Genomic DNA, 71,789 nt, shown 5'->3' on the forward strand with positions numbered 1-71,789 from the left:
AACACTTCTTTGTAGAAGAATGGTAAAATATAATGGATTTTAATTTAAAGGGACCTTTTTTAATAACAGAATCAATTTTATGTAATACCCTTCATATACTGCACACAACCTCAGCTACAGTACCTCAGATAAACTGATGCCAGGGAGCACTACACCAAAGCAGTGCCTCTTGAGATGCTTCTCTCTTTAAGAATTAATAAAGACTTCTGCATTTTTGCTTTTCTTTTTCTTTCTCACTGTTCTTATTGCACCTCAGTTTGGTTTCCAAGACCAAGAAAAGATATATAGTGCGATAGTGTAAAGGTTAACAATAAAGATAGACAAAGACAGTGACAAAGAACACTAAAATAATAACAAATATAAAAATTAAGTAAAAACACATTGAGATGTGCAGAGTACAGATTTAAATATACGAACATTAATTTCTCAACACAGTACTTTTTCTATCTATCTATCATCTGTACAAAAGATGTATTACAATGTCTGAATTAAGGCTCCCAGATTACAAACATATACAGAACAGGCATAATTTGCTGATTTTTGTATTTGATGTTTGTTACTGTGCTGTCAGGCTTCAGGAGAAGGAGCTGTAGTATGTAGTCTGCAGTAAGAGTGACCTCCTGTGCCATTCTGTAGTGCATTTTGGTTGAATGAGTCTGTCACTGAATGTACTCCTCAGGCCACCAGTGTAGAGGAAATTTTTTAAGATGGCTGTCACTTTTGACAGCATCCTGTTGTCAGACGCTGTAGTCAGTGAGTCCAGTTCCATCCCCACAATGTTACTGGCTTTGCAAACCAGTTTATTGTTTGCAAGGTTTATTTGTCCTGAAACAAACTCAGACTTATAAGGGAAACAGCTACAGTCACAGCACACACCCTGCCCAAACCACTCTCCTCTCCTCTCTGCTTTGCTTCACTTCATTTCACTGCAAAAGCAACCGCGTGAACAGAAGCTGGTGGCGGGGACGGTGCCACAAAAATAATGCACATAGGAACTCAAGGCCACAGCAAGAGATTTTATTTGTTACATGAGCACTTAGCATTCATTATTTAATCGGATACAAGACTCCTGATTACATCAAAAGTTAAAATCAAATAACCCTGCCTGTTTCAGTTGCTGTCCACAGCCTCTAATGCCTTACATCAAAGTGGGAGATGTTATGGGAAATGTATACCAGCCAAGGAGAACCTTTAATAGGATGCAGCATACAGCTGACATGCAGCCAGCATGGTTGCTCCTTTGCTCATCTAGCCATAATGGAGAGAAGCAGTTCTGGAAATGGAAAGGGCTTCAGTCCCCAGATTCAGCCTTTAAGCTGCTTTAGAGGATTGCTGGGTATTTTTTCTCTCCCTCACTCTAAAGCAGACAGCTGATATTGGCTCTGAACCAGAACAGGAGAGGGCAGAAGCCCTGAGCTTTCACTGCGCAGCTGCAGACACAGGGCAGAGAAGGGCCAAGCTGCTTTGTCTTGGCTTTATAATCCACTCTTGGGAGACATGTGACAGCAGAAAGTGCTGCCAGGAAGGTCCTGCTGCTCCCTGTTGAGGACATCCCACTACAAAGTAGGCATCTGTCCCTAGCTGGCCACAAGGGAGTCTGTTTAGGTCAAGCTAATTGTTCACCATGTTAGACCATGCAATTCTCTTCTCTCAGCAGTTATAACTCAATACCTGTTGTGACATCACTGCTTGCATCATAGGTGCATGAAATTTTCAGTCTCATAGCCAGCAGGACAACTTTTCTGCTTTGCTGAATGAATGAATCATTCATGAGTTTCGCTTAGGTTCAAGGTAGTGGTCAGTGAATCAACATCCTGAGAATCTGGTGAATTTGCTTAGAGGGAGGTATTGTCAGTATTGAACCTGTTACGATTCATCCATTATCTGAATCTGCTCATCCTGGGCAAGGATGGAGCAGTTTAAGTACACACCGATTTGAAAAGTATCCAGGCAGCCTTAAATTAAATTAAAGTGTACCTTTTATTTAATTTAGATTTGACACTAAATGTCAATGTGCACACAGGTTTTAATGTAGTCACTGAAATTCATAATATAACATAAATACAATGAACCGAGTGACCTCATTTAACCCTTATCTGAAAATGGTCTGCAGAGAAACTGCACTAGTACCTTTATGTAATTCAGATGGGATGATAGTTCAATAATTCAGAAGGCCTAATCCATTAGCCTAATTCAAGGGTGCATACCAAATGTAAGCATTTGTACATGTACATGTGAGTACATGTGAGTAATAAAATCAGTTTTTGAACTGTAGGTTTACACAACAGATCAAAGGTTACCACACAGTTGTGAATAAGAAACTAACTGGACACGCTCGTTTGGTTCATCCATCCTTATATGCACAATACAACATGGCATCATATATGTGTAATCTTTAATAACAGTAGGCTACACGAGCTTTGTCATCCATCCAGTTCATAAGAGATTATTTGCTCTATTTAGACAATAGTACCCACCAGTGGAGAAGTGTTAAAGGTGCAGTTCCTCATGTGCAATACTCTAACTAATCTTTAGGTAGCGCTGTTTATCAAAAATATAGGGCTACATTCTACGGATATTCACGAAAGGTAACGAACAAACACGAGGCGAATCCCGGAAGCTCTGTCATTACTGGTCACTGTCAGGCAACCCGTTGTTAAAGCGCTGTGTCGCTGCTGCTTCTGATACAGCTGTCTTGTGAATAAAGTTCAGCACAAACGGGGGGTCAAAATGCATTACGAAGACCTTGCCATCAAAATATATTAAAGGTATAAAGGTATGTAATTTAGCTGCCACTCGGAAAGCCCTGTTTTCGCACTTGTCGCTCGGAGATAGTGCTAGCGTGCTAGCGGTGTTAGCTTATTTTGGGGTCTAGTTAGCAAGCCAGATTTACCAGCTAGTCCGGTTGTATGTGAAATGTCAGGCTAGCATGTTGTTGTTGTTGATGATGATGAGGCTACTGATTACTGATACTGTGCCCGATGTGTGTGTGTTGGAAGTGTTCAGTGTTAGTCACGACCTTTACTGGTCTCATTACAGCAGGAAGTATCCTAGATCGATAATAATATAAGTTCTTGATGGCCAGTGATAGCTTTACTAGTATGATCAGATACACTGATGGCTGATAATAAAAGGGGATATTTGATTTGTAGGTAATGTTAAATCGCCATAATACTTAAGGTATCACTGGTCCCGGTTAAAATATGTGAACTGTATCACAGTGTAGTAAGCTGGCGCTTATATCAGCATCAGTCAGAGTGGTTAGTTTTATCTATGTAATAGCCCGAAGGTGGCAGTCAGTGATGATTATTAATATATTACTGCATGTCTATACTTAATATTGCCACTTAATATGGTTACTATAGATAATACAGTACACGTTGCTATGCTTTACCCGAATGATGGGTGTGCTTCCTCTGAGTTAAAAAGGAACACTTGCAAAATCCAAGGCTGCACTCACTCATTCAGCCAGAGAGGAAGCGGGCATTATACAGACTCTGGTAATGTGGAGTAACTACACTTCATACACCCAGATACTAGTTTGGTTGGTAATACTGGATCTATCATTTTGTAACAGTATTTAAAATATGGTTATTTTGTAGGCTGTAGTTTGTGATGCATTCAGACCTAATTGAGACCACAAATATTTGCTTTACCCTTATTGATAAAAGAAGTTATATCAGTCAGTATACATAGCTATAGGTAAAGCCCAGACCTACTTTAGCTTTAGACTACCAAAATATCCAGTATCTGATTGCATATATGTTAAATGGTCATGTCTGTCTTTTTCAGGTGTCCCCCACATTGCCAGTCTACATGTCTACTCACATGCTGGTCCAGGAGGCACACACCACAGCATGCTGTTGTGAAGTTGAAACATATTAGGTATGTCAGTGTGTCTTTTCTTTTCACAGTGTTTAGCAAGAGTGCGTTGCAAGGATAAAACATAAAAACAGTCAACCTTGTGTTATCTGTTTTCTTACATGTAACAGCGGAAAGAGCTCCGTTCCATGTTTTGCCATCAGCTAATGAAAAGGCTTTTACATAGACTCTGAGTCACCGTCAGTCTGTTAACAAAGAGCAGCTGAGTTATTACTGGTTGAAAAATTGTAATTTGTTGTCTGTGTCTTTTATTAAAAGACAAACCTGGAATGCGAAATGCTAATGTATATTATTATTTACACAAAAATGTGTGATGATATAATTTGAAGAATAAGGCTGTGGGGTTTTTGGTGTTTTGTTGTTTAGTGATTGTGACAATGAAACATACTATTAATGCCTAATTACTCTTTAGATATTTGTAATATAATATTCAGTTACTGTTATTATATACCCTGCAATTCGATCTGAGCAGGTGATTAGGATAATGCAGAGGTGACTGCTGGTTGTTTAGGTCAAGGAGAGTGAAAGGGAGAGAGAGTGAATGGTGGCTCCTGTGCCCTCTGGCTGGGAATGACAGACAGGTGGACAAACAGCTGGTGTGGTTTTAATACACCTCCTCCCCTTCATTGACCACAAAAAAAATCAATACTGCTTCACTGACAGGGGGATTGCTATTTTTTCGTTTGTCTAACAGAAAAGCAGACATTAAACGTAGGTGATGTGTGGGGAAACAAGGCTGTTAATTGAATGCTTTTACTAAAAGCCAAATATATAGGCTGGCAGCCTGTATCTATCATGCATTCTTCTGTGGTGTTATGTGTGCACAGTCATAGATGATAGTTGCTGGTATTTATTAGCAAATACTTCAAATGTTTTTTTTTATGTTTCTGCTTAAGACATTCTCTGTCTTGTTATTATTCACAATATAAAAACATTTTTGTTACCATTGTTTGTTTACAGTATATCTTTGGCTAAGGCATCACTTTAAATGATGACATCTGGGAGAACTTAAAGTAGTGTCACCAGCTTCAACACAACTACAGCTAAATAGATTTATGTGCTGCTCTAAGATAAAATGTAATGTAACCAGAGTCACATCCTGAAGCCAGCTGATGCATAGATCTACTGCACAACTAAGACACAACAGATACATTCCAATGTTATCAAATTTCACAATCCACACTGACTGAGATGTATTTAACACACAATTACAGAACGTTGGACCAGTTACTGTAAAAATCACTTAAAGGATTTAACTAGACATCCACAGAAAATGATGATCTGTATTTTCTGACTTCAGAAAAAAACGCTTTGCTGTTTAGGGGATTTCATAATTGAAGGCAAAAAGCAGTGTTTTGTAAGCGATTTAAATAACATGCACTGTCATGGAAAGTTTTTGAATGCAAGCAGAAACAAATGTCAGTGGGGTATTAAGAAGCAGCCTGTTTGGCCAGTCAGCTGAAGACTGACAGCTTAGTTCTGCACACACACATCTCACTGGAGGTGTTTCATTCGATTTAATTACCTAATGAGAGGTCATTTGCAAAAAAGCACTACATCAGAGGCTACCAGTAACTTACATCATCAAAAGTAATAAGCCCCACTGTAGGTCTGCTCTGTTGTAGTAATGATTAAAAAGCATATGGTTGGTAAGTCAGCCAACATGATTTTTCAGTGTGACGTTGTCATTTTAGCTATATGTCATTGACTTTAACATATGGTGTGATGTGGTATTTGTGGTCGGTGTCAAAAACTGTGTCATGACATTCAGTGACAGTTGGGGTCACACACGTGCAGAGCAAGTTCATAATATCGCTCCTGTCCGAGTTGATGACAGATATCAAAAGAGGAGAATGACTGTTATGTCAGTTCAGCACCTCGGACCTATACAGGTAAATACACAAATATATACTTCATTAGTACCATCAGTAACAGTAACTATTGCTTTTAATGAAATGCTTTGAAAAAATTAATTCAGTGATTTATTTAGATAAATAAAAAAGTTAATAGAAAAGTATATGGTCATCTATTTGTATCGGCTTAATAAGCAGTTGTCACAGTAAACACACTGCTGTGAATGAACTGTAACTACATTATATTGTTTCACTGTATTAAAGTTACATGTTACTTATGTGAATCTTAGAATGGAAGAATAAATGTTTTGTGTGCAATAACAAACTATAGGCGAGAATAAAATCTCCTTCACACTTTCAGCATGAACAGATGGGTGGTTTAGATCCCCAGGTGATCTTAGAGTAAATCACAGTTTGACTTTACTTTGTTTATGCCAAAGAATTTAAAGCTTTATTTTGGTTTACTTTGCTTCTGTGAATTTCAATGAAGCTCGCTAACCGCAGGTATCTGGGTCTACAGATTATTATTAGCCTGTATTTCTTGGGCACATGCACCTCAGCCGCAGGATCAGTTTCCTAAAGGGACCAGGATAGCCATTGATTTATCTTGAAGCCACGGACATAGTTTCTCTAGCTGGACCCGAATGTTCTCTTGTGACCTTGACATAAATACTGAAGCCAAAAGCTCCGGTGACTCATCTCTTTTGTTAAATAACAACTTGAGGAGTTTAGTCTAAAGTTAAAAATCACTTATCAAACTACCTTGACCAGTGGAAAAATCATGAAAAATCATCCTCATAATTACTTTGGTTGTTCTTGGTGGCACCTGGATGGTTGTTGTCAAAATCATCTCCAGTCTTTAGCCGTTAGTTCTTCTGAAAGGTCTTTTAACACTTTCAGCCTTATTTGTGAATATACTATTATAACACAAGCACTGCAACATTTTCTTCCTGGTGCCTCTTCGTCTAAGAGATTCTAAAAAATGGTGTGTAATTACCTTATGTCTTTTTAAATGTGGAAAACGGTGGCCCTAAATCCAGTCTTGTGTCAAACATTTCTCCTCTCCACAGGGCAGAATGCAGTCTTCAAACCACCGGCTAAGAGATATGGAGCAGCACCATCCGCTGCTGTCTGCAGGCGCAGATGTCGAAACAGGGAGCCTGGCAGCTGGAGTGATGGTTGGGGGTCCCCATGTGGGCCACACAGCAGGGAACCGTACACTGTGGTTCATTCAGGACAGCTGTGGTATGGTGTGTGCAACCATGACCTGGTTCCTGGTGCTGTATGCTGAGTTCGTGGTGAACTTTGTCATGCTTCTCCCTGCTAAGAACTTCTGGTACTCGTTGCTGAATGGGGCCACCTTCAACTCCCTGGCTGTCCTTGCATTGGCCTCCCATCTGCGCACCATGTTGACTGACCCGGTAAGGATATTAAACGCAGTAAGAACAAGCAAGGTTAAGGACACAGATACAAAAGAGATCTAAGGAATCCCCCCTTATGAGCAGGTCCTAGTGCATAAGGTGGACCTGCTAATGGCGAAGGTGAAGGAGGGTAATAAGAGGTAGACAGGACAGAGGATAAAAGAGAGGGGGGAGGAAGCCAAACATGCAGCATACATCATACATTACAGGACAAATATGGCAGGTTGTTGTTGGTATAATGGTGAAAAAAAAAAGTATTTATACTTTAATTCTCTAAGTATTCACAAAATACACACAGCTTGGCTTCTCTAAGCTCTTATTGGTAGCATTGGCCTTTCTGTTTTTTCCTAGGGTGCAGTTCCTAAAGGCAACGCAACAAAGGAGTATATGGAGAGCTTGCAGCTGAAGCCTGGGGAGGTCATCTACAAGTGCCCTAAGTGCTGCAGCATCAAGCCTGAGAGGGCACACCACTGCAGGTCAGTCCTGCACCACATCTGAACAGCAAGCTCTTTTTTTAATAACATTTGTATACTTGTTTTTCTTGAAAACTGATGGCTCTTACATTTTTCAGTTGGGTTGTTGTGCATTAATCTCCCTTTCTTGCCTGCAGTATTTGTAAACGATGCATCCGGAAAATGGATCATCACTGTCCGTGGGTCAATAACTGTGTGGGAGAGAAGAATCAGAGATTCTTTGTTCTTTTCACTGTAAGTACACAGGAGTAGTTAAGTTAACAAGAGGGCGGGGTAGGGATCCAAATGCACATATTACACATCTTCCCAGTAACTTCTATTTCATGATGGAATTACCCACTAAGGTGCACAGTGCAAGAATGATGTAGAGCACAGCAGGAACAGGCTGACATTAATGTGCTTCCATGGCCATTTGTGACAGCATCAGCATTTTTTTATGGCTTCATATGCTGACACGAACTTTTGTTGAGTACCAGAACATAACGCTCTCTTATATGGGGTGAGGCACAAGGTCACCTGTGTTGTTAAATGTTTAAATAACTCTTATTTCAGTTTGTCATAGATAATTAGTCATCTCTAAAGATACAGTGTTTAACAGTTTGCAACTCGGTTGCTTTCTTTTACATTTTTTTTTTATATTATCTCTCCATCTTTTTGTGTTTCTCTCTCTGCAGATGTACATAGCCTTGATTTCTGCGCATGCGTTGGGCCTCAGTGGCATGCATTTCTTCACCTGTATTAAAGTCCAGTGGAACGGTGAGACTTCTCGGTCTTACAGCTGTGACCATAACATGGTCAAAACACAAATGCAGGATCTTGCTGTTCGGTATACAAAGCGTAACATTGCTTAGAGGGATGAAGAGAAGCAGACAGAGTGGAAAAACAAGAGATTTTCATACCCTTTTTATGGTCATCAGAGTTGAGCTGCACAATCCTCATAAAGTTGTCATCGATCTCTTCTTCATTCCCTCGTGGGTCTCTGTGTAGGAGTAAACCAGAAAATGAAGATTATATTACATTCAACTCCAGCTTCTGCTGCCCTCTGCTGGATGATAATGTGACCTTGCAATTAAATACATTCTACCAGGTCAAGCCCGGATAAAAACAGGGGAATTCACTCACTGAATTATTAATTCCCAGAATTTTATTTGAAGGTCTTTATTTATTTGTAGCAGTTTTAACCCAGTGGCCTATTCTTTGTCAGAGAAAATAAGATATACACCTTTGGTGTCTTCATTGCTTATTGTTAAATTAGTTGGTGTTTTGTTGACTTGTAAGCCAGTTGTTTAGCGCATACTAAATATCCTTTTTATGTCTTGTGAGCAGAGTGCAGTGAGTTCTCCCCAGGGGTGTCTGTGCTGCTGCTGATCTTCCTCTGTCTGGAAGCCATCCTCTTTCTCACTTTCACAGCTGTAATGTTTGGAACACAGATTCACTCCATCTGCAATGATGAGACGGTCAGTATTGATAGGTCTCCTCCACAAGCTTTGTTTCTCTCAGCAAATTGTGTATGTGCGTGGCAGGGAGGGTCACTGATTGACCATGGCAACCTTAGGCTCCAACAAACTTTACAAACCTGAGCGAATGTATCTATAGTGTTCATTTAAGTACCATGAAAAATTTAGGAATATTTCAATTGAATGTTTTGCAGGAGATTGAACGTCTTAAAAATGAGAAGCCCACATGGGAGCGTCGCATGAGATGGGACGGAATGAAAGCTGTTTTTGGGGGTCCACCATCGCTGCTTTGGTGCAATCCATTTACAGGACTGCGACTGCGGAGGCTCCTGCTCTTGACCCAAGGTCGACGTGGCGGTTCTGAGTTTTCTGTCTGAGAACCTAGGCAGGCCATAAAGCTCAGTAACACTTGACTGAAGTAAGATATTGTGGTTGCACTCTTTCACCGGTGCTTACAGAAACCTGTTCTCCCTGAGGCTGCACCCCCTTAAGTGGGTAGCAGTGAGCCGGTGTAATGGGACCCCAGTGCATCAAAACCAACACTGAACATTTGTACTCTCGCTCTCACATGCTGATAACGATCCAGCACTTGTGGTGTTGTTCCGAAACAACTGGAATATTTTTTGACATGAGCAGCTTTTTGGTTTGTTTGTGTGTCTTTGAGGTAAAGCATGCAGTATGTAACTCAAGTGAGTCTTTATTCCTGACCATCCGAGGGGCTGTTTGACTCAACTCACACGCGTCAGTTCACAGCCTGTGCTGTTTGTTTGCTGGAAACGGGATTCAAGAATTGTTTTTTTTTTTAAAGGAGATCAGCAACATATCCTTTATCCTTGCTGGAACCAGACAAGTGGATCTAAATGGAAAATGCTTAGAAGTGTTATATTGGACCCAGACAAAGGAATCACAATCATGGACATGCACTACTTATAGACACTTGAGAAAAAGCCTGGGTGTGGAGCATAGTGGATTTAGAGATTGAACTGCTCTGGCTCAATTTGCATGTATAACAGCTCAATCAGTCAGCATCTCAGCCTGGATATGAGGCTCCCATCATCGTCAGATTGATGAACAGACTTGTGAAGATGAGCCTTATTCTAATTCAAGAGGACAAAATTGCTTTCCCTGTCTGTTCATCTCATGTCATGTCTTTCCTTACTTGGGCTATTGATTCTTTAGGTTCAACTGGGCCAGTATAATGAATTTCATAAGTAATTGCTATAGATTCATCATCATAACCACTCCTTGTCAGCTGTCTATACTGTATTGACTCACTAAAGATGACTACTGTTATTCTGAGTCTTCATTTAGGGGAAAAAAGTGTTAATTGTATGTTCATGAATTTGCCATTCCACCACTCCTACATCTCTACGTCCATGTGTCATCAGTAAACCACTGATATGCCTCCCTGTGTGTTCATAACGTGATTCAGTTAAAGACTGAATGTTACTATGAATTGTTCTACGTGTTTTGTCTATGTGGGAAAGTGGGTGCTACTTCTTTGGGTAAAGTGAATCTACATACAAGACTAGTTGAATAAGACTTCATAGCATTTAAAACCCTTAAAAAAGTCCCAGATGTGGTCCCTATGTGGTGCAACAGAAGGACTTGAAACATTAGTACAACCTCTTTTGGCTCACTACTTCAGATCTACCCAAAGCTCCATTGTGAAGTCAGCCTTTAAAATGGAAAGGGAAATACTTTGCTAGGTCACAAGGCTCACTGTACAAGCTTTAATACCAGACAGAGTTTTGGAGCACAACAGAAGCCGTTTCCTACTTTTCCACAAACATTTTAGGCCTGAAATATCAAGTGGCAAAATAGTAGCAGACATTTTCCCAGTTCTATCTTCATACCTACCCATGCCTTTGAAATTTGATCTGTAAAGTAATTTTATCAGCTTGAATGGTGTGTGACAGCTTCCGATTTTAGTCTGCATATTTAATGGTCCTGTTAGAAATGGATGAAAGTGGCTTTTAAAATCTGTTGTTCAGGATTTTAAGCAAAGTACTGACCCACAGATCATCATATCTAAGCTCTGTTCTCTCACATGTTGGACAATATACGGTTTGTTGTCAACTGGGGTTGTCAGGAAAAGGAGTTTTTATCTTTACCGTTTACACTAAAAATGATGATATTTGATGCGCTGTGGCTATAGTGTTACAAGACATATGCTGTCATTAGAATGTTAAACGTATCCATGTTAGGACTAAGGATCACAGCACTGAAAGCTTAACGTTATCAGGGGATTTTTTTTCATGCTGGTCTTTTTTGTTGTTTTTATTCTCTGGTTAAATGTCAGGTGAACAAATATCACTTTTCTCTTCAAACATGGTCATACATTGTATTCAACACAATTCATTGAGCCTAACATTCTCAATGATACAGAGACAAGTGATTGAATAATGAGAAAATGATTGAATAATATCCGTCAGAACTCAGTGGGGAAAATCATGTTGAAAATCATCATCATGAAAAAATGTTTTGTTGCAGACGCTCAAATATGTTGCTAATTAAGCAAAAGCATATTTAGAGCCAAGGAGCTGCTAAAAGTCCACATCAATGCCATTAGAATAGATTATCTGAAGCAGGACTTGAATTAATGTGACTAAACTTTTTGACATATTTGTATTAAGTCAAAGAAACATCCAGGTTAATTACACACTGACAAATACTGTGCTGTCTGGGTATACATATTGAATGTTAACCGGTATGAAAATAGTTGCAAGTTTGTGTGAGGTATACAGGTATTTGACAATGCAGTCCTGTTTGTCATAGACAAACTCAGATGCTGTAGTCACATTGTCTGTAAAGTGAGATTCTGTTGCATGGTGTGCTGTTTTACATTCACACTGTAACAGAATCTCAGTGATGTGAATGATGATTTTAAATGTTTGTGCTGGTGTTTTTGCTGCCTCCTGCTGAATGAACTCAAAAGGTACAATCACTGTGGGAGAGATGATTGTTAGACAGTGAGAAAAAGTGTATAAATGAATACAACACTATTCTGGCAAAGCTTTTTCTAAGTAATGAGGATTTACACAGAATGAAAGAGCATTACATGATGTATAGTAATGATTCTGAACAGGGTGGATGTTTTTATCACAGACTCACTATTAACATCACAATGAACAGTTGATATTTTTTTTCCTGAGAATGTTTCTTTAAGAACAAAAGTCCTTCAGCTTTATAAACAAAGTATAAAGGTTACTATTATTAACAGTATATTAATGGAATGTTTTATTCAAGATTTCTTTGTTTTTTTAAATTAACAGGTCATAATATTATAATGTCTTCAAATGTTAATGTCATTCTTTTACATAATAAAGTTGATTAAATTAAAGCTATAGTGGTGTTTTTAATTAAAGCTGTAGTGATGATGTGGTTGTTGTGTTGTGGTGTAGTGACCCAAAAAAGTATACAATAGTGTATTTTTATTTTATTTTTTTTTAATATTTCTTATATTTCATTGAACAAATTAACTTACATACATATTCACATTTTACATTTCTGCTTCATAGAAATATTTATAAACAGAGCATTGTATGGCAGCACCTTTCACTGACCGACCTACTTCAACAATCAAAAGATAAGCCTTGATTCCTGTTGTGTCATTTCTTCTACTTCCTCTGCACTGAGGTCATTGTTTCTCAACCTGCAGGAGAAGGAAACAGTTATCAGTGTCTTCATACTGCAACCAGTCATGCACTGCCTCAAATTCAGAACATAAAAACTGAAGAGGAATGTGTGCATCACCTACCATACTGACTTCACATGAGTGTTGTGTTGAAGAGCTTGGATCAGAGATTCCACCCCGGCTCTGGTTATGCAGTTCTCTGTCAACCTTTTTACAGGGAATAAGAGGGTGGGGCCTGTTTAGCACTAGGCACTGTTCAGCAACATACTCGCATCCAGTTAATGCAGATGTTAAATACAATGATAGGCATAAGCACAACGTGTGTGCGTTGTTTACCAAAGCTCCTCCAGTGATGTGCTGTTTCTGATGACTCTTGCCAGGGCACAAGCTCCCACACTCCCCACACCATTACCTACAAGGCTGCCATTACAGAATATAGGGTTATAATCCTGTTCAAGTCCAGAACAGCAAAATACATGTGCTGATGTTGTAACATCAGCATAACACAGAGGGGGGCCATATTATAATACATTACACTGTCAAAGCCCAACTATTGTGCCATTATTCAAAGCAAGTATTACCTGAGCCACAACAGAGTTTTGCTGTTCTCTAGGGCACTCGCAAGGGCCTCTGCTCCTGCATCACCTATTTTATTGCCCCAAAGCCTGAAATACAGAGTACCATTAACAAATAGAAACACCAACCAAACACAATGCATGAAAAATTGCAAGAAAACATTTACCCTAAATACATAAGTGAGTGATTATTTTTCAGTCCCTCTGCCAGCTGCTTTGCTCCCTCTGCCGTTATATTATTGTTGCCCAGCCTGAAAAGAGATAAAGAACCGGATCTGTTATACTTTAGCTGCTGTCTAGTATCAGTGCCACATCTGACTACAGTGGTTAATATGTGCTGACCTTAAAGAAAGAAAATCCTGCTTGGTCCTCAGAAGATGGGAAAAGTGCTGTGTGCAAGCATCAGTTAGGTTGTTGTTGAAGAGCCTGGAGGGAAACAAAATGATTATGCAAAATAACATATACATGATAAATGGTCAATGCTAACTATACTGTATTGAGTACCTTGACAATACTTACGCAATTTTCTGAAAGTTGTCACATTGGATCCCTTTGGCAAGAAGTTTGCGGATACCCTCGTCTGTTATGTTATTATTTCTGAGGCTGATAAAGGAAAAACACAGACACTGTAACATAACAGCGTTAAATGCTGTTGGAGTTTGTTGCAGGTAATGAATTGAATTAACAGAAGAGGATTTAAACCCTTCAAATACTCACTACAAAGATTTACAAATGTCCATGCAGGGAAGAAGCTGCTCCACCCCAACATCACCCACAGAGTTGTTGTCCAGCTGGAGGCCCACTGGGTTTCTTAAATGCTGGAGCACATAGGCAAGTGCAGTGCACTCCACAGGACCAATGTTGCAGTATGTCAGTTTCAAATGGTCCACTTCCAGCTTACTCATAGCATCTTTAGCAATCCTGCTCTCCTGCATTTCATAGATGCATTTGATAAGCCAGACAAAACCAGGCATTGCATGCATGCTCTTCTTCTCCCCCTGTACAGGTTGAGGAATCGACTTGAAGTGTTTCTGCATGCCTTTGGAAAGACACCTCTCCACCTGCCTGGCCTTCTTTTCCAATATAGCACTGGAGCAGCAGTGGAGCCACAGACTCTGATGGCGCTGGGACAGCAGTCCAGACACAAAAGTGGCCGTGATTTGCAGATTTGGTGTTTGTTCTGCTGTTGCGTCCTCCTCAAAAGCGTGCTTTTGTTGGTCCGCGGAAGGCAAGCAGGCCCCAAAGCATCCTGTCTCCTTCAATTGTTGTAGCTTAAAGAGTGTAAGGATCGCTGAGCGGTCAGTGTTAGTTGACAGAACAATATAGAGTGCAGCAAAGAAGCACTGCATTGTGACATGAAGGAATTCATAGTGTATACTTTGAGAAGAGGACATATCTTTGCTTTGCATCAGAAAGCCTGTGCAGATATCCTTTTCAGTAATGCAACATATTTCCAAGTCGGCACCTGAGAAAACGTAACAGCTGGTTGCTATCCCTTCAAAGGCAAGCTGCCCCATACGCAAGACTGTTTTTAGGTGCTCCTGTAGCCAGCCCAACCCCACAGAGCTCTTCATGGGGCTCTGGTGCTGGAGAAAATGCTGTAAGATCATCAGGTACACATCTGTGATAGTTTGCGGGCTGCCTTCTCCACAGCCTAGCAGCTCCTTATGACACTGTGAGACAATCGAGCAGAGAACTGGACTATGACACAGTCCAAGCAAAGCTGTGTTTGTCTGTAAGGATTGTAAAACTTTAGCAGCTACTGTGGAGTCACTGTGATGCTTTCTCACAAAAATGTCAATCCCAGCTGGGGAAAAACCTTTGAGGAAGACCTCTTTGCGAAGATGCTTTTTTAACAAAGGCGCCACTGCCTCTGGACGACTAGTGACCACTTTGCGAACCCCCTTCATTAGGAAACCCTGGATTAAGTTGAAGAGCAGTACATGGACAGGTGCAGGCTGGGTGGGGCAGCATAATCTGTGCTCATCTGAAAAGCTCTGCTTGAGCTCATCAAGGCCATCAAAAGTGAAGAGGATGAGATGTGGGTGATCCACGATGAACTGGAAGATCTCTTCCTGTTCCCTGTCTGGCCAGCAGCAATGCTGAAACACCAACTCTTGGACAGACATATCTCTGCTTTCAGAGTTCAGCCTGCGACAGCTGAATGGGAATAGGAGGAGAAAGTCCTGGAGGGCAGCCCCTCGAGCCCAGAGCAAGTGTAGCCTCTGGAGTAGAGTGCTTTTTCCACTTCCTGCTTCCCCTGACACCAGAACTGTATCGGCCTCCTCATTAACTGTACCTGCTGAACCAACTACGTCCTCCAGGCCTAAAGGTGCACTGATGTCAACACAGTCATGAGCTAGTTCCAGTTGGCCTTCAGTGTAAATGTCATCCAGCGACATGTGGCTGGTCCCCCCATAAGTACTTAGAAAATATGACTGGGCAGACACAGAGCTGATCAGCTTCTTCTGGTACTTGAAGAACTCTGTTTAAAAAAGGTCCAGATAAACAAACAGGAAAAAATGATCACAGATCATGTCCTGTATACAGTGTATTTCCTAAAATGTAGAACAAAAACTGGGGGTCTTAAAGCAGTAATACAGTATAACTGTAATAGTTTTATGGTATGATTTTGAAACCTGCAGACCTTTGGGAGGAGTTGATGTGTTCTGACTCAGTGGGGATGTGGATTCCTGTGATTCCTGTGTACGCTGAATGTATTGCAGGATAACTGCTGCTGCTGACTCACCTTTGGATCTGACAAGATCAAGAAGACGTCTGGCCTGATTGACAAATGAACAATGAACAATATGGACATGAGAGTGGGATTAATTAATAAAGTTAATGAGCAATTTTTATGTCATAGTAGTTTGGGTTAAATTAAAGACAAGAACAACTTGTCCTCCTGTATGAAATACCTATGCTAAAAACAAGCACCAGCTTTATTCCAAGACCGGTGAACAATGAAGAACAATGAACAAGGACAAAGTAGTTGCCGAGCCACATTTTAATAATGTGTATAAAACCTGTTGGTGCTTACCTGCTGAGTGGGTGTGTGAACAGGTAGTCGCACGTCATCACAGTCGGCTGAGGTAAAATGATTTGATTCAACCAGAGTCTCCAGGAGCCCTTCAATGCAGCCTTGTAGCTGGCAGACAAGGTCGGGCCTTTGACTCAGGAGAGTCCGTGTGGATGTGCTCTGAGCTTCCTCCTTATTTTCTAGATTTGGGCAGCAACCTGAAAAGGAGAGGCTAGCTCCCTGCGCTGCAGGTAACACCTGTTTGAGAGCAGAGAGGAAGAGTCCACAGCTTTCCTCACCCTTTGTATAAACTAAGTCAAGCAACTGTCTAGCATTCCTATGCAGTGCCCGTCCAGGTACTTGAATGTTCTGGTAGTCCTCCCATATGAGCTCCCCCTGAGCAAGTAGTATGTCCAGAACCTGTTCCAGATGTTCAGCCGACCCACTGCTGCACAGCGCGTGCAGGATCACTGTCCGTTGTTTCAGCACAAGGTCCTGGGCAAACATGCTGTTTGCATGTCAGGGCCCGTGCTCAGGCACATCCAGCATCTATTTCCTGTGCCTGTACTTCAGTCCTGGAGTCTGTCAGGAGAAATATGATACAATGAGGCTTCATTTTCATTTTGTTACTGAATCAGACACCTGATGATTCGTACGAACACATTCCTGTCTTTACAAACAAACCAATGTCTTGTAATTCACCTTTCCACTAACGCATGTCCAAATACACAAAACAGACACACAAAATTATCACTCACAACAGAGAGTCCTTTCCATTGCATGTGTCCCTCTGGGCAGAGACACTGTATGATCCTCTTCCTCATTCCACAACTGAAAGTGAAACTTCTGTTACCCTGATGAAGTCCCTAATGTGTAAATGGAAACTAAATGGTTTCAGCAAAGTAAACTAAACAGCGACACTCAAACACTAACACTGACTGACACACAGAACAGTGTGCCACTGTGCGTAATGTTTCTGAAAGAAAAGAAAAGCAGGGTTTCACAGAAGGCAGCTTGGCATGTGCAGTTGGTGACATACAGTCTGCCACAGGCCACAGCCCACTGTTCACTGAGGTGCGATGACATTTCCACATCCTCTTGTCAGAGGTCTGCAGCCGTTACTGCATGCTGAAGTGAATAAAGAGGAATTATAGTGGGGTTTGTTTTGTTTTTAAAGCAGAAGTTGCGGCACTGAATAGAAATCGTGGATTTAGCACCAGAAAGCTAATATTGCAGGAAATAGGAGGCTCTATGCAAGCTGTAGTTTGGTGTTGCAGCCACTTGATGGAACTGTTGTATTTATAATCTAACATGGTTTGCTTAAGAGCCCGGGACTTTCTTTATTTCCTTCCCCTTCCCCTTTTTGTCACAGTCGTTGTTTTTATAACTCAGGGGCTGACTTTTTACCGTTATTTAAATCCCTGTGCACACTGCAGCGTATAAGAAATCCCCAAATGATGTGTAATCACTGAATAGAAACGAAGGGTACAATCATCTGTGGGTAATATGATAATATGCTTTTATGTTAGAATAGTAGAAAGAGTGCACAAAAACTCCAAACCAGCTCATGTCATTGATATTTGAGCTCCCTTCTGAGTATCATGATTACTTCATACTGTTCTTACTCAGCCCAGTAGGAAAATCCTCAAACATGTAAGCAGAAGTAGTCAAAGATAAACAGGAATAAATGTTTCAAAAGGGAGTTTCTTCTCCTCCACTTCTTCTTCTACTACTTCTTCTTCTACTTCTTATTCCTCGTCACCTTCATCTTCGCCTTTTTCTTCTTGTCAAAGGAACGGGCCTCTCCACCAAGGGGAGTGTAACGCAGAGTGCTCTTTGCCAGGCATCTTGCATGAAACTCTAAGGTGGAGTTCTGTCATCTAAATCACAGCAGGAGGTTTGGAGAAAGTTTGGACGGATAAGAAAGACAGTAAGGAATCGTCAATAAGAAGTATTGCCACAATCCCAAAAGATATCGCTGTGTATTTCTGCTCTGTGTTGTCATAGAGATTTTTTGGGGGGTTTTTGTAAAAGTACACTCCATGCACAGAGACTGGATTTTTCTTATTTATCAATAATGCTATGGCAGTGTGTTTGCTTTTAATAACAGACCCACAGACGGCCTGACTTTATCTTGGCCTGAAGAATCATCAGCTTGCAGTTTATTAGGCATGAGAGCTGATTCTTGGTCCAGTCAGTTGAGCTGTGTGTTCTCCTCTAAAAACTCCTACCCAGCACTAAATAACATAATCTTCTGAGTCACAATTAAACTGCATGTCAGTGAATCACAGCTTATTTCATTGCTGGTGCCTTCCCACTCTTGTAGCAGAGATAGAATAGTTTGGCTGCGGCCGTTGCGTGGCTGCGCATTCTTTCTGTGCAAATATCAAAAGCACATGTGGTGAGCTCAGTGTTAGGCCAGGTGCACCGATGCACTGTAATTCTACAGATTGGTTTGCCAGACACAGAACTCCCAGAAGCAATTCAGCACATCACATCACATTGTGACTGTGATCTGGTATACAGTGGAGATATGCAAGTACACAAGTTCTGATACTGGAAAAGACTGCACAGCACTGCACACATAGATATACATTTAAGATTGTGTTCAAATGTTTTGGTTATAATAAAGACTACAACTAAAAACCTGTTTTTAGCACCTCTCTGTACTTTGTAATATGATGTTTAAAAGTTTCAAATGTACATGTTTGTAACATTTAAAGTATTTAGAGTTATTCTGAATCATTTAGTGAAGAATTTTCTCCTGCACATACATCCCCTGAGATATTGTTATTGTATTATTGCAATAAATCATCTACTGGAAAGCCACTCCAAGCCAGAAAGCGAGGCATTCAACAGAAGTGGATGGCATCGCCCTCAGAGCTGACTGGTTAAAGGGAGCACATTTGTGTGACCATGTGTGTATGGGTGTGTGTGTCAATCAGGATTTAATTGACAGGAAGATTAAAGCTCACATCTGAGAGCCCCCCGATTTTGCAGGAGCAGCCAAGTTGAAGGAGTCTGGTCTCCAGGTTTAGGGTGATGCGCTCAAGGTTAGCGCGGGCACCCTGCTGAGTGTGCGCTGTCTGAGATGGGTCCTACTTGTTGGACATTCATTATCAAACTCTGTTTGCTCCTTTCATCTGCAGCTCTCTGCAGCACTCAACGTAAACTACAGAGGCACCTTGCAGCTTGACATCTCTCTATTCAGTCTGTACCTTAAACAGCATGCTGCCACATCAAAGAGCTGCGGCTGCCTTTGATGTTGCAAAAAGAAAGAGCTCCAATGATCTGCTAAAAACCACTGCAACTTTCTGGAGCCTTGTTTTATTCATTTGCTATCTCTAGAAGTCTGGAGTCAGTCTCTGGAAGTGCAGAGAGGAGGATTTAGAAGAAGTTTCACTGTCTTTTTTGTGAAATAAAGTAAAAAGATAGACTGCTGCCTTCATGTTTCTTTTTTCATGAGCTCTATTTTCACGTATAGTTTCAGGTCTAATGTGTGAACTTTAAAGGACAAGGCAAACTTGGATGATTTATTTTAAATTAATAAACTTTATCGTTTTACAACAGCTGCAGTTTAGGTACAGTTGTATGATCTCTGTGGACTGTATGTAAAGATGGATGAACCCACTGTGACATCACCCACAGATGTGACGTTCAATGTGGTGGCCCCTGTGGGTGGTGGCCCCTGTAGGTGGTCCCAGCTGTCACCACTCTGTGGCATGAAAGGACCTGAGACGGGCAGGTGACAACCAGGCCAGCTCAACCCTGCTCAATCAATATCTGCGTCTTTGTCTTAAGAATTTAACTCCTTCATAATCGTTTACATCACATCATTGCAGCCAACATATAAACATATAGATTATAGCAGTGTGGTCCTAACTCCCCCTGGATACTGTGTGAGTGCTATACTTATAATAAAGTAAAGGTTACTGGGCCACTCATTGCTTTAATGCTTCTGTTTGAATTTACAGTGGAATAAAGGTGCCCTGTGGGGTTGGATGGACTCAGCAGACTTATAGCAGTGCTGAAGTATGGAGTCATTCAGCACTCTCATGACCTTTGCTTTGTGCTGATGACAAATGTGTTTCTGCTACAAATTGGCAGTGACAAATGCAGTTAGTTAACAGTGCCTATTGTCCTCGAGTCAGACAGATACAAATGCATAGTGAAGACACAGCAAAAACTAAGAAAGTCTCCTGGACACAAATGGCTCCTCTTTGTGTGTTTGGCTGCCTGCTATTAATCTGAGCGTTTGTAAAACTTCTCACTGTGAAGGCAAACAAAAAGTTGGCAGTGTTTTCAATCATTAATCATTATTTTGTTTCAGTATCAAAATGTTTTTCACTTATTTGGAGAGCAAGCACTGTGTGTGCAGCAATGTATTGGACCAATGGATAATAACATCAACCTTGGCCCCGCCCACCACAGAATCTGAGCTGAACCAAGTCGCCTCTTCTCTTTCGTGCACCAGCTGTGATTTAATCCTGCTAATTATAATTTCATCAGATATAACAAAAGAAATGTCGACATTGGAAAGTGACATTTGATGCAAATGTTATTGTGTCAGGCAGGCTGAACTTTAACACTTTGTCAGCTTGTTTCCTAATTGAATGAACTTGACAATAATTGAAGTGTTTTATTTTTGCCCTTCTTTGCGCACATAAAAGAGTGCCATGGCAATTAGCTTTAATTCTCTTTTTCCTCTTTCTTTTCATGCTGTTGAGTAGGCAGGAACCGGCATATTCTGATCATTTGCATTATCCAAAGCGAATCTGCTTTGAAGTTCTGAGATTCTGTAAGAAAAAGGATCCACTTATCCCACATGAAAAAATGTTCAAAGCTCATAAATTCACTGGAACAGATGTACATTATCATTGGATTTGCCTTTTTTTCCCTCTTTGCTCCTGTATTGGTAATAGACTACCTCATGTCCTTCTCATCCCTTAGCGTTTAGCATCTTGCTTTTACAGAAGCTAGCACCCTGCTGTGCCAATCCACACTTCAAAGCTCTCTGCCTATCTGCTGGAAACAAAGCACACAGGACACATTATGGCAGCCTCTCATTTCCACATATTTAAGTCAATATAATTTCTTATTTTTTTTTTGCCAGTGGCAACAGATATAAGGTTTATTTGTACCCAATAAGACCAGCCCCAGTAACCCTGGTTTCCCAACAACACCAACAAAACACAGTACACATGCACAGCAAAGGTTTATCCTATTACAGTCCCAACTTATGTAAGCTCTCCATACATTTAAATACCTAAAAACCTAATATGCTGTTATTGTTATTTGAATGATCAGATGTAAAAACTGATTTCTTTTTTCCTTTTTTACAGAAATGATGCTGCGCTGATTGCTTATAATCACACTGGATACTTTTTACATCCCTTAGCACACATTCATTTCCTCACTGGCAGATTTGTAGGAGTATAAATGAATAAAATGCTTGTAGCCCTTAACACCTCTGTGATGTGCAGTACTGAGATATTCCCCTTATTGCTGTTTTTTTCCTGTAGAGTAATTGCTCACTATAATTGCTGTTGGTAGAGTTCATCTATAAATGATCATACCCTTTGCTCAGACTTATGTTGTAAGGCGATGACCTTTGGTCCCTTTACAGCTGAGAATTAAGCAGGCTTTAGACTCATATTGGTATTCCAGTTAGTAAAGTAAATTATTACACACTGTATAACTATTTTAAAAGGTCTGAAATAATTTGATTAGAAAAGATTAACTGCAGTAAAGATTGGACATATTTGCATGTGTAAAATCTATGGACACCACAGGCTAATATGATGTGGACGTGAACCTCCAGCAGCCTTGGCACTACAGACTGAGGCTGCAAACAGTAAGGACAAATTCAGAAAGCTGAACTATACAGCAGTAAGCATGGCATAACCTTCCTTAAGAACGCCAAAGCAAACTTTATTTTGAACCTGTAAAACATGTTCCACACCTTTATCTCCTTTACCTGACACACTTGAAGGAGAAGAGTTGAAGAGTCCTGAACTAAAGCGACTGAGCAGCAGAGACAGGATTACAGATGAGAGAAGGACACTGTCTCCAGTGCTGTCATTTCAAAAGGCGTGAATGCATTTTTCAACCGTTACTCTGCACTGGAGAAGTAAATCTCCATGAACACCAAGGCTATTACCAACATATGCGAAGAGTTGAAAGGAGCACAGATCAAAGTCAGAGTAAAAAAAAAGAAGAAGAAGAAGAAATGTCAAAAGAAGAAGGAGAAGAGGAAGTTTCATGCCAGGCTACAGAGAACATGCACAAGGATACAGTAGGAAAGGGTCCCCTCAGCTATACTGCATCTGAGACAGTAAAGGTAATGAAGATGTAAGTGTAGAGGTCAAAGGTCAGAGGACAAAAAGAATCCTGGAGGTCCCAGTGACAGAACACAGTCCACTTTTGGCTGAACAGCAGCTTTAAGAAGTTTGACTTTAGGTTTCTGCAGCTCTCATTTTTGTTTTCCTCACGCTGAACTCTCCAGCTGTCATGGTTTTCATTAGTTATGGCAAATACAGCAAGGAACCATTTACACAGAGCATGGAATTCATTACGTCTGCCAGAATCTTATGAAACATTTCATTTTGAACTGATGGATGCTCACTTGTGCAATCTTTAAATCACTTCTAATATTTTTTCACTCTCTACAGATGCAATGCTAACAAAAGCTTGACGGCTAAAAGAGAGAAAATCTGACACAATGTGCGCTTAATTTATGAAATTAAAAACATCATTCAGTTGTTTGATGTGTTGTAGAAGTACTTTCATAAGTGGCTTATGTGAGTTGGGGAGGGTACTTTATGTTATTTCGTATGCACCTAATGATACACCTCAGGCCAGGGGTATACTGACTGTTCCATCTTTGAAATGTATAAATCACCAGGATAAGTACAAGTAAGCCTGTCTTATCATTGGAGGGGACTTTAAAAGTGCTGAGATCCTTTAGAATCCTCCCATTTGAATGTTAAAGCAACAAAGCTTGTGGCTGTAGTTAAAGCTAGATACTATGTGTGATATTATCCTATAACCTTTAAAGAGATCATGCAAGTACAACTGCAACCACTTACTTAACCTGTGATGTGCCCGGTGTTTTTTCATACCAGAGATGTGTAAAGCAGGTCTAATAATAACTTTGTAAGCTGTGTAACAATAGAAACCATTTGTAATGATGATACAAGTTCTGGCTCACACAAATAGCCCTGTTCGTTGAGAGGAAACTGTATCACATCGCGCCAAGAGGCAGACTCTCTGCGGTTGCCACGACGAGAGATAAGCTGCTAAGCTGCAAATGAAAGTGTGTGTTCGTGTCGGGAGTGTGGCGTGGCGAGCAGCTGGCTGTGGCCAGTCAGATTTGGTAGACCCTCTGTGACAGCATCAGTAAAAATACAGCGGAGGAGAGATGCATGGCATAACACACACGCACACACACACACACCCTATCATGAGTCTATATTTAGCAAAAATAACAGTAGATACACAGTGAAAAAGTAAATCTATCTGAAATTGTTTTTCCAAGGCAAAATCTATTCTATTTGTCAGGATAATAACATCCAACATGCACCATCCACATTGTATTATATTATCAAATAATGAATGCAGAATCCAGTCAGATAAGGAACAGGTTCATACTTTAATAAAAGGGTATTTTCCCTTGGCACAGATCTGCTATCAAATAAATAAAGCAATTAATCAAATACAATCTTATATAAACTAAATAAAAGGCATGAAAAATATTAGGAGGGAGTGGGGGCAGCTAGGGCTAAACGGGTTTAACAACAAACACCATGTTTCAGTGTGTCTGTGAGATTATGTTTCCTTCTTGCTATGTGGGATTGGTAGCAGAAACGGACAGGGTCTGACAGTAGGTATGGTAAGTGAGATAGCTTGACAGTTATTTTATTATAAATAAGCCTTATATTCTTTCTACATGATGCAGGTTTAACCTTTCTGCAGTCCACTATATACATCAGATTAAAAAAAAATGTTAATACATGGAACTTATAAAGGTAATTAGTGGCACATTAAATAGTGTATTAACATGGAGTAGTGACTGAATATTGGCAATCCTATACAACAGGCCAGAGGATGGTGCATGTAAAGCAGTTTGTGTGACACAAGATGAAAAGGTTAGTTCGTTAAAAGAGGTGTTCTTCATTTTAAATAAAAACTGCACCCATGCTCACATACAAAACACAAATAAAATAATAATAATAAAAAAAAAATCAATTCTTGTAGATTTAAGACGGATCGTTCCAGACCCGTCTTCAAAAAACACCTGAACATGACTTTATTTCCTCACAGAGATCTACTAACATGGTATAATAACAGACAGGAGAACAGTCGTGACAGTGCTGGGATAGAGAATGAGGTTGACTCCCTCCAAGTTCATGTGACAATACAGAAAGTAACTGTTTCCCATCCCTTAACAAATGCTTCTGAGGCGCCCTTGATCAAAGTTATTTGAGCTTTCTGCTGTGAGTTCATTTAATTCTATGGATGTGAAGCGGGGCTTTAAAAGTGGGAGCTGTGTGTGTTCGGTAAAACTCTCTGGGTATAAGAAGTTTTAAAATTGCAACCTGGCTCTGGGTCTGACTCACCCAAATTCTTTCAGAAGGCCTCACTCACCGTGTCGAATCAGACCACCCTGTAGGCTGGCTGCTTATATTTGGAGGCTCGGACTGGTATCAACACTGATTTGGGTGAGGTGAACGCACTGACAAAGAAGTTAGTGTTATGTAGGCTCTCAGTAGCAAGGACTTGTGGTCCAGAAAAAAAAGCAGTGTGAGGTGAGGAAGCTGAGGTATGGAGCACAGCTGTGACCCCCAACTGGGTATGAGGCTGTTTTCACCACCGGGTCCCACGAGATGACACGTCTCACTGGTGCCTCTGCTAAAAGACGGCCTGCAGCTGTGACAGGACACCACAGGGCTGAGGGCAAGACTGGCATACACTACATTCCTGCTCATCACAAACACGCGCACGCCCTTACCGCAGACTAACACAATCAAACACAGAGGATATAGTTTGAACAATTGTGGGCTCTGGGGTCCGGTTTGCACAATCCATGTGTTGACAACTTGCTTCCTCTGAATGGATCAGGTTCGAGAAAGGCACTTCAACCCTCAAAGAAGACCATAGCTGCAGAAGGGCATCAACATGATGCTGGAAAATAGAGAGATAATGAACACCGCCTTAGCTCACACCCTGTCAGACCAGAGGTGACACGGGACTGGCTGGGATGAGTCCCTGGTACTGGTGGCAGGACAGCAATGAGCGGTGAGTTATGGGGTCAGTGGAGACTGTGGGCCGGGCCCAGTGTTATCCAGCACCAGAGGAATGAGACAGCTGAAAGAGCCCTCGCCCCGCTGCACTACAAACAGAGCCTTGTTGGCTGAGCGCTGAGGCCACATGGCGGCACGGTGAAAGACCTGCTGACAGCTGGGGGACAGGAAGATGCCATGGAAACAGAGGGAGCAGCCGTGCAACCCTGGGCCACAGCAACATGGCAGCTACTAGTTAGGGAAAGTGGTTGCCTGAAATTCTATGAAGAAAATCCTCACACAACCATCCCATGGGACACCTAGGTGTGAATATCTGCTAAAAGGGCACTGAGGATAACATGCATACTCAGCAAAATATTTCCCTGCATTAATAAGTCTTCTTAAAGGCCAAACTTCAGACTGATGAATGAGTGCACCCACCTCAATCTGGCTGATGTAACAGGGTATCAATTTATGCAAATATTCCCAAAACATGAGCCTTCTAAAAGGTTACTGCTGTCTGATTATTTCCAAAAAAAAAACAATACAGTCAATGTAGTCTTATTTGTGATGTGAGGTGGAGCTAGTGAACACCAATGCTGAGAGCTGGGATTTTAGCCATAATTACAAAGTCACAGCTAGAAAGAGAGACAAACAAGGAGTGTGTGAGACACTGATAAAGCTGCACATAGTCTCCTACAGATGAGGCTCCTAGTGGTCTTAGTAAAAATGTGGTTGTGAAGGGAAACAAACAGCTTCAAAGAGTGAGTACAAAGATATCACATTATCAATAAAGCTTATAAAATTGATAACAATATATACCTTATGTACAGCAAACATTGGTTAATAAATGCAAGGAGCTTCTCCATATGTCAGCAATGCAGATGCATGACATGATTTCTTTCAAATAAAAAGTTTTGATGTAATTTGAAAATAACCTCTGAATGCTAAGTCCAAGTCACCATTACAATGAAACGATTAGAATAAAATTAGAGGTAGCAGCGGATTTGGGATCTCTCTTCTTTTTTTTTTAACATTTCAACATGTTTCTTCCCATTTTTGCTTAGAGGATGCTGAATCTTCATTTTCATCTTCAAAAACCCGCTTGACAGCCAGCTTTAAATACTCACACACCCATGAGCGCACTTCAAGTGGTTTTCAACAGACACCAGTGTCATGACACTCACACACACACTCACTCAGACTGTTCTCACACTTTTACACTCACACACACACACGCTACGCTCTCCTATCACCCATGTTCCTTCATATAGTTTCATCTTTACATCACAGTCTTTCTTCCCCTTGTCCCCCCTTTTCCTTAAAAAACCTTTTGGCTTAGTGGTCTGGAAGGGTTGTGTTGCTGGTTTTTGCAGAGGATCACAGGGCAAGGAAGAGACAAACGTTTCTGTCCCTCTGTGCATTCTCTAAAGCCCCACTGTGATCCTCTGTCACTGTCTTGGGACCCTGATTCTCTGTCCTGCTGCATACCCAAGCTTCTGAATGTCTTCATAACACTGGTTAATAACATCTCAGCACTGGGGTGCCCTTCCCATGATCTTCATCTCCTCCCCCATATCCTGTGTCCACTGGGAAGCCACTGCAGGGCTAACTGCACAGTGAGGAGGAAGCTCCCTGCAGTGAGTCTGCTGAGCTGTCCCAGGCAGGGTGGAGATTCAGGACTGGTAAAAGTGGTGGTAGTGGTGATGGTGTTCATGGTGATGGTGATGCTCATGCCGCTGCACCACCTGTGCCAGCCCGCCCTCGTAGAGCAGCATGCTAGGCAGGTCCCTCACTTGTTCTTTCTCCACCACTGGTCCTGGTGCTGCCAGAGAGCCTAAGGCCCGATAGGCCTGGCTCTCCTTGGAGCGCTGCTTGTGTTTGCGGTAGGGGGCTGTGGACTGATGAGGGGGAGTTTGACTGGGAAGAGCCGGGGGAGGGGGGAATCCTCGGCTCCTCATCACCCTGCCGCTGGTCTGTGCAGGTGGTGTGCGGCTGTGTGTCTTAGGAGAACGGAGGGCATGTTTCCCTGAGTCTTGGCCTCTCGGCCGGGCAGGATGGAGGCTGTCTGAAGCAACGGTGTCCACAACAGTTTGCAAGCGGCGGTGGTGGGAATGGGAGTGGGCATTTTCTGGTTCATGGGAGCGAGAACGAGTCTGGTTGATAGATGAACGGGTCTGAGGCTCTGCTTTAGATGGCTCTGCAGTTTGGGCTGTAAGACAGACACACACAGACAACTGTGAACAAATGTTGCATTTCTGTTTCAACAATAGGAACATTTCAAATTCATCTAAAGAAAGGTTATAAAACAGCCATTACACAGATCTCTCAGAACCAACATTAAAATGATGGCATGTCATCACTGCCCATCAGATCAAGGCTACTGCTTACAAGACCGAATATTTCACTTCACAGCAGCTTGTTCTGTTGATGGGCTTTAGCCTTGAACACTTGATGTATTGTGCTATCCTGAGCCCAGATGTTTGTACTGGCGTGGAGTGCAGTGGGCTGGTAGTTCCACCTAATGGCTCCAAGCAGGTGCCGCAGTAATGAGGGCCCCTGGATGTGGCTTCAAAGGGCCACGGTCTGCATTTCTCCTCCCCTCTTTTCCTCCTGGCTCTGGTCCACTTACCGGCTCCGAAGCGGGATGTGTAGTTTTCGATGCCTGCCAGGTCCAAGTAGTGGTTCCTGCGTTCCAGGTTCTCATCCACACAGTGGCGCTGGCAGCCAGGCTGGGTGTGGTGGTCACTGTGGTGGCGCCTGTGGACACAAGCGGCACCTCTCATTAGGTAGCAGTTTGAGCCAGTGAGGTTTACTATGGTGGTGTTTGGAGAAAGTAAAACAAGTGTTCCTTATGATCAGGCAGTGGCAGAGTAATTGTTGGAGAAGTGAGATTGTGATTGGAAAATCACATGTTTAAACCTCAAATGGGAGCAACAGAGTGCTGACTATCTCGCCTGTTTACTCCTCCCATGTGCAGCGGACACAAATAAGAGCAAAACTACCACTGACTTCAGGAAGAAGGTTTTGATTTCTGTTAAAATAAATGACAGACGGTGAAACTTAAATAATACTTCTCTTATACACACAACAAGCAAGAGTGACTGAAGCATACAAAGGAAGTGGGTTTACCTTAGGAGTGCTCGAGACTTCTTCTCTGCACTCTTGGGGTCTTCGATGCACTTGTCACTTTTCTCTCTGGAGAGGGGCATGTCTGTGTATGCGAGAACGACAGGAGGCTATTATCAAAAAGAGCGACACAGAACAGCCACAAATACACACACACGCTGACACACACACACGACAACAGTCACACAAGCCTCAGAAGAAAGCAACCTTTGTTTTGGGGTTTTACTTTGAAGATCTATAGAAAAGGAAAAACAACAAGGCTTCATTTATTCTATTTTCAACTCTCTTATAAGGCGTGGAATGAAATAAAAAACACGCAGACTTCAGAAATAGTTTATTAAGGACGCAAGATCTGATGCAGTTTGAAATTAGCATGAAGGCAACCAGCAATATTTTCAAAGCTTGCTCTGTCTGAATCTCTAGACAGATATTTATAGCCGAAACAATAGGACGCAAACACACAGGAATATATACTTTTTGAGATATTTTTCCCTGACTACTTGTTTACCAAGTCGTCAGTGAGAAAAGTTAAGTTGAACGCAGCTATATTTTCCCGGCAGCTCTGAGAAGGGGGGACGGAGAGAGGGGAAAGACGAGGGGAAAAAAGGGAACTTTGGAGAAAAGAAAAATGGCTGTGGTTATCAAAAGGACTCGGCACATCTCTTAAGGTTTCTTTCAGAGCATTTGAAGGCGCTAAGGGAGGGGGGCCTCTCTTGGCTCTGTCACTCCCCCCCCCATCATTAAAAATGAACCCCATTGAGTGGGAGAGATGGAGAGACGCCGAGACTGCAAGGAACAAAGCTCTGACAGGCCTGAAGCAGCCGCCTTTCTGCATGACAACAAACACATCTCTGGGTGAGCTGACAGCAGGCAACACAAGGGGGACCCCAAAATGCCCTCTCTTCTCCGCCGCTCCCACCCACCGTGCTAATGCGAGCTTTACCTGACGCACCCTGCGTGCAACTCCTCCATCGCTGGCTGGAGTCAGGAGCCACGGAGAGTTTGACCCGCAGTGTCTTACTGCTGCCAGGAGAATGGTTCACAGAGGCATCGACCACCTCATAGATGGTGTGAAGGAGGCTGGTGATATCCTGCAGGAAAGAGGAGGAAGGCGAGGATGTGATGAATATGTGCTTTTTCAAGCCTGTTTGTACTCTATCTACTTATCTTGTGAAACTGATTTAAAGACAGATTTTAAAGTGTGAATGTTTTAAAGAAAGTAAATGTAGGAGACTATCTTTATGACTACACTTAGTGAATCCAAGAATCTGTGCCTTTAGGCATTAAAACCATATATTATAAATATCACGCTCGCTAAAAATTTCAATTTCAAGTGACTCAGACAACAGAGAAATACACTGAAGTCTGTTACTTTCAGCTCTCCAAATGAAATGACGAGACTGAGTGTAAAGACAAGTTATAAATTCATAAAAACCAACATCTTGGCAGTCGCACAGGAGGCTGACTTAGCTGTCAGAGCTGATATGAGACACATTACAAGTGTTAGTGCTACACTTTGTCCCCGGGGCCTCTTAAATGGCTGAAATTACACCTTTGTATGGCGTAACATCTGTGCACACTTTCCAACAACAAAAGGACAAGACACAAGAACACACAGGTATAACTGAACACTCATAAAAACACACGCCTTGTGTTGGGTATCTAATCTAAGACCTCACCTTCAAAAAAAATATATTAAAAATTCAAAATGTTTGAATGAGGTAAGTGACCAAAAATGATGACTTAATTTGCACATAAAATAGTTCTGTCTCTTGTGGCTGTTTAGAAGTTATATTTTGCACTGATACGCAACATCCTGAGCCAATGACTCCATCTTGGGTTTTAACTGTGCTAGATTTTTTTCCCCACATCAAACTGAATTCTAATTGCCCTAAAAAGTTCAACTAGTATGAAAATTAAAAGAACTGTCACATACGGCATCTCAGCTGTCTTTAGTATTTTATTTGAGGAAGAAATGCAGCTTCAAAATAAGCCTGCAATAGCACGATTGTTCCTCACCCTGACTCATAAAAAGGACTATTATGAACTCTCCAGGGACCGGTTCCACATACTGGTTTCAGACATAGACGAACTGTAAAAAAATAAAAAAATAAAAATAAAATAAAATAAAAGCTTCCTGTGTCATTTTTGGTTTCCTATTCTTTTTTATTTGTGTGAAGGGATAAAAACAAGAGTTGGAGAAGAAAGCTTTTCTTTCCTGCTCCAAGCCGGCGCCTGCTGTCTCATGAGCCGTGAAGCCATAGGCAATGCCAGAAAAACTGCACAGGCAACCACACAGAGGACGGCTCCAGTCTCTTTGCGCCGTTTCAAGTTGTTCTCAAAAAACACAGGCCTTTCTGGATGTTCTCTCAGATCTGTACTAGGCAGATGCAAGCCACAAGGTGCCTCGCAGGAGCGGAAACACACCAGCTCTGCTGGATGTGGTTCTTAGCAGTGAGATTGGGTGGAGGCTCCTTCTATCCTGACTTTCTTTTTGGGCGTGGCGATAACAGAAATAAAGAGGGAATGTATGGATTCCTTTCAGGGCTTGTTGTCCTGTCCAAATTAGCTGGTCTTTCTTTCATAATTCCTCCATGTTTGCAGATGTTGGGATGCATTTAATTGTTTATTCTTTCATCCATTCATCAAAAACTGACTTAGTGCAAAAGAGTGTTACCTCTCTGGTAACTTTGCCATTGTTGTCAAAGTCATAGAGGGTGAAGGTCCACTCCTGCCTGTTGTCCTCCTCCACAGACACAGCACACTCCAACTCCTGAAAGAGCACAGCATTAACCTCAGTGAGACATATGTGTGTGTGTGTGTGTTTGTGTGTCCTGCAACTGCCCTAGTTTCATCCAGAGGGGAAGTAATAAATGTCCCATTCTGTGCTGATACTCACTTCAAACTGGAGCTGTTTCTGTGGCCCTGCGGGAGATTGGCTGTCCCTCTCCTGCATCTTCTCCTCCACACAGCAGCTGTCTGTCTTCTCTGGGGGTAAAGCCACTGCAATGACACAAACACACACACAAAGATAAAAGAGAGAGCCTGTGGATAGGAGCACTGGGTGCAGTCATAACCTGGGGATATGATGTTGCCTTCAAGTGTTCCTTGTAAGCTTTAACTTCCAAGTTGGGCTGCCACAATTACGATGTGTCACACACTTAAATGCTCCTAAATGGACATACAGCTACTGTCTCACTGCTTCTATTCTTAAATTGTATTTTAACAATTACAAAAGCAGAGTATATACTAGATGTATATTAGATGTTATAGGGCTGCTTAGATGCACTGAACCTGTAGGTCATATTTACAGTATCTGTGAACACACTTAAGGCAGTTAAATATCAAAGCACAGATCAAAAAGCAATCAGAGCAAAATGATCCAAGGTAGTTGTGAATTTGATTTGTTTTTAAAACATATTTTACCAGTTCTGAACCACCTATGGTGCCAATGCCATTTTACCAGCATCCACATGTTAATGGACGGTATAATGGAGAATATAGATTATGGATATTTCCATCAACAATGCAGTGGGAGGGGAGTCGATCACGTTTAGGTTCAAAGTGTGTCATTTCAGTCTGTACTATTAATCAGCTGCAGTGATTCATGTTCATTTATTACAACACTGAAATAAAAATATATTATTCCAGAGAGCACAACAACCATAGAATTTAAACATGTTGACACTCAAAATGCAAAAAAAAAGTATTAATACTCCGACAGCATACACTCTTCCATCAGCCACACACACACAGTAATGGCTTTAAGCTCTGTAATACAGTACATATCCCGATGGGTTCACACTGAGCAGGGATGTCAGACATGAAACTAAATGGCATAACATGCCTAAAATATGACAGAGTACGGCAATTGACAATCGAATATAAATGGTGGAATTGAAACAGCATGAGAACATCAAAAGGTCTATAGGAGGCCCCTGAGTCCCTGGCTCAGTGCAGCAGAGCTCATCAGTTTAGCGGGATGACATTCACCGTACATTACCATCCAGACTCGCTACAGTCAGACAGTCCACAGGGAGCACTGATCTGTCACACATACTTTACCAGCGAAAATGACGGCCAGACTCACCTGTGTCAATTTCCTTTATGGCTGATGTGAGTGATAGCTTCACTATGCTGCACTTTGCCAAACACTGATTTTATCAGACAGGTTTCAGAAAATGAGAATGTCTTGGTGATCCAAGCTATCAGACTGTCATATTTCTTTAACCACAAATCATTAAATGGAAAGACCTACATGCTCCTACTTTGTTCAATCTCAGTTTGCAGTACAGGTGTTGCTTCAACATGTCTGAGGTCACAGCTAAATGTGGTTCTCGATGAATCCGCATTATGAGCTTGCCCACTCTGGTAGATAAAAATAGGACAACTATCGCTGTCTAATTCAATGTTATAGTTTCAGAGCTGGATGCCGGCCACAGCTAATGCTACCAGATATCCTTGCTTTGAAATCCAACACATAAGAACACACATACCAAACATGCAGCTGAGATTTGGGAGGTGCAAGTGTCGGCTCCTTTGCTAGCGTCTGTGAGTTACAGTTACCCAGACACATCCATTTTTCATCCTCAAAGGATGTGTGCAGGAGCTTGTTCTAGCCTTTTAGTCACAGCCCCCCTGTGCTTCACCTCTGGTCATTTAGCTTTCATCACCCACCCGCACCACCATCCAATCATATTCCTGCAGGCCGCACACACACCCATAAAACCACACAGACCACGCCCCTCTCCCCACCCCTCCCCTGCTTCTCTCTCCTCCCGCCACACTTTGAAGTTCCATTCTCAAACCTTTTGGAAGAGGATCAGACCGGCTGTAAAACAGAATCACTAATTAATTAAGCCAAGTCAAATCTGAAACACTGTTTGTTTGCTCGCCAACGGAGCAGACACAACAGCCCAATTTCTTTCCTCCTGATCCAAAGCAGATCAAAGCAGACCTGTCTCATCCCTGGGTAGGGGAAAATGCCAGAAATGAAAGGCATCATCCCAGGGAGCTTTTACCAACTTTTTGGAGAAGAGCAGCATTTGGGGTCCTGCTGTTTGATCATCTGAGGTGCTCAAAGGGAACATTGTGTGCGAGGGCAAATCTGTTCCGTAGCAGGCTCAATATGGTGGTGAGATGCTTATCTCGAAGCTAATGAAATGCCGGGAGGAGTAACAGTAATCTGCTATCACCCTCCTCCCCCTCTGACCCCCTCCCTATCACAGACATAAGCCGACTCTTTATGAGTGAAGCTGCCGCCAGGGGATTGGCTGCACATCAGATCTGAGGGGCAAGATGGGGGCAGCCGAGGCTGGCACCCTCCACGCCAAGCCTGATCCAACAGCACTGTTTCACACGTGCGTGCATACTCTTTATACACACACACACACAGAAACACTGGCAGGCGCAATCCAGCAATCACATGTAGGATACTGATAGACAGGCCTTGTCCCCCATGCATGCACAGGCAAGGGTCCGGGTGGTTTTGGGATGACCAGGAGTGTCACTTATCAATCGCCCTATTTAGCTACTGTGTAACCCACGCATGAACAAGTAATATACTGTGATCTGAAATGATGCTGATGAGCCGTACTCTCTTTCCTTGGTAACCAAACGTTAAAAGGGCTTAATAAAAACCTTGTGTAAGCTATTCTTCCTGCATGCCAGCAGTAAAGATGTAAAGTAATCTTAAGACACTTTCATCACTGAACCCTTCTTCCCTCCTTTGCAGTTTTTGCAGTGAAGTTCTCTTTTTAATCCCTGCAAAACTTTCTTCGGACGTGCTTCCTTACACTCAGACGAAAGAAGTCTTTCATGTCTGTTGGTTGTTCCATTGTGTCTGTTCTGTCTTTTCTCATTTTTTACTTATCTACTTTGTGAGATCTACGGACAGATTCATGCAGGGGACATCAGAAATCCACCTCAGTTTCAGGACAGTAACAATTTACATAGGCAATTATTTTCATAAATAGACATTAAAGCTGACAGAGAGTCTGCCTGGCTGTCCCCATGAACCTGCTAAACTGCATCCTCTTGTTAGCTGTGAATTTATCCCAGTACTTGAAACATAATGACCAACATATTTTGAGATTTAATGGAAATATTTACACATAAAATAGGTAATCTTTTATTAAAGCAAGTGATCAAGGCCATTGCCTGTTAATAATGGTATATACTCAGAGCAGCACACTCTAATTAGTGAGATCTATCTTGAAGGGAGGACAGACTTGGCCCAGACTCAGGTTCAGCCCAATGACTACAAATCATTTCAAACTCCATTTACCACTCACATTATCTCTTTACAGTGTAGCAGAGGTGAAATAAACGTGGATTTTCATCGCCATGCCTCTAAATTCTGGGCCGGTCTCTTTTAACTCTACATTTCTGCCTGCATCTCACGTCCAGTGCTGTCTTTAAATGGGAGGGAGAGACTTTCTCCTCCCAGAGCTCTTAATCCAGGATCACATCACATCAGGGAAAAAAACATGGAGGAATGGAGGCACTTTGCAGAACACTGCTGGGGAGGGGCGGATGAGAGATGGAGGAGGTGGAGAGGTGGGAGGGAAGGTAAAGGGGACCTCATCAGCACATTGCTGGGGCTTAGAGAATGGGTGTGGATCAGAGGGGAAAGGATGAACCACTGAATCAAAGAGCCAGATAAGTACTTACACACAATTCCAAGCAGTATTTCTCAAGTTTTTATTTAACGTAAAAAAAAACAAGACCAGCTAAGTTCAGAAAACAGCTGAACAAATCAGTGAAATGAGGTGGTGGAGGCGGAGATCCTTACCTTCTAAGCGATAGTGTTCATCACCAATCCCCCCAGGACATGCTTCATCTATTGAATCCTAAAAAAAGAGACAAAACAGAGCACATATATCATTCTTTCAAGTCAAATAAAAGTAAAACTCATCATATTTTTGTCACATAAAAACAAACATCTTTAACGGTGCAAATCCACACTACAGCTTTCCAACACAGTGTGACATGCCCAGATCGAAATTACAGCGTTTAAATGTCTATATATGAACAAAGTTTGACAACTGTGCACTGAGCTTAAACAGCAGCGGAAAGTTTAAGAGGATGGTAATTGCAGGACTGAAACAAACTAAGCAAGAGCCTGGCAGTCAGATTTGAAACTATGAAAGAAGCGTCTAAATCACTGCTGCCAGCCCTGCCGCGGGTTCTGAGAAGGAAGGTTGGTAGTAGGGCTATTTCGGTGGTGGACTGCTGTTGCAGTGATACGTTCAGAGCCTTGTTTTTATCCTTGGCCGTTTTCACCCAGGACCCCTCTCCTGGCAGCTCCGTCTGTTAGTGCATACCACAGAGACTGGAGGGACATGTGATCCCTGGGCTTTGCTATGGAAAAGGTCTGGCTCAGGTATCCAAGCAGCATTACATTTGTCTGGCTGAAAAACCATTACTCACAGGCTGACAAATGCATATACTTGCACATATCCATACACACATAGCCCAGCACATACATGCACATCTTAATACATAAGGTTTCCAATTCACACTACTACTATGGCAACACTTTACTCATGATCTGGATGAGCTGCACAGTCTCCGCTGAGGAAAATGTACAAACATTCACTATCAGCAGTGATGATCACCCTGATAATTGATAATTAACCTTATAAATGTCATTGTGTAGCAGCCAGAAGCAAGTCATTGACAGCATGAGACAGAATTTCTGTGTAATTCCAGAGAGTTATAAGGTCAGATCGTGCCCTGCTCAGGGTTGTGCTGACCAGGCTGCAGCGGGGTGGGTGGCCTCAGGAGGACAAAACTGTAAACCGCTGGTCTAAAGCCTAATAGAACAATACCCCAAAGCAGGAACCTGGGACAAAACTGTATTTGTTGTTGTTGCAAGCAGATCAACACACATTCAAATAACTCTGCTCATGGACTTTCATGCAGTGTATTCTGTGTAGTTTTGTCTCTTATTTACCCTCCTATAAGTTAATCACGCTACACTTAGCTTAAAAAAAAATGTATGCCCTCCTGTTTTGGTGGATGACATAAAATCACATAATTACTAGACAAAGTTGCTTTAAGTTTGACTTCAGTGTCTGTCCTTCTGCCAAAGCATACACTGACTATATGCATCTCAGATCAGGAAGAACGGTCACAGAGGACAGTCAGCTGTTGCATGCTGACCCATTTACATTGATCCCGGACCTTGGTCAGCATAACTTAGAACATGGTAACATTGACACTGGCCCCTGTTACCACTGAGCCCCACAGAAAATAAAATCACGCCACAATAAACATTCCTCCAATTCCTCGCATACAAAAAACTCACACATACGCACATGAAGCATCTTGAATGTGTTTCATTTTTTGATGAATGCTCCAAAATTACTGAGGGGTTAGCCAAGAACATGAGAAAAAGGGGGAAGAGGAATGTACTAATTGGTTGTTGTCTGAGGTGATGGATGAGAGGCGTATTATTAGTATGCTGGGGTTACTCAGGGATTTGCTCTGGTCAGTGTTAAAAAAAAATATCCCATATTTCTCACACACATGCACTTCCTCCTCCTGTGAAACGTCTCTGACCACTAAACAGAACTGGATATACATACGAAGCAAGCAGAAGGAGAATTTTCAAACCTGCACAGGAAACCTTCATGTCTAATCCTTCACTGTGCATGTTTCATGTAACATGTCAAATATTTTTGACAGCTCTCCTGGCAAGCTGATTAATAAACCAAAAAGCTATAATCTGTAATCTGGCTTACAAACCCACTTTAAAGCTTTACTTTCTAGTTTTAGCAGTGATTGATTAGATCATTATGCCATGAAAAAGTACTAAAAATAGGCAGTGTTTGCTTGTACATTTCTTGCTTTCAGATGATTGGCTACAAAACCAATTAAACATTTTTTTGTTTTAAGTTAGAACATTTCTGGATGGATTTTTGAAAAAGAAAAAAAAGAATTCCTTCTTGTGTCCTGAGAAATTCCATAATTATATGTATGTAAATCCTACAGAAGAGGTGCTAATTCAAGGGTCAGAGGTCATCGATGACAGACGCCTAGCAAAATAGCAACTTAATCCAAAAGTGAGGCGATAAACTTTCACAAAACCACTAGCTATAAAATCAACAGTGTGATTCTGGTGCAGCACTCCGCATGATCATTATGTTTCTGCTTGGAACTCTAACTGCTGAATGAAACTTAAAGCAGGGAGCCACTTCCCAGCATCTCTGCAGGATTCAGTCAGTGGTGCAGGCTTCAGGGCACAAACAAGCATCTTCCTACTGCACTTGGGACTGGCTAAAACAATTTTCCAGACATGATGTTAAATGTTCTGTGGAAACCAGAGCATAAAGCATTTTGCTTCCAAAAGCCGCCAGGCTCTTCAGAGCTTCTTTGGGGCCTTTAGGAGCAGGAATTGTGTGGCCCATGTGTGTTTTAAAGTTGTTCAAACCCCTTCACAGAAAGTGATTTATTACTGGCCTATAACACAGAACATAGTGTGCTGGCTATAACATCCCATCTACACTGCCCACTGGTCTGAAAGCCTGTTTGGTTTGGCCACAGGAACTATTTGGCAAACCTGATCAACCTGGCACACTTTATAAATATGGATTTAGATGTGCCACAGACAGATGAACACATAACAAGAATAATAATATTTACTTAACTAGCATCAAACATAGCGTCATATTTTTAAGAATCGTGACCCGTTGTTATGTTGGGTGGAAAAAAGAACTTTATAGCAATGGATGCTCACTCAAACCAGCACTTAAACTGTAATATGTCAACATTAAAGTACAGAACAAAAGAACATGTGTGGAAAAGGGTTTTGTAGCTGTTTTCACACATAAACTGCTGAACAGCTGAACATTATCTGAGGTGGATGACTTTCTGTGCTGGATGCTGGCACACTGACTGCTTTAGTTTAACCCATAATTAAGCTGAGAATGTAATGAAGGATGAGTATGTAATGATGATATTAATGAAGGCTATTTTGTGCTGATATGAAATTCATGTGTGTATTTTGAAATATCTGCAATAAAGAGTGGAAAGCAATCACGCTTCACCCGCTGTTCTAATCTTACATCAGCTCTTGATGAAACCTGTTTATGTCGAGTGCGACTGAATTCGATATTGTCCTCACTTACAGCAGTGTCGGGTAATGTCTGTAAAACATTTCAGTGCAAAGCATGTGTGAACTGGGTTTATGTTTGCATATATTGCAATGTTGGTGTTCGGTCCTGGACAGAGCGACAGAGATGCAGAAAGTGGGAGAGACAGTGAGCGCATGCTGGCACAGAACCGACTTTGAGTTAAACTGAAAGTTGCCTCTAGCGTCATCCTCACTCTGGCACTGTAGACATGGACCCACAGAGCCAATTTTCTTTCTGAGTCTGTGTTTGAAGCACAAGGATACATTAAAGTGCAAGTAATATGTACTTGTATGTGATTGTGGGAAAGTCCCACAAGGCTTCTTGGTCTCTATGCTGTCTACTGCTATGACCCGCCACACAGGCTGACAATTTATGCGGCCGACGACAGCTCCCCCTGATCGCGCGCCAGGGCTCAGTGGAGGCAGGCCTCTGGAGCAAAGGCAGCCCTACTGGCACTCCATCAAAACCCAGGAAAAATCTCATTAGGACTGTGGCTGGCTGCCTCCTGCTACGTCCTCCACCCAGTGCAAGAAAACACCTTCAGGACTGCAACACTTTGCGCAGTGGTGACGACATGAACTAGAGAATAACACACATGGACGGCTTTTTTAGCCAAACGGGACAAAATGGGCAGAATGACAGAGAGAAGGCAGAATGTGGGAACAGCAGAGATGACTCTCCAAGCAAGTCTGCTTCCCCCGGGCCTGTCAAACAGGAGATGGCTGAACTATATTCCTCCGAAGCAACAACAGAGGCTGAAGCCTGGGGACCATATAGACAATGTGCACCATCCTTGTTCTTTCAGCTGTCACCATGTATTTATACTTTGCTTCATAAACCTTGCACACTAACCTGGATAGTTGCCATTAGCTAAAGTTTATAAGTACTAATGGAGAAAACATCTGTAAGTTATACTACACACATCTCCAATGCAGGAGAAAACAAAAAAAAAAACTATAGAAGTTTTAGAGCTACAAATTAGCTTTTAGGTGTTGTGTTACTTGAGGGAGACCTCAAGAGAGGAAATACCCATCCCCCTCCACTATCCCAAAGAGTAAACTGAGATACACCAGAGACAATTTCAAAGGACTGAGCTGAACAACTCCTTGAATCCGGAGCGCAGCCTATCCTACAGTGCAACTTAAACATGGTGGTGCTGTTAAAGGACAAATATTGGACCACCAGTCATCTTCAAACAGCAGTTTAGTTCTGGGCCTGGGCTTCTCATCTAGGTCTTTATGCTGGAAGTGCTCCTCACCTTCCAGCAACATTAAACAGCCCCATTCAAAGCGCCACGTAGCAGTAAAACATGATGCCCGAGATGGAGCCAAGATAGAGGGTGTTGATGTGAGGTAGTGAAGCGCTGCGCTGCCTCTGAGTGAGGCTTCAAAGGGGATCAGTTTTCACACATGAAATAAAGATCTCAGATAATCATATAGCATAGCAAAGCTGACGTGAGACGGTCCCATTTATGAAGGGAGGAGAGATGGGTCTAATTTTCAGACAACACCTACAGACTGAGAGCCATGGAAAATTAATGTGGCTGCATTTCTTTCCAGCTAAGATGTTTGTTTTTTCAAAGGGCTTATCAGGCTCATCAGCACATGATGCATTGTGGTAGTTTGTTAAATTTGCTCCAGCGAAATAGATCATCAGATCATCTGAAATGTCAAAACTTTACAACCAACCAAACACATGCATCAAGCTTGTGAGCTCGCCACAGTGCCAAGAGGAAGACCAATCGCCTCATTTTTACAATGCAATTTCATGCCTTTGATAAGGAATTCAATGCTTTTCCGGAGGTCACGGACTGTAAATCTTTTGATGTTGAATCCTTCACGTGCATCCTTTAACAAAACACCTGGCACACTTTGAAATGTAATTTTCAAAACAAATACTGAAGAGCAGAATGTTAGTACCATGAGTAGCACAATGTGAAATAATACTCTTTTTCCTACAACTCAACAAGTCAGTCTGTGTGCCTGGATTATCCACCGCATCCAAAGAAAAAGGAAAGTTAAGTGGAGGAGATAACAAACTGCATAAATGATTGGACCATTACAAATCCTTAAACTGTCCACTTAAAGATCTAACATGTAATTTGATGTGTCAAGGAGCTTTAAAGACAGACACCTTCTCTGCAGACTCAGAGGCCCCACGCCTGACACCCATCAGTCACAGCACACCCGCCTCTCTCTTCCTGCACCCCAGGAAGGAAATTATAGCCACAGAGTTGGGATCCATCACCAGGCAGGTTGGAGGAAGCAGCTCTATGATTAAAGTGTGCATGGTCAGCAACACATAAAGCTGGAAGGGCATGAGGAGGCTGCACATGCCAGAGGGCTTACCGTGTTAACTCCAGTTCATGACACAGGTCATGCAGAGATTCTCCACACACAAACACACACACTTCAGTGAGGCTGAAAATCTCTGCCAATGGAAGTGGAGAGATTCAGTAGAGTTTTTTCCTGGTGTAAACTGTACATTAAGTTAAATTATATGTGGTGTATGGGTAAAATAACAGAGTGACATAGCTGAAGAGACGATGTGTGTCTGAGTGGTAGTTTTTGTGTACGTGTTGTTTTCAGGGCCAACAAGTGCAGTGACTGGATGTCTTCCATTTGTACAGCAATAGTGCACAGCCACCAGTCATTTCTCCACGTCAGATTAACATTGCAAACACTGCTGGTCACATTACCTCACCCACATCAAAGCCTGCCTCCTGAAAGGCTCAGTGGAATATTAGCAGAGATTTACAGCCCTCATCTCTATGCTTCAGAAACATGCTGATCTGAAGTAATCTCCCTCCCCTTCTCGCTTTTTTGTGCTCTATGTGTGAAGTTGGCTAACACTTTAATGACCCATTTACAAAACTTTTACACCTGCAAAGATAAGCTTTTACAACCAAGCCAGCCCCTAAAGGTAGCAACCCTTCATTAGCCTTTGAAAAATATGTAACCACAGCAATCAACATTTATCACACTGTTTATCAAAGCCCTATCTCACCACAGAGGGAGGGATACGAGGTGTCAAGATCAAGAGTCTAACGGCAGGATCACCCCCTCCAGCAAAACGGAGAAAAACAGAAGAACTGAAAATGCTTTAATTTCTTTTTCCACAACAAGAGAGAAAATGTACTTATCCAGAACAGCTGTCTTGGTTTCTCTAACGTTTATTTGAAAAACAACACTGCTGTACTCTGCAGCCATGCCTCTACTGTTAATACTGCATGTTAATAATTGTCATTTTGTCAAGTTACTCATGAACAGCCAGTCACATGTGAACAGACAGCGCGTTTTCATTCTAAAGTTTCCTTGGGCGTCAAGAGTGTTAGCAGGGAATCTGAGCTAGAGGAGAATCCTTAAAGCATGTTCTCCTCCAGCCAATGAACTCCACTTTGGGAACTTGCATTCCCAAGCGGAAGCTACGGTTTGGAAGGGAATGGAGACGGCCTGTCGCTTGGCCTTGATTTACAGGTGGTCCCTCCCTGCCAAGAGCAACAAATCACAACATTATGGCCCTCAGAAATCAGAGTGCAGCCTGGTTCCAATGAATAAAGTGAAGAGAAAGGGAAGACACAGGAAGAGGCGAGAGGGAGTCTTATACAAAATGACACACCTCATCTCCAAAAGCCAGTGTGGTTAGTATGGCAACCGGATATCTCACCCTCACTGAAGGACATTATTTCACTCTGTAACCTTTACGTTCCTTTGGCAAGAAGGACTGAGCAGTGCTGCTGGGTCGCCATGAGCTTACAGAGTGCGTGCATGACTGTCAATCATTACTGAAAAACAGGATGGATTAAACATTCAAGACAAATGGTTAGCAAAGTGCCTGCTTCCATGCTTAAGTGCCTGAGTTTAACAGTCAGCATGCCTCACTGTGTCTTGAGGGTCTTAGTAATTAGTCAAAGCTCTTTTGAGGAGAGACAGTCCTTCAGTCGTCGGGGTGGCTTCAGACGCCAGTCTCAAGTGCAGCAAAGTGTGGGAGGATCAGGGTTTTAGTCAGGAAGTCTACCTCGAGGGCAGCACAAAGTGACAGGCTCTTCAGCTTTTTACAAAAGCCAAATGAGAAGAGACACCTCCGTAACTTACCATGTCAGCGGCTACTGCCAAAAGATCTCACTCTACTATATGTATATATATATATATATATATATATATATATATACAGTTTTTGAAGGTGAGGGTGTAACCTGCCATTAAACACATCAGGGCAAAGCAACAGATGTCATCAAATCTGATCTATATAATCAAACCTCCTCCGAATGATAGTTGTATGTAACATTTATTCAAAGCCTGGGTACTAAATCTTTTCACTGCCATCAAAAGTGGCGCTCCATGTGGTAGGTGGCAGTTATGAAAACCTCTGACGTGTGCATGCTGACCAGATGGGACTGACCTCAACACCAAGGTGGCCGAATTCTTCCTTTTTGCCCGTGCACACATATTTCCATACACTCACACAGTAAAGTGCACATGCACGCACAGCATGTTTGGAGCAGACATCCTTCCAACCACAAGCCACTACCTCAAAACATCCCTCACATCTGACCTTTTAACTGTGGAGTTAAAATCTCTGTAATTACAGAGAGTGTTTCAACTTAGCAAGTAAACATAGCAGCAGAAATAGACACTTCAAGTACTATATACAAGTGCACTGGTGCCAGAGGCACGTTTCTATTCATAGCTGACTGGAATTAGTGGCTTGTGTCACTGCTCACCATAATGAACTTGCAGCGGAGTAGGTTTCAGACAGCTACCATATTCTACTCCGCTTATATTCATATACAGAGAGACACATATTAAGAAAATGGAAGAGGGAGTGTTAAGTTTGACAGACAAGGCAAATGGCCTTTTGGGAAGCACATGGATGGTGCGCTCCACTGAGAATCAACAGGGCGAGGTTCTCTTTGGGTTGTGGCACCTGTGGAGTATAAACACACCAGGGGAGGACAGCTTCCCTTTCAGCAGGGCTGATCTTCTGTTTAGTTTTCCTTCCACTAAAAACATCCCCTAACAGACAATCCAGACCTCCTCCAGCACTGGCGCCACAGGAAGAGCTGAGGAGCCCTGGAACCTCTGCTGACGAGAGGCACAATGCTCTCCCACCTCTGTTTACCTAACACACTTCCTCCATTCTCTCCTCCTCAGGTGGCCTTAGAGCCTCGTTCACCAAAGCGCGCATAACTACACCAGCAGGGTTCATGGAAGCTCCATCACTGGTGTTTCCCTAGATCTAGTTTATAAGACAAATAAGTGGAAGGGAGCCATACTGCGATACCGTTAGCAGTGATGGATTTGCACAATATGTAAGCACACGTGTCTCCATATTTGTGAGTGCATTTTCATAGCATACATGGGTATGGGCATGCACGCGCCTGCACATGTGCACACTCTCATGAGAGCTCGGTAGCAATTTTATGCAGATGTTGATCTTGTCTTATTGGAGAGCCACTTTGAGTGCGCAGTCAAATTATTCAGCACTTACTGCATCGGCCAGAGCGAAACCCACAGGGGAACCCGATAAACAAACAACAGAGAATTATTCAGGGTTTAAACACTTAAACACCCACTCCAGCAGAGCCTTTTAAGTGGGTGATTAAAATGGGCATTGAGCTCCGACAGAAGCACAGAAACACCACACCTCGAGTTTCTCCCAGACCCATGCATGAAAACAGCTCTACCTAACCATGACTATTCTGACATAGTTATCACACGCTCCACTTTTTTTATGATTTATTACTTGATACTAACCCCAGGAGGATAACACATCATGAATTGCAAGTCATTTTATTCCAGTCCAGGGTTAAAACAAAGAAAATCTGAGGACCAAAGCACCCTCAGACCCTCTGTTCTTTAGAGTTCTGAAATAAATGCCACCCTAAAACGTGGAGCAAAACCTTCCAGCCAGAGAGACACTTTGATCAGCAGCTATCCGTTGCTCCGAACTGAGCATATATTTGGGGAAACAAAGCACAATCTCTGCTGCTAATCCCCTGAGATTCAGAGCACATTCCCGTAGAAGCTTTTGATCTCTGGAGCGCATCCGGACAGCTGACTCCAGACATACTGCACACTTACATGCACACACATGAACAGATATGCACATAAATGAGCTTTTTACTCTGGCTATAAATATGCCAAATATACAATTTTGTTTCTAATGACACATAAAGTGACAGCTGATCTTTCGTTCTGCAACTTTGTTATGCTACTTGTTACAAAAGACTTGGAATGGCATGTGATGTAATGTGACCAGTGAGAAATAAAGAGAGAGGAAAATGTTTTAGCTTTAACAAAAAAAAGGAAAGAAAGGTGGATAAACCTGATCAAATGTCTGCATGCCATCAGAGCTTTATCTTACTCTACAGCACTATCATTCTTTCACTGAAATCCTTTTGAGAAGGCACCATTCACAACAACTTATACGCTCTGCTTTGTCGCACAGGAACAACTCCTCCAGCTTTTGGTAATCTATGTGACATACGATGCCTGATGTGACATTAAAGCCACCTCCATATCTTCGAACCTCCCAGTCCCCCAGCTACATTGATGTCACTACCACTGTGTCTTCTCATGGGAAAATAACCACATATAAAAAAAAATACACACAGCCCCTCAATGGCCAGGTGCTACCCCTCCTCCCAAAGGGCGAGAGCTTTTCTTCTCTTTTGAGTGTGGCTCCAAAGTTTTCTCCCAGCCTCTTCAAAGAGCAACAACAGGCCCTCGGTCCCTTGGGAGAACAGAGGGGGTAGAGCCCGGTGGGAGAGGGGCATACGTCACACGGCACGCACAAGAGGCCAGCCGGTGGGAAAAAGAAAACGCACGCGGAGAAGACAGAAAGAAGGAGAAAAGAGGAAGAGGAGTCTGCATTTGAAAGGTGCTTTCAGCTTCTAGACAAGGGCCCTCACTTTGTAAAAAAAAAAAAAAAAAAACGACAAGGGAAGAAAAAGCACAACAGCAGAAGCGAAAAAAAAGAATGGGCCACAAAACCTGCCATGTCTTTTATCAGACTTGGAGGCTGAGGCAACGCGTTTAAAAGCTTTAGGCCTATTTCCAAAAAAACCTTTCTACGTTCAAAAAACACAAATCAAAGCCCTATAGCAACCAACTGTGAGACAAGGCGGTCGGGGGCAGAAGTTCCACTGTGATTCAGTTTTGAGTTGCATTGTGTCATCAGATGTACCTTTGCTTTTTGTCTGCTGCATACAAACTGAGGGAAGCTCAGCTGCAAAAAAAGAAAGAAAGAAATCTAAACTCTGTAAAGGCAGCAGCTGGGGAAGACTGGACATGGAGGAGGAGAGAGCAGGGCTTCATAGAAGAAGAGGAGGAGCCATCAGTGTCACTACAAACACCTCCCTGCATGGCTTCAAATGAAGTATCGTTTCATCAGCCACAACCAACACTAGGCCACAGGGTAAATGCAACAAACAGATGGAGGTTAGGAAGGGGGGGAAGCAGGAGATAGGAGAAGCCAACGAGGGGGAGGGGACTTTTAGAATAGAAAGGGGGTGACTTGTGAAGAAAGGCCTTAAAATAGATTATTTTTAAAGTCAATGCCAAGGGAATAAATCTAATAAACTTGCCACTAGAAACTTGAACTCCCAAGTCTTAAGTTGTGAAAATCTTCAGCCCTATCGATGTCTGTGTCAGCAAGAGAATTCTACAGCCTGCACATAAGCCATCAACTTTACTGGTGGGTGTAGACACCATGTCATACACTGGGGAGAAAGTGTGCCGAGGCTCACATGGCCAGGATCTCATGTGTTGAGACAGACCCACAGATCCACCTGCCCACACCACTCACTCACTCACTGTCCGCCAAGCACCACCACCAACGCTGCATCTGAGCGCACAGCTCATGGTGGAGAGCCTGCATGGAAACATCATTAAGTCCTCACATGTATCTGTATGTGTCTCTGCAACATGAACCCCGATTTTAAATTTAATACTACTAATAAACACAAACTGCTGATGTAAGCAGCTCCACACAACAATGGCTTCTTTAAAAATTGCCATTGTTCCTGCAAGGAATATGACTTGGAAACGACCAGATCAAAAGAATTCCTTGCGTGGACTCCCTACTGTTGACACCCGACCCACATTCTCCTGGACCCTGTTGCAGCTGGGACGGGGGGCTGAAAGAACAGCAGCTATAAATAACTATCTCACCAGGTATCCTACACAATATAGACAACTTTTAAAGAGAGTAGACTTGCATTCTCTTACGTAGCTTTTTTTTTTGTCTTTTTATCAAGCGGTTGAGCCTTTAAAATCAAAACTTCTAATACTGTTGCAACATTTGATATGGTTAACATATTCTTCACCAAAGATTCCATTTGAAGAGTTATTCAAACTTTATAACTAAAGCGTATTTTGATCATTTATAGGTTTGGAGGTAAAATGACTTCCATTGAATAATTCAGTAAACAGTCCGGTGCTAATAAAATAAAAAAAAATAAATACAATGCTCCATGTCCTGGCTTACAATGCCAAGAATCACACAAATCCTTTAAATGAATCATTATAAATTTAAAATCCACTTTATAATCACAAAAGAGAAAAGCACCCAAATACACGCTGATGTGGAAACACCTTTCTTCTTTTATTCATTTTTCCTCTTAACTATAAAAAGCCATTAAGCATCCAGACTTGAATTATTTATGCCAGCTGAGCTCCACTGACTCTAAATTGTCTGAAAACATCCAGCCTGTTCTAGCTGGGGCCCCCCTTCCATCCTGGACCAAACCTTCACACACACAGTGGGAAAGAAGTAATGAATGTTTGTCTTTGTGCTAATAATTTATGATAATTGCATGGTAATAATGGTTTTAAATGCCCAAACTGCCCGAAGCAGAACCCCATTAAACACACAAGCATCAGTGTAAATGGATGTTCTGCTGCAGCGACAGCGTCTCGATGCTCGATAGCAGAGATTCAGGTGTTTCCCGCAGACACCACCTCTGCACCATCCTGTTTCTTTAAGTTAAGTAAAGCTTTGGACACCGTGTAAGTACCGACCTCCTAGCACGCCGTCCTTCACCGTGGGATCAATAAGCTATCACGAACACCTTCCAGCAGATGACAAAACAATGGTGGACTTCGGACCCGGCTTAGGGAAGAATCAGCCAATATTTCTGCCACCAATGACTTCCTCATTTTTTTGCCTATAGCGCACACTCTGCCGAGAACTCCTCGCTCATCAACACCAACATGTGTATTTGTGTCTTGCAGTAAATAAACAAATAAAAACAGGACGATTATACACAAGTAAACAGCAAGGCGCTACTGTCAGTGAGGAACTACTGAGTACTTTAAAAGAAAAAAACCATGCCACACAACATCACTACACAATATTACAGTAAGCACTCCTCTGTGTTAAAAATGCAATAGATCCTGCATTCTGTGCTGTGTTCAATAGATTAATGCATTTCTGTCTTAAGAGTCTGAGATGTAGGCGGAGGAACTGATTTCCCTTTTTTTTCTCCTTCTTCTTCTTGATGGGTTCCAATTCCTCAAACATGCTGCCTGTGAGGAAGGCATCACTAACCAAAGAGGCTTAAGGCTCCTCTGAAGCAATTCCAAAGGATTTCCCCACTTGACAACAACAGCACAGTGTTTACGGCACTGCCAACACACAAAACAAGCATGACCTCCAACATTTCTCCCCAGCCTTTACAATCCACACTTGTCACCAGACTGTCACATTGCAATGCTTTCAACTCATGGCTTGATCTATTGTTACCTAAAAAAAAACATCAGGATCAGTGCATTCCTACATGAGGAATTGAGAGCTCAACCAAAGCAGTGGTATAACTCATAGTATCATGTTGTCAAGATTGAATTTTTGTAGATGGATTTAGCATGACTGATTGGCAGAGAGGCAAATACTTTAATGCCGGAAATCAGTTTTGGATGATGGGTAAATCAAGCCGCCATTGTTAAGTCTGTCCACCAACAAGCTTTGGAGAAAGTTTATCCAAACTCTGAGTGCAGGTTGTTTCGTGCGTAAAGCATCGGACAGAAGATGAATGAACACGAACACGGCAAAGACACAATAAGAACTCAGCAGGCACCGTGATGGGCACAGTGGGCACACTCACCCGTGCAGTCAGCCCGCAGGTATCCTTGTGGTGACAGTCCTGCTGCTCGAGGCGAGAGCCAGTGCAATAGTACTTCTGCTTCACCAGCCAGTCATCGATTCCCTTCCTCGCCAAGCAGGCATTGACTACAAAACTGTCGCCTGAAACACACAAGTGCGTTAATATAAACTATAGTAAGTGGGTTTTCTCTGCCTAACACTCATGTTTTCCATAAGCGCTCCATCTTCAAAGAGTCTGCTCTAATGCTCGGACTCTGAAAACTGCTCTGCTGTTTACAAACTGACCGAAAAATATGAATCACAGAGGAGAAGAAGAATTAAAGAGTAGGCGTGCTTACCTTCTGGACTCTCCCTTGGTTTACAAATAGCCGCTTCAGAGAAAGACAGAAAGGAAACAATGCATGTGTTACTCGAAAGTATCGCAGCGACACAAGAACAACTACAGCTGTGGATTTCTCACAGGAATAAGAAATCTTACCATGTTTCGAGTGCAGTTTACCCATTTCTATGCATCGAGTTGGAGATGAAAACCATCAGATGAATATAATCCAAAGAAACAATGAAAGAAAAAAAACACAGGCTACGATATCCAGACAGAGGAGCGTCCGTGGAGACTGAGAGCAGACTGCGCTCAGTACAGGACCGTACGGCTGGGAGCCAAGCAGGCTTTTGATCCAGAGCGCCGCCACTGACAAGACGCGCACAAGACAGCAGGCTGCGCGACTTCCTGTCAGCGCTTTCACAATAAAAGCATGACCAGCTCATTCACTTTTAATATCATAGTATCTATATGTAAAACGTGCAAAATTGAAAGTGTATTGTTTGACTGTAGGCCTAAAAATGGATTGGTTGCAGCGATACTGTCAACGGAAATACCTGCCGAAATGAGTTATCTATGTGTTTCCGTTTCATATTTTTACTATGAGTAGTGGTAAGGACTTCCGGTGTCAGGTGTCTTTTTCTGGCTAACTTGACGACCCGCATTCAGCTTTCTCCCCTCGAAGCGCAGAAGAGGTGTCAACAAAACGTTTTCAGCGCAGAGATCACACACATCATCTCAGGGCGCAAACAAGTTTGAGTAAACTTTCCGACTAGTCCTTGGTTCCCATTCATGAGGCCAGGGCACATCCTGCTGCACAGGATGTCACGTTCAGTGGCGGATCTACTTACTCCCTGGGCGAGATCCCCCTCCCCCCAGGAAAAAAATAATAGTAATATTTTATATAATATAATAAAAAAAATAAAATGTAGAAAAACACACACATATTGCTCCACACTTTTTTGGCTCGCAAACTTTTTACAATGCCCAAGTCATAATCAAAATTGTCTATCAGTCTATACTGATTGACACAATTGATTTTTATTGTTTGATGTATGTACAGGTTAAAAAAAATCAAAGAAAACATCTTAAAATTGTAAATGTGTATTAACATTTTCAGTACAAACATCTTTCAAATATACCCATAACCATTTGTGGGTGACTAGTCAAGTCTGTGTCATTAACTCTTAGTTCATTCCCCATTTTTACCATGTATTTTTACTGGTGAAACTAGCTCACAGCAAACAAAGTGTTCTTACTTTAGTTTAATGTTAATTAGCCCGTCACTAATGGATGGACTTATGTTAGCAGACAGTAGCTAACAAGTTAGCCAACTAACGAGTCAGTGCATCAACATCATGAAAATATTTTCTGAATGGAACGCGATCGTCCTGCACCCCATCTCAATCCGCTTCTGTGCACGCCACCTTCTCAGCAAGTACAATTCCCCACACAGTGATATGAAAACCGCTTAGCAACCCAAATGATTTTTTTGTGCTCGTGTCACTCCCCATGTGATGCCGCCCTGCCCCGTTCGCCCATGCCATAAACTGCTACTGGTCACATTTTATCTGAAAGGAAACAACATTTGTAAAGTATAAAGGAAAGTTTTAAAGCCACAGAAGATGACCAATCTCTGATGAACTAAATTAGTTTGACATAAAAACATTATAGCTGCCTGTAATTGTGACAGAGCATGATGCATAAACTGTTTGGATTTTCTCTTGACCTATAAGTCGGCTGCTTGTTCACCTCTCAAATGTGTGTCCACATGGGGTTCTGTGGTCAGTGTGTGTCTGTGTGTTTTGGGTCTAACATGAGAATAAGGGCCTTATTACTGAGGCAGCAGATGAAAGCAGGCTGAGAGTATTCTTTTGATGTCTTCAGATATGTGAGACAGAAACCACTGTGCCATTTCATGCCAGGCTGCCAGTGTGACAGTAATACAACACACAGTGAGCATCATCTTTAGATAAAACACTTGTTCCCCTTAAGAGATGTTACATCAGTGTTCTGTTCATTAAGAACATATCATGCATCTCTATAACTAAATCATCAAAACAAAAGCTCTATGTGCTGCAAATACATCTATGAATTCTGCTGACCCAGTGTCCTGAACAACAGCAGTCAGAAAGGTTTGCAGCGTCACCTGCTGCAGGTCTGTAGTGCTTCATGAAAGGCAGTGTTATGTCTTTTCAAACTGTAAAAGGCTGCCATGGTTTTTTTTGTTGTTTTTTTTGGTGGATATCTAAATTTAGTCCTCGCTTGTCATTTCTGTGTCATGGAGCATTTTCCTTTCAAGTCTAAAAACAGGGGGAGCTTTGTTCAATTTTAGGACATCGTCTTGAAACTAGACGTCCTTAAAAGAAGTACAGCATTCAGACATGTTGGCATGCTGGCAAAGGCCCTTTTTATATTATCAAGAAGTGAAAACCTGTATGTAAGCCATGCTTTTATGAACCTTGTTTGTGCTATCTATTAAGATCAGTTAGCTTAAATCAGCCATAAAAAGAAGTCACCTCTGATCAAGAGCATCAGCTTTGTTGAGCCAGATGACTCAAAGAAAGGCCTTTCTCTGTCCACCTTGCTTTATGATATACCCCCTTGGAGTCATGCAAACCCCATGAGAGTCCAAGAGCTATGATGAACAGAGTGTTTAACCTTAATAGAAGTCAGTCCAAGGTGCCATGAGACCTAACCAAGTATTTGTGTTGTAACAGCACTTGAAAGCAGCAAAATGTGCTGCCTAGACTGATTTTACGCAAACCTAAGTAATCAGTGTTCAATACACTCACAGCGTCATCGGTGTAACTCAACACTTCTCTACCATCTTTGTTGATAATCTTCTCTCATTTTTAAAACTTGTTGGAAAAAACACAGGCAGCCTGCCCCGAAGATTCTCTCCACATGGTATGTGACATGTGGTAACGTTTTTGAAGAGGCATGCGACACACAAGCCTTTATAGCAGCCACATCAGTGTGGGGGTTCAACACACTAACTGCTAACTGTTAAGCAGCTAATAGCCACATGCAGCATATACAATTATATCTGGGATGTTGTTTGGGATGATTTCTGGCAAAGATCAAAACCAACCAACTGACCTCCATTTTTAAAGAAGAACTTTCACATCTTTAGGGATGAAGCTGTACACTGGACACATGTCCCTAATTTAGCCCTCCAGTTGCATTTCTACTACACAGTGATTTCCGCATCCTGACTCTATCATCACATGTTGTACCAAGAGGAATCAGACCCCCTTTGAACTAGTCTGCCACAGACACACAGATGAGCTTGTTATTATAGCAACTCGCCTGAATTTGCTGGGAAAGAAGGCCTGTCCCTCTGACACACTTCCTGTCCTTTGAAGAGGCCAACGGAGAGATGGCTTTGCGGGCCTTATTTGCAAGCTTCTCCTTTGATGCCTGTGAGAGAGGGGGTGGCGGGGGTTTAAAGTCATCTCATGGACATGAACCCCCCCCCCCTTCCAAAGCTAAAATCAATCCACATTATGTGGGATGTCGTTATTTCAGCCTGTCACATCATCAAATCAGAGACAATATGAAGTAAATATTTGGCTTTTATTGAGCCATTTGTCAAATCCAGTGGAGATCCACCGCTTCATTCCCATTGTGTTTCTCCCTTATGCCCAAAAAGCTTCATAGAACAAAGCTAAATTCTTTAGACACCTGCCTGATTGATGTAGGTATTTATTGGCCTGGGGGAGAGCCTACCTTGGTGGTCAGTGCTGGCTCATTCCACCATAAAACTGGGCATTCTCCTTGGAAACAGTCATAATGGGGGGCATTCAGAGGGCCATATTCAGAGGGATCTAATGGTTAGTCTATGTTTATGTCCTTGTAACAATGTTAGGGGCCTGATGCCTGGAGAGCCCACCGGAGGGAATACTGCCTGGTTGTGGAGAGGGGGATGTGAAGCATATACAGGGAGAGAAGAGCAGCTGCTAGCCGCTTAAAGCTCACACATGTGACTGTTGCCTTTATCTTGAGGAACAAAAGGGTGTAGATGTTGTAAAGGCCAGAAGACAATCGCGCCTGAAGTACAGTGTTGATTCCTGTGGCGTCTGTGACTCAGCTCTATTGTGGTGGCCCAGCGTGTGATGTGTCAGGCGAAGGGTCTGAAGGGTGGGAAGACAGGCTGGCATGCGTTTGCCTGTATGCATGCTGGAAGAAATGGAAATAACCTGCATAATCACAGACATACCGTCTGGTTTATTCTGAGCTTTCATAGCAAGTAGGGTCAATTTTAGTGGCAGCTCCTTCCTTTGAGCGTACAAGCAGAGCATAAACATGCCTTTATTTTATATGGCAGCACAAAGAGAATCACCAGCAAAGTATTGCAGGAAGTCATCATTAAATGTGGTGACGTACACAACGAAACAAATTCCTGATGAAATAACATTTACACTTTAAGCTTATTTTGGCCTCACAAAAAATCATCAAACTGGTTAAAATTACTGAATGTGTAAAAATTTTTTTTGCAAACAAATGAGTTTTGGGAATCTTCCAGATGGGACTCTCTAGGACTTATTTTGCTGATCTTGTATTTTACATGATTGGTTTGTAGTGTAAAACAGAGCACTTAAACATTCCTTTTTATCTTAACAGCAGCATATAAAACTCCTCTAACAGGGCCTGAAGCCTACTGACATTGCTGCTTTGTATAATGTGTCTACAACAAAGTGAGTGAAGAAAAGGTTTAGTGGGGTGCAGCAAACAATCATCAACATGCAGACGTGTAGGCGCACCGACGAGTAATTTTTCTAATGTAAAAAAAAAAAAAGAATACCCACTCCAAAATTTAGGCCTATATAATCAATACTTTCTGCTTCTGTACTCCTCTTTACTATCTGCACTCAACACTGGCTGCTTTTTTTGAAGCGGTGGGGGTGTACCCCCATCCAGAACGAGGACACAATTAGTGTATTCAGCCGAAAACAGTGGGGTTCCCCCTTTGATGTGGGGATCAAATGAAGGAGCTGTGTGTTTTTGTCCAAAATGACAGGCTTGCCAGGTTTACTAATGGGTAGCTAATAGAAAGAGAGGTTTATGATGCTCATTAATTACACAGTCTGTCATGTGCTGGAAGGGTAGAATAGAGCAGAAAGGAGAAAAAAGAAAAGGAGAGTGGGGTGCAACAGAGGAGGCAAAAGAGAGAGAGAGAGAGTGGGGGAGAGGGAGGTTGGGCCTCTTCTGAAATGGGGAAATTGGAAAGTGAAAGAGCAAGGGCATGGAGAAGATCTCCTAAGAGATCTGCACAAAACCTGAGTTGATGGAAAGCGAGAAAGAGAAGAAGAGGAAGAAGAGGAAGAAGAAGAAAGGAACAGGAGGAGATAAAATAATCCTTTCCCAAAGATAAGAGCAGCCACCAAGACAGGAGCTTCAAAGAGCAGGAGACACTCTCATGGGAGCGTGCCATAAACCTTTTCCTCATCTTCAGAGGAAAATTCAGTCCCTGATCCAAACACGCCCAAGCTCTCAGCACCCACCACTCTGCAGGTGTCCACGGCCCGGTGACTCCTGGGGTGGCGTGCACACTTCCAAGCAACTCTGCCTTTGAACTGCTTGGACTCATGTCGAGTGGCGATGGTGATCTGCACACAAGGTGCAAATGTGAATAGTTAATGAAGAGAGAATAAAAAAATCAGAGCCTGTCACTCCCACCACAGGGAAGACTAGTGATCTCTGCTATCAGCTTCAACCAGCACAACTCCTATAAGCGCGCTGTAGATGCAGTTTGTCATTTCAAGCTGAGCCGCTAACAATGCCCTTGCCAACAGCAGCCCATCCTTCGTGACGGAGTAGAGGTGTGTCTTGTGGGATGTTGCTGTGAGTGAATGTCACGGTGAGTTTAGGGTAAATGAGACCATCATTAACACTGAGCTCGTCCAGTGACCTGTGAGAGACCAGGCTTCTCTCGTCCTCATAGGGCCGGGCACCAGTGGGGCCACTCAGCCAGACAAGGTTTATTTAGCTAAGCTCTAAGTCTCCCACACATAGAGGCCCGCAGTGCCATGGAATTCATTATCCTGGGCCGTTAACGGGCCACTGGTGTTTGAATAGTTTCAACAGGCTTTGAAACTGCACTCTCTGCTTAGGTTCAATCGTAGAGGCCACGATCAAATTGCACACGGTGTTATATCATCTTCAGGGCATTCAGCTTGAGAAGGGAGACACAGCTCCTCAAAGGAAAACAATGGCAGACCAATAACCCAAATATTTAGAGGCACTTTCCCCTATGGTTTGGGGCAATGAGACTCTTATTGCACTTCAGAGTCATGTGACCTTTTACCTAAACATCCTCTAACCACTTTATATTGTTGAATGTATGACTGTGCATCTTGAACTGGTTAACACTTTAAATTTTGTTGCACAATAAAAGCATATTCTATTCTATTCTATATGTAAAGGCTGCAAGTAGCTGAATCTCTGTTAGGAAAGCAGGATTTTCTCTCTGGATTTCTCACTTGAGGGTGGCTCCAAAGGTGAGTCAGTGTCCTCCACTGCAAAAGCTACATTTATTGCAAAACTGCAAGCACCCTCTAGCAGTTCAATCACGAAGCATGAGGTTATGGTTAAAAACTAGGGTTTATTCCACACCAGAAGACCTGTGAGAACTAAGAACATAGATATAAAAAATAAGTAATACAAAAAAGACGCAAATGTTTATACATTGATAGCAAAGGTAATAAATGCAATGCACACACATAATGCAGCATAAGCTGCTAGCCTCTTTAACTTTTAGTTTGGCTTGTTACCTCATGCAGTCCATCACGCTTACTCACAAATACTTTTCTCAGACTTTTGCAGGTTAGGTGCAGATAATTAGTGACACTACAGAACACTGGACCAGCACTCATTAAGTCCACTTGTGGGACAGTTAATGACAGGCAGAACAACTAACCACAACAAAATGATGTAACAATGCAATCAACAATAAACTGACAAGGCAGTTAGATGTACTAAAGAGCACACAGGCTACTAGCCATACAAGCTAGGTGTGAAAATGAAACCTGACATTCATGCAGCTCTCACATTGCTACAAACAAAACAGCTTTACTGAAGAGATTGGGTGCACAGACATATATTTATTGACTGCACATTGTTTTGTCTGTATTCTTTTTATGTGTTTACTTTAAAAATCTTGTAAAGCATATCGTTTAACCAGACAACAAGCTGCAGAGTGCTGTCAGCAGCAATGGGCATGCCTCCAGCAGCATTGTAAAGCAAGTACTGAAAATAATTTTTCCACAACAATAAAACGTTTCTGAGCTGGCTCACAACCAACCCCGCAGAACTGTGCCTGTAGATGCTTAGAGAGAAAGCAGCACAGGCATTTCAGAAGAAAGGCAATAAAAGCTAGACTAATTCTTTACTGGCATGGTTTCTGCCTCCATAAAGTGTTTTAACCACTGTACAGTACAATGAGCAAATAAATAATAAAGCATACTGATTCATTTTAAAGCACTATTTCTGTCACAACGCAAACTAGTCTGAGAACCAGCCTAATATATTCAGTCTCATGACAGATTGTGATGAGAAAGTGTTCGCTTCATGGACAGTTTCATGCAAAATAATATGAAACTAGGTTGTGCTAAAGAAACAGCTGGTATACACACCAACTTGGTGCCCTGCCACCAAGCTTAACAACAGTATCTGAAGAGGAAGATAAGATAATGAGCCTGAGCTGACTTTGGACATCAGATTTGTGCAGCCAGTCCTCACCAGAAAAACATAACATGAGGTTGATATCTCTCCATGTTCATAGGGGCGGGGACTCATCTCGACTGCATGATGAGAGTGTAAAATCCCTTACACTGTTTTTAATAATCAACCCGTTGTTGTTGTTTTTTTTATGCCACATCCAGCTGTCCACTATCCCTGTGTCCTTAGTTGGACTTTTGCAACTTTATAGGACCCATGATCAGATGATGTCGGCCAATACAATTTAATGGTCTGTAAATGTAAATGTAAACATGTCTGCCGGGCGTGTTACTGATCGAATGTGATGAGTTTTGTGAGGATGTGTTGTGTTTTGTGTGATAATCATGCTTAGATTTGTTACTTTGTTCAGTTTTCCCACCAGCAGTGGTGGTTAAATTATCCTCACAGCTTTCAGTTATTGCCACATACAAAACTAAATTAGCTACAATGTGGTGATAGGACGTTCGGCTCGTGGTCTTGCTCTCTGTCAAAGATTACTTGTGATTACACTCCCACACAGAGATCTGTTTGGAGTCTACAGACAGCTATGAATCAGCTTTATAGAGCTTTGTCTGTAGACACACCCAACAATCATCATTTTTTCTTTAATTAAATCATTTCACTTGTACTGATCTAACCCTGACTTACACTGCATATGTCTTGGATGGTGGATTGCACTGTCCACCACAGGAGGAAACTGCTGCTTCCTCCAGGAGCTGATAAAAGACTCTCCAACCAGCCTGACGCTTCCTAACCCACGCCACAGATGTCTGGCTCAGAGGGATTTCTGTGTCTATTCTGCCTGCTTTGTAAAAACCACTGATTCTCCATACACAGCTGGTAAAGCTGGCTGGACATGACAGTGCAGAAACTGTCCTCTTTCCCTCACAGTGAAGACCAAGGTCAGCTGTTAGTCGTCAAATTATGCCTGTTCTGGAAAATGACCAGAAAAAAACATGTGCAGAGTTTGTACTTTCATGTTGTAAAAGTTATTGTAAATAATAATAAGAATAAATGCAGGCTACTTCTGCTGGTACTGGATGTGCTATGAAAGGACCCTGAGCTGAGAAGGGGGCAGCCACCCAGTGATGCGTTACGTGAGATGCTTTCCAAACAGAGAGTGAACTGACCCCTGAAGCTGGGTCACCCCATGATGCCCCAGTGTCCAGCAAGGCTCCACCCTCTCCCGAGAGAGAGGGGGCAGGAAGGTCTTCACAATAAGACAATTCTTTTCCGTAATGAAGTCTTGTTCCCAGAGAGAGAGAGAGAGAGAAAGGATGGCTGGTGGTCCAGCAACTGACTCTGAAGGTGGGGTTAGAGTGGGGGTGGGGGTAAAGGGGAGGAGGGGGTCATTCTGCTGGAGGTTGTTTCTTTTGCTGGCTATTGACATGATGTGAAACTCCAGATCGGAGCACAAACTAGAATAGTCATTTAAAATGAATTTATAATGATACATTTTATTTGTCTCTTTGTTTTCACAGATACACAGCAGCTAGTTTTCAGTGTTAGTGTATTTATTTGAGGTAGGAAGGAGAAAAGCGAGGACAGCCCCCCCAGCCCCCCAGGCTAAAATTCAGTGTCTTCCTGCAACTCAGGAAGACACTGTATGATCACATATTGTTTTTAATGCATTTAAATTCACAATATAATTCTTCTCATTTACATAACTTCCTGTTTTGAAAGTGACAAATCATTATGGCTCATAAACACTGCGTTCACTATCTGCTATGCTGCAACAGCCATTATTTTACTTCTAAAAATAAACTTATTGTGAAACTTTGGCAGACGTACACGCCCTCCGAGTGTTTTGAAACTTTTCCGATGTGTTGTATGCGTAGATGGTGCCAGGTCAGACCTGTCTGCTTTGCATGTTGGGAAACATCTGGAGAGCATATGGGTCACAGTACAACCTCTGACTGCGAGATCCTCAGTGTCAGTGACCTTCACCGTCACCTGTTAAAACTTCTTGTGCCAGCCCACTCAGTGACTCATATCAACATTCACACTTTAACTGGCTCTGCTTTACACTGTTCAAACACTGCCGTAGATTCTTCAATGGACAGTGAAAGCAGCGAACCCTCTGCAGTGATCTTTAGCACGAAGATTCTTGGATCGTGATACATGCAAGGCAACCTACCGGTACTCCCATCTGCAAGAACTCTCTCCCCAATTTTAGGCTACCATGGCAACAACACATACCGTGAGACAGGACGATTTTACATAATCACAGATGGGCACATAGCTACAGTACATAGACATCAGTCATTTCAATATTCTCTTTAAAACATTACCCACTGCCTAAATACTTACAATTCAAACTGTTACGTATGACCCAATTTCCAACTTGAAAAATACAGCCTACAAACACATACAAACAACAAATAGCTGTACAACCTAGTCCCAGTTCAACAGACACATCTCAACACAGCTCTGACCGGGCCAACTCAAAGAGAAGCTTCTCTGGTATTTGTGTTGTTTCTACTCTACTGTATCTGACTTTGATGCATGATGACTCCTAGTAGACCTCTGACCTAAAAATGGTAGTGCAGCTTAATCCAAGATTAGGCATGTTTTCTCAGTACGAAGTACAAATCTCCTCCATCCATCAAAGCTAAAATGCTTTTGTAAAATTGAGAAACAGCTCAGGATAAATCTGTGAGGATAAAAAGATGTTGACGTGGTACCAAAAACAGCAACAAATATGAAAAGTCCATTCACTGTCTTTCATTTTTGGCCTGTCTGGATTTTTTTGGGCTCCTATACTTGGCACAGGAAAAAACCTGGGGTTCAAATACAAGTCAGCTGGTCTGTTTTCACACAAATTCAGTGGGATTGGGTAGATAAACACGATCATAGTCCTATCCTTATTGAGCTGCCGCTCTTACTGCCTTTGCTTGTGGAGTCCAAACATCTTACACTTCCACATCCTGCCTCTGATAATATCCTCTAAGTCCTGTTGATGCCTTAATTTGAGGCAAAGTGTTATTGGCTGATCACACACATACACATCCACACCTTGCCGGACCCACTGGTGGCGTGCCTCGTCACTGGTTTGTTTTCTCTGGGTCTCGGGTTGTACCTCTCGGCTTTCATGACAGTTTGAAATCTTTTCCATGGAGGAGTTTTTGCATGGCTGTAATTGGGAGCAGATGAGGAGGCCCCTGCGTGCTTCCATGGTGATGTCAGTCCTGGTAGAGGGAAAAGGATCGTGGATGGGGGCGGGGGTGGTGGTGCGGGGGGGTGTTGGTTATACGCAGTGAGCCAGACTGTCTGCCAAATCTCTGCAGGTCTACAGGTGGGAAGACTGGCAGCAGCATCACTGAGAACACAGCCAACATTTAAAAACACTTTATAATAAAACAATCCTTAAGCATCTTTACAGAGAGGTTAGTGGGATGGGTATTATCTTTATTTTCTCACTGGTTTTATAGAATGTATTGCCCTGTTATCTGGTGCTGGAAAGTGAATAAAAGGCTTCTTAGAATTTCAAGACATATTAATAAGGTGCAGAGTGTTTTCACCATCCATTATCTAATCAGATTTGTGAAGTCTTTTTTCCCCTTAAGCGTGAGTGTGGCTGCTTTTTGTTGGGCTCTGCTTGTTGAGATTCTGTGATCTAAAATGTAAATTCGTTAAGCACTTTGCTCTTATCCTAGTACACACAAACTGTGCCCACCTAGTGCTGCCCTGACCCATTTCGCTGCATGCAGGACATTTGCATGAAAGGAATGAAACTCGATGCCAAAATAAACATCAATTAAAGCTGTCAAACACCACCAAAAACAGCTGCAGCTTTGAACAGCTCGACCAGCAGGCTTCAAAAGCAAGCCGTCTTTAAAGGGCTGCCTCGCATGTACCAAAGGCCAGGCTGGAATTAGCACGGCCTAGGTTAAAACAGAAATTACATCTGCTAATGAACACAGATGAAAGATGACTTCAGTAAGTCTTCTGCTAAAGTAAAAGGTTTTACCTGTGTCGATTCAATTTATTTATAGATGACATGTTGTCTGTTATCAACAAATATTTTTTATGCTGTCTCTTATGTACTTAAAATAAGTCTACAATATAGCTGCCATAAATCCAGCGGACAGGTACTCAGGAGGAGGGGAGAGCAAACAGGTATTTGTTCCCTGCTCTGCTGCAAGCACAGGAAGAGCTGTGGTGATTTGTCAATACTGCTTTTTGTCTGATTTTAATCTGTTGTGGCTCCTCTACTCTTGTCCATTTGCTCATACAGAGCTCCCATTGAGTTACTGCCATGGCTCATTACTGCTTCAATACCAAACATTTTTTTTTGCTTGGACTCACTGTATGAGGTTTTGCCTGAGATGGTGCATCTCTTCTACAGAGTTCAGACATTTGTGGGAAGTGATGCCTGCTCTGGTCCATTAGGAGAAGTAAAGTGAGACAAAGACAAATAAAAACAGGTTTAAAACTGTTTTTAATCATGAGATCAAAAGCCCCCAAAGAGAAAGAAATGCAACTCTATGAGGCTTTTCTTAGACCTGCCTTATGGCAGCCATCTTGCCAGCCCTCTTTATTTACAGCTATGAACAAGCTGTGAACTACTGTAATATCTTTGCTTCCTTCTGCCAGGACATCAGCAACATGGATACTAACAGTAAGTAGAATAAATGACCAGTGTCAGCATCCGTAACTGTCAAGGCCAAAATATGAGCGTAAATAATCCTTTTATGAACCGGTCAGTCAGAAAACACCCTGTACTGTTTATTCATTGGTATCTCTTTGAAATGAACTGCAGGCTGCATTCTCACTCGTTTACAGCATCACATACTGGAAGCTGAATTTATTTGAGTTATATTGCTGAAAACCAGAACAGACCAAGAATTCTTTGTGTATTTTACATGTAAAGCAAAGCAAAGGAGGCCTCTAGACGTTTCTCTGAACTCAGAGAAGGTAAACACATTTTTGCTTTCTAACATGTGTAAGTAAAGCACCTGCCAAATTATCAAATTAACAGTAAGTCGGTGGAACGTCGGAAGAGAATAAATAAAAGCTTCACTCCGCTTTGATCTGGCGTCTTCTGGAGGAATCTTCTCAGCAAAATGTTAATCTACCCTCTACATTGCAGATTACCCCCGCCCCCCTTCAAAATGTGACTGTTCTCAGATGGTCAAGGTAATTTTGACCCACTTAGGCTGCTTTGATCCGAAACCCCTTTTAACAGATCCTCCATGCAAGAGTTCAAACTGATTTTGTCACTGCCGACCACAGCCTCTTTGCTAAGATTCAGAGTGGAGGCTAAAGCTCCTCGAAGCTGCCAGAGTTGCTGACAGCCAGCAGAGTTGAAAGCACTTTCTAATGCTGACGTTCAGTGCGAGTGACTTGCTGCTAATGGGTTGCACTCCCATTTTTTTGTCTATTTGTGTGTGTTTGTGTGTCACTGTGTGTGTGTGTGTGTGATTTGGGTCTTTATTTCTTTTCAAGAAATTTATGAAGTTTGCAAATTACCTTGTTTGCTGTGGAATTGCTGTGTTTTCTGCTGAAACAGAATGACAGCCCGCTTTATGTGGGCTCTCCTTTTCAAGTCTCTCTTACTGTGATTCCGGCTGCTACTGTTCTGAGGCGGTGAATCGACTTGGATTCGTAACGGTACCCTGCAGTAGCTGTGAGGTGACAGTGGCAAAGCACTGTCACAGCGGCGTCACAGAGAAACAGAAACGTGATTAAAGAATCAGATAACGAGACAGAAACACAAGAGGGTGTTGAGAGACATGTTCACGGACTCTTCAGAAGCAATCTCAAAGGCTCTTTGCTGAGAGACCTGTTCCCTGTCAGCACTACTCTCTACTCTCAACTTTTTTCAGGAACGTGTGAGCAGCACTCTGTCTGAGTTTACTCAGAAGCCAGAAGAAGCTTTACACTTCAGCTTCACACTGCAGTTTACTTACACTTTCATCCATTACTGTTGATGGAAAGGTCACCATTTCCCACTTGACTGATATCACTGAAGTGCCTGTTAGAGCTTACGAAGGCCCGCTGGAGAAACATGTCTGCTGCTTTGGCAGTAGACCTTGCAGTATGACATAAACATAACCAAATTGTTCCCACACCAGCTCCTAGTGTTAAGACTGCTCAGCTGGTCTAACATATACAGATTGCAGTGGCTTTACATCATTGTCTTTGTATAAACTCCCTGTGCGAAACATCAAGTCTTCAAAACGATTTGGAGTGCTGGCATGATCAATACTTCATGATCAAACTGTCAGCCTGGCAGCAGATAACACAGCCACACAAACCACTGGAGGTGAAGTTAAAAGACAGTTTAGTTTGTCTAGATCGGTCTTCTGATAGTAACAGGCTTGCAAGGAAGAGGGATGGGGAAACAGCTGAAAAAATTGGCAGGTAGATGTTTTCAACATGGAATCAGAGCCGGCAGGCTTTCACCACAGGCTGAGATTTGTTTGTTTTTGATGTTGGTCGACCTCCAAGCAGGACAGCCAGCTATCAGCATTTCACTCTTCAAGAAAACAGCACTGTGTCCATGGATCACTTCTAATTAGGAATGTGATTTATTAATTTGTTACTTTTTTGCCATGGTGTTTTTTTTTTGACAGCAGGATGGCAAGCAATTCATATGTGTCTCCACCACAGGAACTCCACGCTCTTTTGGGGCTGATTTCAATTAAGAAAAAGGTTCCAGGTAGGTGTTTCAACTTAACATTACAGGTCTCTTCCAGAACATTTTAAAAGAGTCTGTCCTCAGCAGGAAAATATAACATGAAGTCAATATTTCAGTCCTTGGAAATGGAACATATTTGTGTATTGTGTGGCTGTATCTCTACATATTCATGGGGGTAGGGATCCATTGTGATGGTCCAAAATGGTCCAGTAGTCTTTGTCCTGTTTAATCTCGTCCAAAATATGTAGGTTAGGTGTATGATGACAGGCTGTACTAACCTTTAAAAAATAGAACAGGGTTGCTTCCTGTGAATCTATAAATACAGTGCAGTGAGGAGTGAGATGTTTGGAGATGAAGGGAGTGCTGAGCAGCATGTGCAGCTTATAATTCAAGATACAGTAGTTCGACCTCATAAGGTTTATAACTGACAGTTGAGTCTTGATTGCAGTACTTAATTTAATTTAGAGGCAGATAATTGTGTGGTAATGACTGGGAGTAAAAAAAACATGTCTGGGCTTTAGAACAGTACATCTCTAGTACAGTGGAAACCACAGCTGCAGGATGAGAACTGGCCATGTTAAGGACAGAGTCAGCAGTGTTTGCTAGAATATATAGGCTGAACCTGGGTGCCACTCAAACATATACATTTCATAACCCAGACTGACATTCAACACAGGGTCTGTGTGTTTTTTCTTGAAGCCTGAGAGATTAAAATGTGTGGAAAAGGGAATCTGTCCAGAATGTGTGCGACTGTGACCTTTTGCATTACTCATCAGAGCTGTTGTCTTTGGATTTGCCGTCCATTTCACAGAGTAGTCTTTTCTCTACATAAACTATTTCACTTCAAAGAATGTGGGTAACAAAGCAGTTTATCATCATTTAAATAATCCACACAAAGTAACAGAAGTAATATTGCATATTAATTTGGTCCCGCTGTTCTTAGCACTGCAAAACAAGATCCCAGCAAGACAACAGCTTGAGTTTCCCCATCGCGTGATCCCCTGTGTGGGACCTTTCTTTCCTGGGAGTGGAATGTGTCCCAGCTCTCCATGTGGCGAAAGAATAAGCCTTTTAACTTCCTCTCAGAAATGCAAGAAATCTGCTAAGAATTTATGTTTCTCCTCTGGGTTACATTTGCACATTTGTGGCTAATGAAAACCCATTTGCTATGTGTTTGACTGTGCTCTGGAATAAAGCCCTAATGGTAATTAATTGATTCCTAGCACTGTGGCAATTATACAGTTCTTGGCAGAAATGAAAGAGTCTGCCAACATGTTCTGCATTAATAGCATAACCTTCATTTGGACACAAAGCCGAATGTGTGATGTCGTACCACAGGGGCTGCTAATTTGCAAAGAAATGTGTTGAGTTGTTATTAAAAATCCTGCCCTTTGTATCCCCATCTGTTAATAACATCACAACAGAAACAAAGAGCAGTGTCCTTTATTTCACCGACTTTGCTCACTGTTGAATCTCCACTAACGGACAACTGGAGTGTAAATAAGTGTTCATTTAACATCAGTCTTTCATTCGAAAAGAAAAAAAAAACTTTAAAAGCTGTTTTATGCTAATGTCAAGCTTAATTGGCATTAGAAAAATTGCTCTGGCATACTGAGGGGCTCCAAGATTAGCTAGAAGAGAAAGAACAAGATAAAGCCTTCAAAAGGCCTATTTCAGAGGAATTATAGCGTCCTTTGAACATCATCCAAGTTTTAAATACATTAAAAGCCTGTTGGCATACATGTAAATTAAGCGGTACCAAAGTGTTCCAAAGAATTCATGGTGGATCAGACCAAGGGTGCAGGGATAAAATGCAAGGGAAACATGTCCCAGAGAGAGCCTGGGAGGAATCCTGCCATCTCTCACAAGCCTCTCTGCTCATCTTTTCTTCTCTATGTCCATTCTGCTGCAGGCCAAGTGGCTTAACTTAGATGAAAAGAACAACAGCTAGGAGCTCCCTTGGCAGCAGAGCCCTCACGCGGTCCAAAGTGCCAATGGTGGAGCATTGTGTGTAGCACATACAAAAGCCTGTTTAGCGGCACTAAGCACAGAGCACTAGGGATCCTTTTTATTCCTCTGGCTGCCCGGCCAAACACTGGCACAGTTTGGTCAGGACAGGTCTGGGTGCAGGAATGCCTGTTCCTCACTGTCCAGTGCACCCTGCATGGAGAATGCTGTCATGGGCCTCTCTGTGGGCGCTCACCGACAAATGCACTGAGGCACATGCAGAGGCGAATGTGAAGGGAAGTGTGACACAAGGAGAAGATCACTGCTTGGTGTGATTATATCAGAACATAAAATATAACTTTATCTTTGCACAGCATAGCACTCTATATGAGGATGCCTAAAGACAGAAAAACTTCATCTGGCATCATTTCAGTACTCCCACTGATTTAATTCTATCTATGACGTTTCTGTCATAAATACAAAAGAGATAGATAGATAGATAGATAGATAGATAGATAGATAGATAGATAGATAGATAGATAGATAGATAGATAGATAGATAGATAGATAGATAGATAGATAGATAGATAGATAGATAGATAGATAGATAGATAGATAGATAGATAGATACTGCAGAAACAAATAGAGTAATCCAGGCATGTAATAACATGGAGTCATTAACAGTATTTTAAAGAAAATGTAGATCTGTTATAATCAAAGACAATCAAAGGTTAAATAAAAGCCACTGTCTTTGTCTCAGACGTAAAGTTATTTTATATTTTTGTAAAATGTGATGTTTTTACTGACATAAAAAAATGGCAGGGGGCTAAATGTCCATTCTGAAGTTCTAACTGCACTTGATCAACATGGTCAAGTCATCAAGTCTGCAAGAGGATTTACATCTCAAGACGAACAGTGACATGAAAGCTCTGAATCTTCAAGAGGGTGAAGCACTTCATTTAAAGTTAAGAAGATTTAGATCAAAAGGTTAGAGAGGGAGAAAAAAATACACTCAAAGGACGACCCTCTGAAAAAAAAACATCATGGCCCTTATAGTGCTAAGCTGTACAAGTTCACAGCCATGGCAGGACACAGTCCGTTCCTTCACAGCCTCAGAGAGATGAAAGGGAAGATTGTCTGCCCGCTTTGATTCAGACTTGGCCAAACGAAGTTTTAAGAATGCCTGGCAAAGTTTGTGTTCTGAAACCTCAAAGTTCCTCAGTACCCCCCACCCCCTCTGCCTTTTCTTCCTTCTCCTTTTAAAAGCAAGCAAACAGAGAGATGATGTACAATGTTCATTCTTAATTACTTGGCTTGCTGCGATGCATATCTGTCAGGATTGTGTTATATTGTGGAGTTTTCTAAGACCTCAGTGCTTGTGTAGTCGAAGAAAATGGTCATCAAGTTCCCTGAGGGACTGTAACTTGTTGCAGTTAGGGTGTGCTGCCAATCTACATGTGATGGAAAATAAGGATGTGAACACAAAGGTTTAAACAGTTCAACGGGTTACAGACTTTCTCCACATTGTAGCATCATTCTAAGTCACCACGATATAGAACCAGATTATTAATCTCTCACCTTTCTGAGTGGATAATTTTGTAAATATTACACACCCAACCATGTCACAAGCGATGAGAAGCACTAAACAAAGGATGTCAGTGGACGGACAGCGTCTCATAACACAGCATAAATCTAGCTCCTGAGAGTGTGAATTCATTAGGGACAGCAAGGTAATTATTATGAAGATTAACATGTGATCTGTGTCTGGATCAGGAAAGAAACGTTGGTGCAGGTGTAAAATGCTCACAGCACGCTGCCACCAGATTTTGATCAGAACAGAGAGATTACATCTGGAGGCGGTTTGGCATGGATTATAATCACATCTCAGCCAGGTGCCAATGCTGCCTTTATAGTCTGAGAACATTGTTAAAGGAATATTGCAACATACAATAAAGTGTACCACAACATGCACAGTCAGAGGCAGGGGGAATAGCTAATGTCAGGCTGAAACAGGCAAACAAAAATGTAAAAGCCAAAAAATATTACAGCACATATAGTTTTGAAAACAAAATGGTTGTATCTTGTGTCCACCAAACAGAATTCATTGAATTGTGCTGTTATTTGTTACATCAAGGACAATCTGAGATATAATGTGATGTGATCAAATTATTTATAAGACCTTTCCCAGAAGAGGTATAAGGACACTTTAGCTGATGCAAAGACCTGTGATCAAAGTTCAGGTTTAGGTTTTATTGCCCAACCTTTATGACAAAAACTGCTCCAATTGGTTTAGAACCATGGAATGAACAGCACAGAAACCTAACCTTCAAAGTAAAAAACATTGGAAAACAGAGAGTGTGGTGAGTGCTCATGTGACATGTGTCAGGCTGTTGGAACTGATAGCTCTGTCCTTCTCCATAGAAGCAGCGGCAGCACAGGTTCACGCAGCACATGAGATTGACAGGTAGCCTTAAGAATTAAGTCAGAGCTAGCAGGTATCAGCCGCTACATGGCATAACTCAAACGGGTACCATGGGGCAGAAGGCTCTGAAGTAAGCCCACACATAACCTGTCTGCTGTTCTTCTGTGTACGGCTCCATGCTCCTGTACGCACATGGAAACATGTATTTCTCCAGCTTTGGGGGTGACCTTGAGATATGATATGATGTCTATTGTATGATGATCCATTTGTACTGTACATTGGACAACAAATTCCAGTTCTGAGGTGTATTGTGATCCTTCATCACTGCACAACAAAAACACACATGTCCACTCCGCAGAGGAATTCTGAGAAGCCAACATGGGTTTGACTGAAGCCATGTTGTGGAAAGTTTGAGTTCATCTGGTTTGATGATGGCTCTGGAGAGAATCACACATTTCTGAAATTCCAAAGTGTTAGATCTGCCTGACAAGAGTAACTGTTTGAAATAAATCTCTCAAATAACTTTCCATGAGAACGCCGAAAAACCAAAAAGCATTTGATTTCAAGTTCTCCCTCTGATGTGCAGCTCAAAGTGATTCAATGTGAAAGACTTTCTGAATTAACTTCAGAGGAATCTCCAAGTAAACAATAATAGGAAACAATATTTAATCACATGCATTTGCTTGTATTCATGCCTGCACATCAGAAGAACTGCTCTCTCTGTAGTGGTGGAGGATGCGGACTTCAAATGCGGATCACTTTAATTGACACAACGCTTCATCTTCAATCTAGTGTTGACAATCCGCAATTCATGAGCATAATAATTACATAAATAACACATATGAAAGGCCTGTGTGAGCTTGCAGAGGGTCTCAAACTGTATTATCAGAGAGTACACAGCATACTGTGATCAGAGTCTCTCCCGGCTCGGCTGTTTGATGGAGACGCAAGGGTAAGATAACACCACAATGGTTGCATGCTGCCTGCAGCTCAACTGCCCATTTATATATATACACACAGCATATCTATGGCACAGCATTAATTAGCAGGGCAATCACTTTTACCAAGACAGCTCTGTAGCACAATGGTATTACCACTCTGTCTCTCCAAAGGGACTTCAGTCGATCAAACCAGCAAGAGTGTTGTCTCTGGTCTGATGTGGATTTTCTCTACAAAATAAAAGAGATCCCCCAAATCTGAGAGGAGCCACAACTGAAGAATGAAACTACCAAAAACTGGTGATTGATTTTTTTTGCCAAAAAAGGATGTGTTTAAAACACACACATTCACACATTCACATTCACACAGGAACCCTGGATCAAATTCAGGAGGACTTGTGTTGCTCTTATATCTCTGTGCGCAGACACAAGGCAACCAAAAAAGGCAAAACAGATCAACGAGCGGCTGGGACTGGACGATGATGCTTCAGATCAGCCAACTAATACACTTTACTCCCTTAATTCTTTGAAATATAAGTCTCAACCAATGAGATCCATCATACTGACATGTTTGCACTGTTAGGATGTAAACTGCTACGTCTGTGGATTCAGAGCCAAAAGAGACTTGAGACCAAAGTGGTGTCATTAGAGACATTAATGATGCTGCAGCCTGATTTTTTTTTTTTGTTTTTTTTTAATATGTTATTGCGCCGTCCTTCCCAGATTGCTTCCTTAAAAGGAACACTTTGAAATAATGCGGGTCTTCTGGACTTTTCAAAACTTCAAAAGATCTAAAATAATTGCCCTGAAAGATAACATCCTCCACGGTTGCACACATGATCTGCAGCACAGTCCTATCATCAGACGTGCTGCTGTAGGCCCGACTCTTGTCTTTTGTTTTGACAGGACCGACATGTCTGCTCTGAGTCACTGCTTTCTGTTCAGGGTGACTGGCCAGTAGGTTTACAGTGTTTGATGGGGTCCTGGGCTCTTCCTCTGTCTGCTTTGCTTTCCTGTTCTGCTCTATTGGGGCTTTAGTCTTTATGTAACCGTCAGTGACTGCGTTGATGTTGCTGGAACACAATCCAAGCAGAACTTTAGGAACAATCTCAGGCCCATAATAAAAGTCATCAAGTTACATTTCGATTTTGCTGAGAGGACAAATTAGTTTTGCTGTATGTCCAGCAGCTCCTGATTTTTTACTGATTACAGATCACAACTTGACACAAAAAGTAGCAAAGGGAAAAACTAACATTTTTTAGGTGATGATTTTTTTATTTTATTTTTTACTAAACTGCATCAAGTCACATGGTTGCATAGGTTCTTGCTCTGTAGAGGGCATGATCTGTCCAGGATTTATTGTTATTATAAATGAACAAATTGAACTCACATTAGACTTGGTCGTTGACTTTGGTGTACTGCAATCTGGAAAAGGCTCCCTCCCTGTGTCGGGATCGTGTACTTGCTCAGTTTAATGAAGGCCAAAACACAGAAACCTGGTGTTGAGAGCTGCTATTGTTCTATTATGAACCAGCAATATAATAAAGGTCTTTTCATCTTTCCCTGTGTTGCTTTGGCTTAAGTCTGTTGGACTAGTATAAATGTTTGATCCCTGTCTTCACTGCTTTGGTTACTCATCGCTCTACATTTCTTCATCCACGTGAATATGGTACATGTAGTACGGTACATTATTTATAAATTATTGCAAACTACCTTCCCACATGATCATAAAAATGCAGATAATGAATTAAATGAACTTGTTTGCAGAGAACTACTGGAGGAAAACAGGACGTGGGCACTGCAGAGCAAACAGACCTAAATAGTCAAAGGCTGCTGAGGAAGGGACTGCTGACATGTTTATCTTCATCACTTAGGCAGAAATAAAAACAAACACATGTGGAGGTTATCAGTGGAGGGCAAGAAGCAACGTCTCTGAGGCCGGAAGCAAAAGGTTTTTATGGGAAATATGTTGTTTTGAGCAACACAGCATAATTTGTTTCGAGATGGAGGCTAATAATCACAACCATGATCTTATTTTTATATGCTTTACGTTTTTATTAACTGTATCAGTGCATAGCATGCGTAACTGTTACCATGGAGTTAGAAGCTTTTGCATTACACAAATGTAAAATCGTTCGTTTAAAGCTCAGTTTAAACCTCACAGTTTGTTTTTGTGGATGTCATCGTATCTGACAAAAGGTTTTTGTTGATTGGCCAAGACACATTTCACAAACAAACTTTGTAATGCTTCTTCCAGAGGGAGGCAGTCATCGTGTATGCTTTTCCATACCTGGTACTCATGCACTTGCTGTGACTGCTCACACATTGAACACATCTGTGAACAAAGTCCTGCCAGAGCCAAACACATTGAAGTGTACTTAGACTTTGCACTTTGTCATCATCTGAAGGTAGAAACTAAATGTTCTGAAATGTTTGAAAGCTCATTTGATAACTTTAATTCATGTCTGCACTGTGTTTACATTTGTACACACACTATTTGTCTTCCTCTCTACACTTTCCTTGTGTGTGTAATGTGTGTGCACAGACCGTTGACAGGTCTTCCCCTTGTAGATCCACTTGGGCATTCCCAAGCCTACAAGCAGAGCTGCATTTCTGCCTGAGGCTGTAAACGATAGTCCAGCAAGTGCTTTACAACATGCGATGTTTAACTATGGACACGATTAATGGACTTCCCTCCTTTGCATGGGTAAATTGATTTAAGTCATGGCAGGTGCCTAAGAGTGCAGAGAGCTGCTTTACGCAAAGAGCCGCTGCACAAAGAGCGCTGCTGTCCGGGCTTTGTAGACAGGATATCCACAGATGTGGAG

At 42.0% G+C, this 71,789-nt stretch overlaps 3 protein-coding genes across 6 annotated transcripts; 1 reads left to right on the plus strand and 2 right to left on the minus strand.

Annotated features, from left to right (window-relative positions):
* The first annotated feature begins 2,626 nt into the window (after positions 1-2,626).
* On the plus strand, positions 2,627-12,308 carry zdhhc7 (zDHHC palmitoyltransferase 7). Of its 2 annotated transcripts, none has more exons than XM_028401960.1 (8): positions 2,627-2,776; positions 3,793-3,885; positions 6,806-7,156; positions 7,508-7,632; positions 7,767-7,863; positions 8,304-8,385; positions 8,956-9,086; positions 9,281-12,308. In XM_028401960.1, the coding sequence occupies exons 3-8, from the start codon at positions 6,812-6,814 to the stop codon at positions 9,461-9,463; spliced, it is 963 nt and encodes a 320-aa protein (XP_028257761.1). In that variant the 5' UTR covers positions 2,627-2,776; positions 3,793-3,885; positions 6,806-6,811; the 3' UTR covers positions 9,464-12,308. The 2 variants fall into 2 exon arrangements, with proteins under 2 accessions (XP_028257761.1, XP_028257762.1); XM_028401961.1 differs by having other exon boundaries at positions 2,627-2,768.
* Positions 12,309-12,636: 328 nt separating this feature from the next.
* On the minus strand, positions 12,637-17,344 carry nod2 (nucleotide-binding oligomerization domain containing 2). Of its 2 annotated transcripts, XM_028401691.1 has the most exons (11): positions 17,076-17,344; positions 16,339-16,899; positions 15,946-16,081; positions 14,016-15,783; positions 13,818-13,901; positions 13,641-13,724; positions 13,466-13,549; positions 13,305-13,388; positions 13,060-13,143; positions 12,847-12,930; positions 12,637-12,741 (listed from the first exon to the last, which is right to left on the minus strand). In XM_028401691.1, exons 2-11 carry the CDS (start codon positions 16,822-16,824, stop codon positions 12,669-12,671), a joined length of 2,967 nt encoding a protein of 988 aa, XP_028257492.1. In that variant the 5' UTR covers positions 16,825-16,899; positions 17,076-17,344; the 3' UTR covers positions 12,637-12,668. The 2 variants fall into 2 exon arrangements, with proteins under 2 accessions (XP_028257492.1, XP_028257493.1); XM_028401692.1 differs by lacking the exon at positions 17,076-17,344 and having other exon boundaries at positions 15,946-16,055; positions 16,339-16,512.
* Positions 17,345-24,047: 6,703 nt separating this feature from the next.
* Positions 24,048-49,607, minus strand: nkd1 (NKD inhibitor of WNT signaling pathway 1). Of its 2 annotated transcripts, none has more exons than XM_028402700.1 (10): positions 49,449-49,607; positions 49,309-49,341; positions 48,972-49,111; positions 35,521-35,578; positions 31,627-31,730; positions 31,405-31,500; positions 29,680-29,818; positions 28,731-28,812; positions 28,231-28,358; positions 24,048-27,810 (listed from the first exon to the last, which is right to left on the minus strand). In XM_028402700.1, exons 1-10 carry the CDS (start codon positions 49,471-49,473, stop codon positions 27,275-27,277), a joined length of 1,341 nt encoding a protein of 446 aa, XP_028258501.1. In that variant the 5' UTR covers positions 49,474-49,607; the 3' UTR covers positions 24,048-27,274. The 2 variants fall into 2 exon arrangements, with proteins under 2 accessions (XP_028258501.1, XP_028258500.1); XM_028402699.1 differs by having other exon boundaries at positions 29,671-29,818.
* Positions 49,608-71,789: the final 22,182 nt, after the last annotated feature.

Source organism: Parambassis ranga, chromosome 3 (genome assembly GCF_900634625.1).
Source record: "Parambassis ranga chromosome 3, fParRan2.1, whole genome shotgun sequence".
In the NCBI taxonomy this organism is placed as follows: Eukaryota; Metazoa; Chordata; class Actinopteri; family Ambassidae; genus Parambassis; species Parambassis ranga.

Coding starts and splice junctions, on each gene's coding strand:
- nkd1 (XM_028402699.1), bottom strand. CDS start 49,473: ATGGGTAAACTGCACTCGAAACATG. Junction 29,819..31,404: donor ATGGCAAAGTTACCAGAGAG/GTAACACTCTTT, acceptor TCTTTCCTGCAG/GATATCACCAGCCTCCTTCA. Junction 28,813..29,670: donor TTGCACGCAGGGTGCGTCAG/GTAAAGCTCGCA, acceptor TCGCATACACAG/ACATGCCCCTCTCCAGAGAG.
- zdhhc7 (XM_028401960.1), top strand. CDS start 6,812: ATGCAGTCTTCAAACCACCGGCTAAGAGATATGGAGCAGCACCATCCG. Junction 7,157..7,507: donor GCACCATGTTGACTGACCCG/GTAAGGATATTA, acceptor GTTTTTTCCTAG/GGTGCAGTTCCTAAAGGCAA. Junction 7,633..7,766: donor GAGAGGGCACACCACTGCAG/GTCAGTCCTGCA, acceptor TCTTGCCTGCAG/TATTTGTAAACGATGCATCC.
- nod2 (XM_028401691.1), bottom strand. CDS start 16,824: ATGTTTGCCCAGGACCTTGTGCTGAAACAACGGACAGTGATCCTGCAC. Junction 13,389..13,465: donor CACTCACTTATGTATTTAGG/GTAAATGTTTTC, acceptor TCTGTATTTCAG/GCTTTGGGGCAATAAAATAG. Junction 12,742..12,846: donor ACTCATGTGAAGTCAGTATG/GTAGGTGATGCA, acceptor CTTCTCCTGCAG/GTTGAGAAACAATGACCTCA.